A 72089-nucleotide genomic window follows, 5' to 3' on the forward strand; every position below is an offset into this window, starting at 1 on the left:
TATATATATATATATATATATATATACATACACACACACAGAGGAGTTCCACAAAGCATCTTACACGTTTCACGCCCAACCATGGCACTTACTCATAGATGTTTAAGACTTTTTGGAGTGTGGCAACATTTTTGTTTATAAAACTTAAATTCCAACAGGCCATGGACCAGGACAAGCAGCACACTCAGACAAGTCAAGGATCAGAGTATGCCGCATAAGTTCAAAATGTTAAGAGAAGCTTGAGAAAGGGTCAGGTGCCCCGAAATGTTGCCCTTTTTAATAAAGGTATTGTCTTTTACCTGAGTGCCACCTTTTTTGTTTTCTATGTATGCTGACTGGGATCCAGTGAGGGGGGTCTAAAGGTGTTGCACTGGCTTTTTATGCACGTTACTTACATTATTTGTGTGTGTGCTGATACTTGGACTTTGTTCAGAAGAGAAGCTAAAAAATCAGGGGGTGTAGCACAGGATAAGCATTATTAGATGCATTAAGGACATGAAGACAAAAGGCATGAGAACATGGCAAAGCACACAAATAGACACAAACATGGTGAAAGCAATGCAAAAAGGATACAACAATTTGACAATATAAACCAGAGGTCCTAACAGCCAAGGTGTCAACAGGTAGGTCCTGACAATGACCCTTCTATAGACACAGTATTCCAACAGGCCCAGGATAATCATCATGAAGCCTTGGCAAGAGCGGAAAAACATTAATGTTGAAAACTGTCTCCCAAGAATTATATTTAGAAGCATAACCCTTGATAAGATATAGCAAATGGAGACAAGAATCCAGGCTGGATTCCTCCACATCATTCGCAGGAACAGAAAGAGAAGGTTTAAAAAGAGAGACATTAAAAAAAATGTGTAATGTGAGAGAGGTAGGCAGCTTTACTCTAAAATCAGTGGGGCTGAGCAATTAATAATGAAAAAAAGATTAAATAAAATAGTCAGCAAGCTTCTTGTTATGGCAGAACAGATGAATGCAAACAAGAAAAGCCCTTGAACAGACACAATGATTCCAGACAGAAGGGGTGTGAATGTGACACAAAACAATGACAGACATTATGGTCACAAACCAGAGGTCCCAGCACATAGGTACTAATATGTATCATGCTGGTTCTCCATCATCATCATCATCAAATCAATCATTTGTGTGACCTCTAAAACAGATAGATGGAATACATAGCCAATAACTATGCTTATACTTTTGTAAAATAAAAATGCTATATAAACTTATGTTCTTTTTATTTAACTACAATTAAATGTTAAAACAATGCATAATTACTGCTTTAAGAAATATGTTTTTCTGTAAAAAAGTACAATTAACTACAATACATTTGTGTATATATAGGATGCATTTTGGACAGTGTAAGACATATTAAAGGGACAGTCTACAATAGAATTTGTATTGTTTTAAAAGATACATAATCCTATTATTACCCATTCCCCCAGTTTTGCATAACCAACACAGTTATAGTAAAGGGACATTATACACTCATTTTTTTTCTTTGCATATATGTTTTGTAGATGATCTTTTTATAAAGCCCATAAAGTTGTTGTTTTTTTAAATGTATAGTTTTGCTTATTTTTAAATAACATTGCTCTGATTTTCAGACTCCTAACCAATCCCCAAAGTGTTATGAGAATACCGTCAGATACCTACTCCAGCTTGCTCCTGTTTATGTAAAGGGTCTTTTCATATGCAAAAGAAGGGGGAGGGGGGGAGTGTCTTATTTCCCACTTGCAGTGGGCTACCTTTTCAACAGAGCTAAACTGAGAGCTTCTAAGTGAGTTTTTAAACAGTTTTATACTGGATTTTTATATCAGTGTCTGTGCATCCTATGCTTTATAGTAGTGTCTATTACATGCAGTTATATGAAAATGAGTGTATACTGTCCCTTTAATATACTTTTTACCTCTGTGATTACCTTGTATCTAAGAACCTTCATGAAAGCCCCCTGATCACATGACTTTGACTATTTATAATCTATTGACTTGCATTTAGCATTGTGTTGTGCTAAATCTTAAATAACTTTCTGTGTCTGAACACAGTGTTATCTATATGACTCACGCGAACTATCAAGTCTTTTGTTGTGAAAAGCAATTTAAAAGGCATGTGATTAGAGGCAGCCTTCAAGGGCTTAGAAATTAGCATATGAGCCTACCTAGGTTTATTTTCAACTAAGAATACCAAGAGAAAAAAGCTAATTTGATGATAAAAGTAAATTGGAAAGTTGATTAAAATTACATGTCCTATCTGAATAATGAAAATGTTGACTAGACTGTCCTTTTAAGAGGGACTTTCAAGTGTGTCTAAACAATAAGCTGGTATATGTTTAAATATAATGTTGAAATGCATAACATAAAATGACAAGAAAACAAAAGCAATCACCTCCTTGCCTTTCTCATACAAAACAAACAAATGCCAGTCTCATGTACAAGATAGAAAACAACAAACAATCAGCTATTTCGGCCTTTAAAAATGTATCGGTGATTTGGATAGAACATACAATTTTAAACAACTTTAAAATTTTCTGTATTATCAAATTTGCTTTGTTCTCTTGTTATTCTTTTCTGAATGAACAGCATTGCATTGCTGGCAGCTAGCTGAACACATCTTGTTAGCCAATCAAAAGAGACAAATGTGTGCAGGCACCAATCAGCAGCTGGCGCCGACTAGTGTAGGATATGTGCATATTAATTTTCAACAAGGGATACCAAGAGAACGAAGCACATTTGAAAATGGAAGTGAATTAAAAAGTGTCTTAAAATTACATGCTCTATTTGAATAATATAATTTTAACTTTCCTATCCCTTTAACTTCAAGACTGTTTACTGAAATGGTAGAACTGTTTATAGATGTCAAAAGTGAAACTTACTATAAACACTGTTTAGTGAAATGGAATTTATAGCTACAGTAAGACATGTAAGGAGCTAACTCAACACAGCTTTGAAGCCTTACAAATATTTTACTAGAGACCAACAATAAAACTATTTTTCAGTAGTCTATATTGATAAGTTTTTGTGATTGATGCTTAATACTCTCAGCTTCAAATTTCCCATACATTTTTAATATTAAATGCAACAGAATACAGAAGCAACCTTTAACTGTTAAACGCAATATTCAAATGTCGAATTGGATATTTTGAAATCTATGAGAGATATTAGGCTGTGGGTATAAACTATGAGCTATTGAGTATTAAATGTAAGAAAAACGTGTTAAAATAGTACGGAATGTTTTTTCAAAAGTAATGATAAAATTAAGGGCTAGATTACAAGTGGAGCGCTAAATATCGTTTGCACGCAAGCGATATTAGCGCTCTACTGAGTAATACCAGTGCTAGCTAATGAGTGCAATTTCATAGGCTCCAATGGGAGCCTCGTTCTTATTCCATCATATACAGGCAAAAAACCTAACCGCAGCAAAGGGGGTAAGTAGCGCAGCGATGGCAGCAGATCTTATATGTATATGTATGTGTTAATGTGTGTATATTAACAAATAAATATATATGTATATAAGCATATGCATAAATATTTACTGGGAACACACAGTTCCCCCATAGACAACAATGTAAAGGCACTCCCGCCAACTTTACCCCCAAAATAGTGCAGTTATTTTATTGAAAAATAAAAATGGTACAATTTTGAATTTTTTTATAAATACACTACATTGTATTTTGTGGCATATTTATAAAATTAACCACAGATCTGATCTCTGGTTTATTTTATAAGCGCTAATTGCTACTGCGAGCTTGAGCAATAACCAGCCCCTTGTAATCTAGCCCTAAATACTCTCTAAGGGGCATATTTATCAAGCTCTGTATGGAGCTTGATGCCCCTTGTTGGCTCGCTGGAAACAGAAGTTATGAAGAAGTTATAAAGCAGCGGTCTAAAGACCGCTGCTCCATAACTTGTCCGCTTGCTCTGAGACGGCGGACAGAAATCAACCAGCTTAAATACGATCGGGTTGATTGACACCCCCTGCTAGCGGCCGATTGGCCTTGAATCTGCAGGGGGCAGCATTGCTCCAGCAGTTCACAAGAACATTTTCAATACTATTTTTTAATCCCTTCCCCTGGTACCATAAAACCATTCTATAAATGATGAAAAAATGAAATTAAACAGATTTTTAATGTGATTCAGACAGAGCATATTTTTTGTAAAAAAAAAAAAGTTTCTGATTTACTTCTATTATCAAATTTGCTTTGTTCTCATGGCTTTCTTTGTTGAAGAGGTATCTACCTAGTTGTCTGGAGCACTGCACGGTAGGAAATAGTGCTGGCAAATGGATAACATTCTTGCAAAAATGCTGCCATATACTGCTCCAGACATGTACACGCTCCTGAGCTTACGTCCCTTCTTTTCAAAAAGATACCAAGAGAATAACGAAAATTTTGATAACGGAAGTAAATTAGAAAGTTGTTAAAAATTGCATGCTGGGACTTCCCGCGGGTGGGCCGCAGACTTGCAGCAGCTCTGCTGTACCAACTAATATTTTGACTTCCTTTAAAGTTTATTGTGGACCTAACGCGACACAACCTTGACACTAGTGGTGTCTGGACCTTCTACATTGCAGGAAAAACATTGCTCCCCTTGGAGGCATCTTAATTCAGCAGAGTTTTCTTTTTATGTGTCACATATATTTAAAATTGCTGCGCTACTTACCCCCTTCGCTGTGCTGAAGTCCGCAATGCTGTGAACTTGTAATACCAGCGCACATTAGCATGTGCTGGTATTACACAGTGGAGCGTAAATATCGCTTTCATGAAAGCAATATTAGTGTTCCACTTGTAATCTGGGCCTAAATGACTTTTAGAGCAGTTCCCTATTACAAGTTCCATAACGCATCACAGTAAAATTTATCTACAACTATCTACCTCACCTACATTACTCTTTGGAAGATTTTAGTTTTCTCTTCCCTCACCTCATGTATAATCTGCACTTATAAACATACCTAATGGTTAGGCATTCCTTGGCTTATGCTATGTATGTTTAAATTTAAATGCCTTGATTGATTTAAGTGAAAGGTTTTAATACCATTGAGCATATGAGCATATGTGTTTTATACATACTTTTAACCCACTGATTTTATTAGAGGCAGAGGCAAATATTTTGCTTAAACCTTTCTCTTTACTGTGCTGAGAGCATTTAAACGTACATAAACAATATTAATAAAACAACCAAAAAACAATGATAAAATAGACACCAATGAAAATAGAGTTTGAGTGGTCATAGATATGAGTGACCAATCATAGATGTCACACTGACCATAGTGACCAGTAAGCTGCACAACCTCTTCTTTTCCTTTGAAGGTTAAGAGAGAAAAAATGTTGCAATCCTTGAAATAAAACTGAAAAGTCCAACAAAAGACAGAATACAAATACAAGAATAAAGTCACAAAATGAGAAGTTTTGAACAAAATATGGATAGGTTGAAAGGAGATGTGTAAGAACAGGAGCGAACCGTTAAAACTTTTAAATAATCCTGAAGCGGTGAATCCTTGTGTCTTGAAAAAGATTTTCAAAAATTAGAGTCCTTGATTGAAGATTTTAGAGCTTGGAAATCATATAAAAATAATTTGATTAATTGATAATAAACAACAATAAAATATATAAAATAGGTAAGGGAAAAGAAAAAGGGGAAAAAATCGCAAGAAAGAAGTCTATTTCTTGAGCTTCTGGATCCAGTTTCCAAGTTAATAAGGGACAAATCTGTTAATTCAAACGAGAGGCAAAAAGATCCAGAATCAGAGGACATCTGAGCATATGAATCTGAAGCAAAATATTAATGATGGAATCGATTAGATATTCAGAACCCCAGTCCGTGGCTATATTGGAGAGCCCTGGAATATATTGCGCATGGATAGACATGTTCTGTTAGAGGCAATGATGGATGAATTCTTTGGTAATATCTTATAGAATTTTGGGCTTGGTATTCCCTAAGCGATAGATGTTTCGGATTGCAGAACATATAATTTATGCTTAGCTAATAAATTAATTTCTTTCATGGTGGTGAGAGACCATGATCCACTGCTCCTGGGAATTATACTCCTGGCCACTAGGAGGAGGCAAAGATCACAAATATCCAGGGGCCCTTAAAACCCATACCACTACTAGAAACTAGTATGACGTATAGACAAGCTAGAAAAGAAGAAAGTAGGGAAAGAAAATAAGAGCAATAAAAAGGAGCAGGGAAAAGAGAGGTGCATACTTAAACTTCCACCAGAAAAAAATTGGATGGGTGCTCGTGGACTCTTAAGCTCTAGGATAACCCTTAGACTTCTTATAATGAGGGAGAAAAGCTCTTTTCCCTACAGTCACCATAGAAAAACATTTGTCCTGACCAGACCCAAACAATACTTTCCCCTTAAAAGGAAGAGACAGAAGTCCGGATATAGAAACCATGTCAACAGAACCTGATTTTATCCACAAAACCTTCCTAGTCAAGACTACCAGAGCCATATCCTTAGTACTAACCTTAATAATATCAACAACCGCATCACAACTTAAACATTAGCTATTTTCAAGAGTTTTAATTGATTAGAAAACTCTTCAGCAGCAGATTCCTCAGACAGTTGGCCAGATAAACCTTTACAGCAAAAAGTAGAAGCTGCAGCTATTCAATACTAACTGCTGGCCTAAAAAGAAAACCTGCTTGCTGAAAAGCCTTTCTATGAAAAGATTTCAAAATCCATAAAATCTTCAAAAGAGGTACTATCCTCAAGAAAAAAAAGTAGAACATTTAGTTAAAGAAGAAATAGCCCCATCCAATTTAGGATGTTTACGGCTAGATTTAGAGTTTTGTCGGTAACGACCCGAAAAGCTAACGCCGGCTTTTTTCTGGCCGCACCATAAAAATAACTCTGGTATTGAGAGTCCACATAAAGGCTGCGTTAGGCTCCAAAAAAGGAGCGTAGAGCATATTTAACGCAGCTTCAACTCTCGATACCAGAGTTGCTTACGCAAGCGGCCAGCCTCAAAAACGTGCTCGTGCACGATTCCCCCCCATAGGAAACAATGGGGCTGTTTGAGCTGAAAAAAAACCTAACACCTGCAAAAAAGCCGAGTTCAGCTCCTAACGCAGCCCCATTGTTTGCTATGGGGAAACACTTCCTATGTCTGCACCTAACACCCTAACATGTACCCCGAGTCTAAACACCCCTAACCTTACACTTATTAAGCCCCTATTCTGCCGCCCCCCGCTATCGCTGACCCCTGCATATTATTTTTAACCCCTAATCTGCCGCTCCGTAAACCGCCGCTACTTACATTATCCCTATGTACCCCTAATCTGCTGCCCCTAACACCGCCGACCCCTATATTATATTTATTAACCCCTAATCTGCCCCCCACAACGTCGCCTCCACCTGCCTACACTTATTAACCCCTAATCTGCCGAGCGGACCGCACCGCTATCATAATAAAGTTATTAACCCCTAATCCGCCTCACTAACCCTTTAATAAATAGTATTAACCCCTAATCTGCCCTCCCTAACATCGCCGACACCTAACTTCAATTATTAACCCCTAATCTGCCAACTGGAGTTCACCGCTATTCTAATAAATGTATTAACCCCTAAAGCTAAGTCTAACACTAACACCCCCCTAACTTAAATATAATTTAAATCTAACGAAATTAATTAACTCTTAATAAATAAATTATTCCTATTTAAAGCTAAATACTTACCTGTAAAATAAATCCTAATATAGCTACAATATAAATTATAATTATATTATAGCTATTTTAGGATTAATATTTATTTTACAGGTAACTTTGTATTTATTTTAACCAGGTACAATAGCTATTAAATAGTTAAGAACTATTTAATAGCTAAAATAGTTAAAATAATTACAAAATTACCTGTAAAATAAATCCTAACCTAAGTTACAATTAAACCTAACACTATACTATCATTAAATTAATTAAATAAAATACCTACAATTACCAACAATTAAACCTAACACTACACTATCAATACATTAATTAAATACAATACCTACAAATAACTACAATGAAATAAACTAACTAAAAGTACAAAAAATAAAAAAGAACTAAGTTACAAAAAATAAAAATGAAAAAATGAACGGAAAAACCTGAATCCTTGGCAATCAGGCAAATAATTTGCATATTTGCATCACAAATAAAAGAATTAGCCACCCTTAAGGCCTTAATTCTTTCCTGGATCACGTTGAGGGGACCCTCCACCTCGATCAATTCAGATAAGGAGTCGCACCAGTAGGTAGCCGCTCCATCAACCGCAGCAACAGCCGCTGCCGGTTGAAACAAATATCTTGTATGTTGAAACATCTTTCTTAACAGAGTTTAAATCTTCTTATCCATGGGCTCTTTAAACGATGAACTATCCTCAAGTGGGATACTAGTGCGTTTAGCAAGTGCGGGATATAGATGGAACCCCACAAGTACAATTCAGAGTCCGGGACCGGGAACAATTTTTTAAAGAAACAAGGGGATAAAGAAGAACCAATTCTTTCCCATTCATTCTTAATAATGTTCGCCATCTTTATGGGAACCAGGAAAGTTTGTGGTACAACCCTGTCCTCGTAGAGCTTATCTAATATCAGAATCAAAGGTTCCTCGGCCAATTTGGGCTCTGAAACCTCTAACGTAGACAAAACTTCCTTCAGCAGAAAGCTTAAATGCTCAATCCTAAATCTAAAGTCTGGTTCCTCCGCAGCTGGAGGGTTAGAGGCAGCAGATTCCGACCCAGAAAGAGCACCCTCTGAAGTATCAGAGGCACCTTCATCATCAGATAATCTTGTATCAGATAAATCCAATAAGCTAGTAGATGACCAATGGGAAGGATAGCAATATTTGACCTTTCGCTTGCACTTAGCATGGCGAGGTAAAGCACTAAAGGCCGCAGACACTGCCATTTGTAACTGCTCAGTAAAGTCTGGCAGTAAAAGGGCCCCTCCAGATGGAGGATTAGGTGTGCTACAGGAAGCAGCATGTGTATTAGGAGATGTTTGTAGGGTGCACACCACACGGGACGGAGACTCTTCAGAGGTGGATGGCTCAGTGGTATCAAACATATTAACTTTCTTCAACATGATTACTTTATCAAGGCTTGTGGAACATAATTGAGCAGGCGGGTATACCGTGGCCTCCTCACAATATAGACAGGTATTAGAATTAGGTAAAGAGGGAGTAACCACTAACGCATCAGAATCCTCTAACAGCACCTTTATACCCCTAGTGGCTGGGGCACTCACCACCTCCTATGACCCAGGCCAGAAAAAAAACACTTCTTCTCCGGTAAACCGCACTATCAAGAAAGAGGAAATAAGTGTGACCACACCCGGTCACGTGGTGCACAATGCAGGACCGCCCCTGCTACACTAGTAAAAAAAAAGTGCCATGCTTTTCAGGCTGCGCAGCTCCCAAAAACGAAAGTGAAAACCCTGTACGTTCCAATATCTGCCTGAGCCTCACCTCACACATGTTGCAGCATAATTAAATAAACTTATGTGATTAATCCCCACTGTTCAATAATCCCCCTCCGGAGATATTAACCCTTGATTCCATACAGATAAAAGGAGCCACTCTGTGACCCTGTCTTCTTGCGTTATCATATGTACATAAAATGAAACAATCTTACCGGAATCTATGCCGTGGAACAGAAACACAGCCCCTCAAGTTTGACAGTCTTGTAGCATCGTTCCTGATATGAACTTGAGTGATGGAAGCAGGCAGTGAAACTCGTCAACACTGATTGCTTAGGAGCTGTTAATATGAGTCTTGATGCGTTCGCAGAAAGACTCTCCCTGCATCTCCAGACTCTAACATTCGTCAATGCTCTCACTGAGAGGCTGACAAGACTACTTAATACCCTCCATAAGGAACTACTCTGAATCTTCTGGCACGTCTCTGCCAACCTCCTGTGACGAAAGGCAAAGAATGACTGGGATATAAGGGAAGTGGGTGGAGTATTTAAGCCTTTGGCTGGGGTGTCTTTGCCTCCTCCTGGTGGCCAGGTGCAGTATTTCCCAACAGTAAGGAATGATGCTGTAGACTCTCCTCATATTAAGAAGGAAATATCCATTATCTCTAAGACAGCTTAATAGAGATATTTAATGACACAAAAACCTTAAAGGGACATAAAACCCAATTTTTTTCTTTCATGATTCAGATAGAGCATATAATTTTAAACAACTTTCTAATTTACTTCTATTATCAAATTGTCTTTGTATTCTTGTTATCCGTTGTTGAAATGCTGGTAGGTACATTCAGGAGTTTTCACATATCTGCAGCAGTTTTGCAATGTTATACATTTGCTTGAGCATTTGATGGCAGCGCTATTCCTGTCATGTAGTGCCCCACGTGCACACTACCTATCTAGATATCTCTTCAACAAATAATAACAAGAAACGAAATTGTAAGCTTCAGAGCCACTCTACCTGTAGGCCACTTTGTATTTAAGAGAACTACTACTGATTGTGCTCAAGGGCAGGGCATTCCTCTCCTTTTGTACAACTCAATGATTGCACCTACAAGTGTAATGCACCCCTACTGTTTGTGTATTACTGTATCCCTGTAATGTTTTATTCTTTGTATAGCGCTGCGTAATCCGCTGGCGCTTTATAAATAACATAATAATAAACTAAGCAAATTTGATAATAGAAGTAAAATGGAAACTTTAAAAAAAATATATTCTCTATCGGAATCATGAACTAATAAATGTGGGTTTCATGTCCCTTTAAACAAAGCTATAGGAGACCGGCATAGGAAGCATGAGACAGCCTATCCACTCCTGTAATACATTCTGTAACTTAGATAAATTTAAAAGTACAGAAAAGTTTTTAGAGTTAAACTCTATGTAGTCACAAGACCATAGTGCTAAAGGCAGTGCATCTATATTTAACATAAAAGGCATAGCTTGAAAACAATAGTGTAAACATCTATATGAGGCTTATCTAGAGGACTATAGAGTTAGCTCTGTGGTGAAATTAAAATAATTGGAATTCTGTCTTTTGCCCATTCTATTGGAACACCCAAATTTAGGGGAGCACAGGGTTATCAAACTATATTGCTTTTTACTAATAAGTCATGAGCATCAGACTATACTCCCAGCATTGCAGTACATCAGGCTCACTGGCAATCATTGATGACCTAATAAGGTATAAGGAAATAATAGCCAAAACATCATAGAAATACAAAAAACTATAAAGTAAATACAATATATATTGAGAAAACACAAACTGCCACTAAAGTTAGCCCTCACGCAATATGATAGCTTTCAGGTAATCAGCAAATATTTAGGCTTGTGAATAATAGTCTCCCCATGGTTGCCAAATAGAGTAAACACCTTCCAACACCATCTGGAGCATTCATAGATAGTTTATTTCAAGAGGGGCATAATTTAATGCAAGCTCTCTGGTCAATAATTATCAAGGGTAAATATTCTCAAAATACAGTTTTCAGATAATTGTCTGGGAGCAGAAATCATGTTAGTCAATGTCAAGAGAGACTAAACCCACATCACACTGATTATGTCTCAAAAAGTCATCCAGCTCCGGTTTTCAGAGAGAATGCAGGAGTGAAATAAAGGTTTAGACTTAGCCAAGAGAAATAAATCTACTGTATATTGTGCAGCCCCGTGGAAAGATCCTCTGAAACCAAGGGCCACAACCATCAAGTTCCCTGCTGTCGACTTTATGTGTGCTGAATATAGGAGTAATACAAAAGGTGCGGACAGTCCGTTTGTAAAATCTAAATTCTTTATTGTGCTATAGCTTTAAAATACAGGAACAAACAGGAGTAGACAGAGTAGGTGTATTTACCTAAGCTGGCTAAATGCTGAATATAGGACTCTTGTTATTTTGGAGTCCTCCAAACACTGCACTTCACCAACTACTGAACTCACACTCCAAGGAAGGACGGGACAGGCCCCAGCACCTGCTGCAGATTCTCAGCTGAAGAGCCAGAGGAAAGTATAGGGTGTTGTGGGGACAGGTCCTGCTGAACAGTTTTTTCAGAGCCAGATCATCCCTGTTCTGGGAATTCACAGCAGCATCGGCCTCAGCAGTAGGAAAGATCAGAACACGCAGGGCCTCTATTTCCCGCCTGAAGACCTGAAAGTGATCCTCAAGGCTTGCTCGCAGGTCTGTCAAAATCAAATCCATTGTTGTCGCCATTGCAGAAATCATTTAAAACTGTTGAGATTTTAGATTCTTGACTCTAAGACAGAAGGTAAATGAGCAGAACACATCAGGTGCTGTGATACAGCAAAGATCCAAAGGAGCTCTGCTGGGTGGTTGGGTGGGAGCATTAAACCTCTTATATAGCTCTGCAATACTGGGGCTGTCTTCATGAGCAAGAGTGGGTTCAAACTGAGAGGTATCCTGTGCTGAAATTGTATCTACAACACCTAGCATTGGATGTTTAGAAAAAAATAAAGATTTTGTGCAGATGAACCTGAAGAGCTGGAGCAGCACAGAATACTGTGTCCAAAGATGGACTCCACCTGAAAGTTCCCCCTATATTGTTAGATTTTAAGAAGCTTATTAGTATAAAGTTATGGCACACTTGTAGACAAACACAACAGGGAAACTAAAAGTCAAACAAGCAGCAATTGAAACCGTTGCTCAGGGAGAAGATCCAATATAAACTGGTACCAGTAACAGCGGTCGACTTAAACCGCAAAGTAGACTTAAACCCAAAAATGTTGCCACAAAAGACTTAAAAAAAAAATCTGTATTAAGAAATGTTTAAAAAAAAAATATATATATATATATATACATACACACACACAGAGGAGTTCCACAAAGCATCTTACACGTTTCACGCCCAACCATGGCACTTACTCATAGATGTTTAAGACTTTTTGGAGTGTGGCAACATTTTTGTTTATAAAACTTAAATTCCAACAGGCCATGGACCAGGACAAGCAGCACACTCAGACAAGTCAAGGATCAGAGTATGCCGCATAAGTTCAAAATGTTAAGAGAAGCTTGAGAAAGGGTCAGGTGCCCCGAAATGTTGCCCTTTTTAATAAAGGTATTGTCTTTTACCTGAGTGCCACCTTTTTTGTTTTCTATGTATGCTGACTGGGATCCAGTGAGGGGGGTCTAAAGGTGTTGCACTGGCTTTTTATGCACGTTACTTACATTATTTGTGTGTGTGCTGATACTTGGACTTTGTTCAGAAGAGAAGCTAAAAAATCAGGGGGTGTAGCACAGGATAAGCATTATTAGATGCATTAAGGACATGAAGACAAAAGGCATGAGAACATGGCAAAGCACACAAATAGACACAAACATGGTGAAAGCAATGCAAAAAGGATACAACAATTTGACAATATAAACCAGAGGTCCTAACAGCCAAGGTGTCAACAGGTAGGTCCTGACAATGACCCTTCTATAGACACAGTATTCCAACAGGCCCAGGATAATCATCATGAAGCCTTGGCAAGAGCGGAAAAACATTAATGTTGAAAACTGTCTCCCAAGAATTATATTTAGAAGCATAACCCTTCATAAGATATAGCAAATGGAGACAAGAATCCAGGCTGGATTCCTCCACATCATTCGCAGGAACAGAAAGAGAAGGTTTAAAAAGAGAGACATTAAAAAAAATGTGTAATGTGAGAGAGGTAGGCAGCTTTACTCTAAAATCAGTGGGGCTGAGCAATTAATAATGAAAAAAAGATTAAATAAAATAGTCAGCAAGCTTCTTGTTATGGCAGAACAGATGAATGCAAACAAGAAAAGCCCTTGAACAGACACAATGATTCCAGACAGAAGGGGTGTGAATGTGACACAAAACAATGACAGACATTATGGTCACAAACCAGAGGTCCCAGCACATAGGTACTAATATGTATCATGCTGGTTCTCCATCATCATCATCATCAAATCAATCATTTGTGTGACCTCTAAAACAGATAGATGGAATACATAGCCAATAACTATGCTTATACTTTTGTAAAATAAAAATGCTATATAAACTTATGTTCTTTTTATTTAACTACAATTAAATGTTAAAACAATGCATAATTACTGCTTTAAGAAATATGTTTTTCTGTAAAAAAGTACAATTAACTACAATACATTTGTGTATATATAGGATGCATTTTGGACAGTGTAAGACATATTAAAGGGACAGTCTACAATAGAATTTGTATTGTTTTAAAAGATACATAATCCTATTATTACCCATTCCCCAGTTTTGCATAACCAACACAGTTATAGTAAAGGGACATTATACACTCATTTTTTTTCTTTGCATATATGTTTTGTAGATGATCTTTTTATAAAGCCCATAAAGTTGTTGTTTTTTTAAATGTATAGTTTTGCTTATTTTTAAATAACATTGCTCTGATTTTCAGACTCCTAACCAATCCCCAAAGTGTTATGAGAATACCGTCAGATACCTACTCCAGCTTGCTCCTGTTTATGTAAAGGGTCTTTTCATATGCAAAAGAAGGGGGAGGGGGGGAGTGTCTTATTTCCCACTTGCAGTGGGCTACCTTTTCAACAGAGCTAAACTGAGAGCTTCTAAGTGAGTTTTTAAACAGTTTTATACTGGATTTTTATATCAGTGTCTGTGCATCCTATGCTTTATAGTAGTGTCTATTACATGCAGTTATATGAAAATGAGTGTATACTGTCCCTTTAATATACTTTTTACCTCTGTGATTACCTTGTATCTAAGAACCTTCATGAAAGCCCCCTGATCACATGACTTTGACTATTTATAATCTATTGACTTGCATTTAGCATTGTGTTGTGCTAAATCTTAAATAACTTTCTGTGTCTGAACACAGTGTTATCTATATGACTCACGCGAACTATCAAGTCTTTTGTTGTGAAAAGCAATTTAAAAGGCATGTGATTAGAGGCAGCCTTCAAGGGCTTAGAAATTAGCATATGAGCCTACCTAGGTTTATTTTCAACTAAGAATACCAAGAGAAAAAAGCTAATTTGATGATAAAAGTAAATTGGAAAGTTGATTAAAATTACATGTCCTATCTGAATAATGAAAATGTTGACTAGACTGTCCTTTTAAGAGGGACTTTCAAGTGTGTCTAAACAATAAGCTGGTATATGTTTAAATATAATGTTGAAATGCATAACATAAAATGACAAGAAAACAAAAGCAATCACCTCCTTGCCTTTCTCATACAAAACAAACAAATGCCAGTCTCATGTACAAGATAGAAAACAACAAACAATCAGCTATTTCGGCCTTTAAAAATGTATCGGTGATTTGGATAGAACATACAATTTTAAACAACTTTAAAATTTTCTGTATTATCAAATTTGCTTTGTTCTCTTGTTATTCTTTTCTGAATGAACAGCATTGCATTGCTGGCAGCTAGCTGAACACATCTTGTTAGCCAATCAAAAGAGACAAATGTGTGCAGGCACCAATCAGCAGCTGGCGCCGACTAGTGTAGGATATGTGCATATTAATTTTCAACAAGGGATACCAAGAGAACGAAGCACATTTGAAAATGGAAGTGAATTAAAAAGTGTCTTAAAATTACATGCTCTATTTGAATAATATAATTTTAACTTTCCTATCCCTTTAACTTCAAGACTGTTTACTGAAATGGTAGAACTGTTTATAGATGTCAAAAGTGAAACTTACTATAAACACTGTTTAGTGAAATGGAATTTATAGCTACAGTAAGACATGTAAGGAGCTAACTCAACACAGCTTTGAAGCCTTACAAATATTTTACTAGAGACCAACAATAAAACTATTTTTCAGTAGTCTATATTGATAAGTTTTTGTGATTGATGCTTAATACTCTCAGCTTCAAATTTCCCATACATTTTTAATATTAAATGCAACAGAATACAGAAGCAACCTTTAACTGTTAAACGCAATATTCAAATGTCGAATTGGATATTTTGAAATCTATGAGAGATATTAGGCTGTGGGTATAAACTATGAGCTATTGAGTATTAAATGTAAGAAAAACGTGTTAAAATAGTACGGAATGTTTTTTCAAAAGTAATGATAAAATTAAGGGCTAGATTACAAGTGGAGCGCTAAATATCGTTTGCACGCAAGCGATATTAGCGCTCTACTGAGTAATACCAGTGCTAGCTAATGAGTGCAATTTCATAGGCTCCAATGGGAGCCTCGTTCTTATTCCATCATATACAGGCAAAAAACCTAACCGCAGCAAAGGGGGTAAGTAGCGCAGCGATGGCAGCAGATCTTATATGTATATGTATGTGTTAATGTGTGTATATTAACAAATAAATATATATGTATATAAGCATATGCATAAATATTTACTGGGAACACACAGTTCCCCCATAGACAACAATGTAAAGGCACTCCCGCCAACTTTACCCCCAAAATAGTGCAGTTATTTTATTGAAAAATAAAAATGGTACAATTTTGAATTTTTTTATAAATACACTACATTGTATTTTGTGGCATATTTATAAAATTAACCACAGATCTGATCTCTGGTTTATTTTATAAGCGCTAATTGCTACTGCGAGCTTGAGCAATAACCAGCCCCTTGTAATCTAGCCCTAAATACTCTCTAAGGGGCATATTTATCAAGCTCTGTATGGAGCTTGATGCCCCTTGTTGGCTCGCTGGAAACAGAAGTTATGAAGAAGTTATAAAGCAGCGGTCTAAAGACCGCTGCTCCATAACTTGTCCGCTTGCTCTGAGACGGCGGACAGAAATCAACCAGCTTAAATACGATCGGGTTGATTGACACCCCCTGCTAGCGGCCGATTGGCCTTGAATCTGCAGGGGGCAGCATTGCTCCAGCAGTTCACAAGAACATTTTCAATACTATTTTTTAATCCCTTCCCCTGGTACCATAAAACCATTCTATAAATGATGAAAAAAATGAAATTAAACAGATTTTTAATGTGATTCAGACAGAGCATATTTTTTGTAAAAAAAAAAAAGTTTCTGATTTACTTCTATTATCAAATTTGCTTTGTTCTCATGGCTTTCTTTGTTGAAGAGGTATCTACCTAGTTGTCTGGAGCACTGCACGGTAGGAAATAGTGCTGGCAAATGGATAACATTCTTGCAAAAATGCTGCCATATACTGCTCCAGACATGTACACGCTCCTGAGCTTACGTCCCTGCTTTTCAAAAAGATACCAAGAGAATAACGAAAATTTTGATAACGGAAGTAAATTAGAAAGTTGTTAAAAATTGCATGCTGGGACTTCCCGCGGGTGGGCCGCAGACTTGCAGCAGCTCTGCTGTACCAACTAATATTTTGACTTCCTTTAAAGTTTATTGTGGACCTAACGCGACACAACCTTGACACTAGTGGTGTCTGGACCTTCTACATTGCAGGAAAAACATTGCTCCCCTTGGAGGCATCTTAATTCAGCAGAGTTTTCTTTTTATGTGTCACATATATTTAAAATTGCTGCGCTACTTACCCCCTTCGCTGTGCTGAAGTCCGCAATGCTGTGAACTTGTAATACCAGCGCACATTAGCATGTGCTGGTATTACACAGTGGAGCGTAAATATCGCTTTCATGAAAGCAATATTTAGTGTTCCACTTGTAATCTGGGCCTAAATGACTTTTAGAGCAGTTCCCTATTACAAGTTCCATAACGCATCACAGTAAAATTTATCTACAACTATCTACCTCACCTACATTACTCTTTGGAAGATTTTAGTTTTCTCTTCCCTCACCTCATGTATAATCTGCACTTATAAACATACCTAATGGTTAGGCATTCCTTGGCTTATGCTATGTATGTTTAAATTTAAATGCCTTGATTGATTTAAGTGAAAGGTTTTAATACCATTGAGCATATGAGCATATGTGTTTTATACATACTTTTAACCCACTGATTTTATTAGAGGCAGAGGCAAATATTTTGCTTAAACCTTTCTCTTTACTGTGCTGAGAGCATTTAAACGTACATAAACAATATTAATAAAACAACCAAAAAACAATGATAAAATAGACACCAATGAAAATAGAGTTTGAGTGGTCATAGATATGAGTGACCAATCATAGATGTCACACTGACCATAGTGACCAGTAAGCTGCACAACCTCTTCTTTTCCTTTGAAGGTTAAGAGAGAAAAAATGTTGCAATCTGTTACGGTTACCCTTAGTCTCGCTGAGAGATGGACCGCTTAGTAGCCTGGATCCCTATTGCTAAAGAGGGGAGAAGCTGCTTTCCATAGTATTCTATATGAGTCTCGCAAATATAGAATAATCTCCCTTAGCTGCAGTACAGCTAGGATACCCTTCTGCCCACAAAACGAGTCAACGCTGCGATTGAGGGTCAAACAAGAACTCAGGACTGGGATGCCCAGCCTGCTTTTTATTAAGGTTACATGCACACAGGGCACTCCCAGGGGGAGAGGGGGGGAAGCACAAAATCCCCCATCACACATTTAGATAGAGAGCACTGTCCTTTGACAGGCCACAATAGGATTACAGTACTTAAGATAACAAGTTTACAAGTTCATCTTATCAATTAGCAGTCTGGCTCCAGAGGTGATTAGACAATAGTTTCTAAACTGAAAAAAAAGAGTTAACTCTTTATGAAATGATACTTGTTACGGTTTTCTTGGAGCCCTTCTTAGGCGCTGGCTTGCTGGTTCAGGCATTGCTGCTGGGAAATAAGCTCTTCACAACAAAATAACTAATGCTTCTGTAACAGTGCTCCCTTTCTGTGGAACACTCTGGCAGACACGGTCTGACCCCTTTTCGGGGCAGACTAAGGCTGTCCAGACCGCTGGTTATGCGGGGCTGAGGTCGGTTTGTCTGGACAACCCGTCGGCGTTGCCATTCTGTTTTCCAGGTCTGTAAGTAATGGTGAAATTGAAGGTTTGCAACGATAAGCTCCAACGTAATAGCCTGCCGTTATCTCCAGAGACCCGGTTCAGCCACACCAACGGGTTATGGTCGGTGACCAGAGTGAACTCCTGACCATATAAATAGGGAGTCAATTTCTTTAATGCCCACACCAAAGCCAAACACTCCTTTTCGACCGCTGCATAGCTGACTTCGCGGGGCAGGAGCTTCCGGCTGATGTAGGCAACTGGATGCTCCCCTCCATCTTCGCCTACTTGGCTGAGGACGGCTCCCAGCCCGAACATGGAAGCATCTGTATGGACGATAAAACGTTTGTTAAGGGCTGGGGCCGCAAAGACAGGAGCGTTAATTAGAGCATTTTTGAGAGCCTGGAAAGCCGTTTCACAGTGGGGAGACCACAGGACCTGTCGAGGTAAGTTCTTCTTGGTCAAGTCAGTCAGGGGTTTGGCAAGTGTGCTGTAGTCTGGTACGAACCGTCTATAGTACCCTGCCGTGCCCAGGAAGGCTAGGACCTGAGTCTTAGTGATGGGGGTGGGCCAATTGGCGACAGCTTCTATTTTGGCCGGCTCTGGTCGCTGCTTTCCACACCCCACCCGGTGACCCAGGTACTGTACCTCGGCCATCCCAAAGTGGCATTTTTCTGGCTTCAGAGTCAGGCCAGCAGCCCGGATCTGATCCAGAACCATTCCCACATGAGCTAAGTGGTCCTCCCAGGACTCACTGTGGATCGCTATGTCGTCCAGGTAGGCGCAAGCAAAACTCTGGAAGCCATCCAGGAGCCTATCCACCAAGCGCTGGAATGTAGCTGGGGCATTCTTCATCCCAAACGGCATTACCCTAAACTGATATAAGCCGAATGGGGTGACGAATGCCGACTTGGGGATAGCCTCCGGGGCCAGGGGGAATCTGCCAGTAACCTTTGCAGAGGTCAATAGTGGTCAGGTAATTTCCCCTGGCTATACGATCGAGTAGCTCGTCTACCCTGGGCATAGGGTAAGCGTCCGTCACGGTATTTTCATTGAGCCTCCGATAGTCTACGCAGAACCGGGTGGTCCCATCTTTCTTGGGCACCAAGACAACTGGGGAGGCCCAGGGACTATCGGAGGGCTCAATTACCCTGAGCTGGAGCATCTCATCGATCTCCTTCTTCATTCCTGTCCTAACTGCTTCGGGGATTCGGTACGGAGCCTGGCGCAAGGGAGCTTGTCCCGGAGTATCTACCTGGTGGGTGGTTAAAGTAGTGTACCCTGGCTTCGGGGAGAAGGTGAGGTGTTTGGACTGGAGGAGTTGGTTGAGCTGCTCCCTTTCAGTGGGGCTAAGTCGGTCCCCTATCTGAACCTGCGCCACTATACCTGTGGGGAGGCTCTTTTCTAATAGGTCTGGAATGGGTAAACTGTCGGGGTCTTCCTGAGGGGAACAACATACGGCCGTCACATTCTCTGGTCGCTCAAAATATTCCTTGAGCATGTTTACATGGAATGTCTTTCTAAGATTGTTGTCGTGGCAGCTAGCTATCACATAAGTGGTGTCTCCCCTTTTCTCTACGATCTGGTAGGGACCCTGCCAGGACGCCTGCAATTTGTCTGTCTTCACCGGCTTAAGTACTAACACCTTTTGTCCTATGGTGAAGATTCTCTTTCGGGCCCCCCGATCGTACCATACTTTCTGTCTTCTCTGGGCCAACTGGAGATTAGCCCGCACGGATTTGGCTAATTGCTCCATTCGGTCCCTGAGTTCCAGCACGTATGGCACAATTGGGACACCGTCAGCCTCCATCTCTCCCTCCCAGTGCTCCCGGATCAGGTTTAGGGGTCCCCGTACCTTTCTTCCGTAGAGCAACTCGAAGGGAGAGAACCCTGTCGTTTCCTGGGGCACCTCCCGATAAGCAAATAGGAGGTGCGGCAGGAAGCGTTCCCAGTCTCGGTATTCCTGAGTGAACGTCTTGAGCATTTGCTTGAGGGTCCCATTGAACCTCTCACACAGCCCGTTCGTCTGGGGGTGGTATGGGGAGCTCAGGAGGGACTTAATTTTGCAAACCTGCCAGAGTTGTTGGGTCAATTCAGCCGTAAATTGGGTGCCTCGGTCGGATAGGATTTCTTTTGGAAATCCTACCCGGGAGAACACCTGTACTAGTGCATTCGCTACCGTATCCGCTTGTATGTTGGATAGGGCGACAGCCTCTGGGTACCTGGTAGCGTAGTCCACTACGGTAAGAATGTATCGCTTACCGGAGGGACTAGGGGTAGCCAGTGGTCCCACTAGGTCAATAGCAACCCGGCTGAAGGGTTCCTCTACAATGGGCATATTTACTAGCTGGGCTTTAGGGTGATCGCCTCGCCTTCCTACTCGTTGACACACATCGCAGGTGTTACAGTAAGTTCTAACGTCAGCGTGCACCCCTGGCCAAAAGAACGTGTGAGTAATGCGGTGTAGGGTACGGGTAACGGCTAGGTGGCCTGCTAAGGGGATGTCGTGGCCTATTTTGAGGATTTCTTGACGGTATTTGTGGGGCACTACCAGCTGTCGCCTACGCTGTCCCCTTTTCTCTGTCCAGCGGTATAGTTTCCCTTTTTCCCATAAGAATGTTTCGTTATCTGCCCCGCCCCCTCCGGTCTCTGCTCGTTCCCGGTACTTTTGTAAGGTCGGGTCAGTCTTAGACTCTGCCTCGAAAGCATCTGGGGTGTCCCAGGGTATGGGGCCTAACCTGTCAGGCAAGGTCGGGGTAGGTCTTACCTGTGTCTCCCGCACTGGTGAGAGCTCTCGCTCCGTCCGGGCTTGGGCCCGTGTAGTCACTGGGTCCGCCTCGTTGTTGCATACTGGAGCATAGGCAGAAGTCATGGGGCCCAAATCGTTGCCCAGTAGTACTTCGGCAGGTAAATTATCCATTAGGCCCACGTTCACAGCCCCCTTTCCCGCTCCCCAATCAAGATGCACTTTAGCTGTTGGAATTTTGTACACATCCTCCCCCGCCACTCTAACGGCCACAGTCTGTCCGGATCGCTTGTGCTCTGGCACCAAATGACTCTGAACCAGCGTGATAGTAGCCCCTGTGTCTCGCAATCCCTCGGTAGATCGCCCCTCGAGCCATACCCTCTGCCGATGGTGCTGGCGGTTATCTGAGGCAGCATATACAGGGTCTGCCTCGTGAAGCGGCCCCACATATCCCTCCATAGGGGCCTCTTGGTTAACACAGAGGGCCCGGGCCGGACGATAGGACCCAGAGGGGTAATTGTAATTCCTGGGTGTCTGGTGCGTATTAAGGGGGCAGCTAGCCATGAAATGCCCTGGTTGCTTGCATCGGTGGCAAGTCGGTCTGGGATGCTCAGAGCTGTTATTGGGTGGTCCTGAGTGTCGGACGGGCCCTGTGGGCACCGGGGCTCGGAATTCAGCACGAGGGGGTGCACGGTAAACCTCTCTGGGTTCGACCCGTGCTGGAGCTCGGTAGTTCATGGGTTCGTGAAGACGGGAGTCATAATGTTCATCGGCCAATTTGGCTGCTTCTTCTAAGGTAGAAGGCCGCCTGTCTCGCAGCCATTCCTTCCCTTGCTGTTCCATGCCATTATAAAAATGTTCTAAGAGAAACAATTGTAAAATTTCCTCCCCAGTCACCGCTTTACTTCCGCTCAGCCAGTGATTTGCCGCTCTCCGCATTCGGTGCGCCCATTCCATATGGGTATCGTTAGGCTTCTTTTCCGTGCCCCGAAACTGTCGGCGATACGTGTCCGGAGTTACAGCGTACCGTCGCAACAGTGTCTCCTTAACTAGCTCATACTGTGTCACTTCCTCAGCACCCAGAGTACGAAAGGCTTCCAGGGCTCGCCCGGATAGTTTCCCAGACAATATTGTGGGCCACTCTCTGTTGGGAATCTGGTGCAGGGCACATTGCCTTTCGAAGTCCGCCAAATATTCATCAATCCCTGTCTCGCTCTCTAGGAAGGGTCGAAATGCCGCATAGGGTATCTTGGGCCTCCCAGCATTTTCGACAGGGATGATTACCTGCGGGGCTTCAGCATTGCGGTGTGCGTTCGCTAGGTTGAGTTCGTGGGCTCGAGTCTCTCGTATATCCTCGTCCGCCTCCGCCATCAACTGCTGTACCAATTCCATGGAGGGGTTCGGCCCGTATAATGAGAGCCTTTCCCGAACAATCCTGGTTTTTTCGTCACTAATCGTGGTCGGTGTTTCCGCCATTGTGAAGCTCTGATCCAGTTCGGTCAATTCTGCGATCAGCTCTCTTCTCGGCCGGTTGCTGGCGTACCCCCCTCTGCTTTCAAGTAAATCCTTTAGGGTTGTACGCTTCAATTTTTCGTAAGCTCTCTCCATCCGTTCTGTACCTCTCCTAGGAAATCCAGGAAAATCCCGCCGCTGCCGCCAAATGTTACGGTTACCCTTAGTCTCGCTGAGAGATGGACCGCTTAGTAGCCTGGATCCCTATTGCTAAAGAGGGGAGAAGCTGCTTTCCATAGTATTCTATATGAGTCTCGCAAATATAGAATAATCTCCCTTAGCTGCAGTACAGCTAGGATACCCTTCTGCCCACAAAACGAGTCAACGCTGCGATTGAGGGTCAAACAAGAACTCAGGACTGGGATGCCCAGCCTGCTTTTTATTAAGGTTACATGCACACAGGGCACTCCCAGGGGGAGAGGGGGGGAAGCACAAAATCCCCCATCACACATTTAGATAGAGAGCACTGTCCTTTGACAGGCCACAATAGGATTACAGTACTTAAGATAACAAGTTTACAAGTTCATCTTATCAATTAGCAGTCTGGCTCCAGAGGTGATTAGACAATAGTTTCTAAACTGAAAAAAAAGAGTTAACTCTTTATGAAATGATACTTGTTACGGTTTTCTTGGAGCCCTTCTTAGGCGCTGGCTTGCTGGTTCAGGCATTGCTGCTGGGAAATAAGCTCTTCACAACAAAATAACTAATGCTTCTGTAACAGAATCCTTGAAATAAAACTGAAAAGTCCAACAAAAGACAGAATACAAATACAAGAATAAAGTCACAAAATGAGAAGTTTTGAACAAAATATGGATAGGTTGAAAGGAGATGTGTAAGAACAGGAGCGAACCGTTAAAACTTTTAAATAATCCTGAAGAGGTGAATCCTTGTGTCTTGAAAAAGATTTTCAAAAATTAGAGTCCTTGATTGAAGATTTTAGAGCTTGGAAATCATATAAAAATAATTTGATTAATTGATAATAAACAACAATAAAATATATAAAATAGGTAAGGGAAAAGAAAAAGGGGAAAAAATCGCAAGAAAGAAGTCTATTTCTTGAGCTTCTGGATCCAGTTTCCAAGTTAATAAGGGACAAATCTGTTAATTCAAACGAGAGGCAAAAAGATCCAGAATCAGAGGACATCTGAGCATATGAATCTGAAGCAAAATATTAATGATGGAATCGATTAGATATTCAGAACCCCAGTCCGTGGCTATATTGGAGAGCCCCTGAATATATTGCGCATGGATAGACATGTTCTGTTAGAGGCAATGATGGATGAATTCTTTGGTAATATCTTATAGAATTTTGGGCTTGGTATTCCCTAAGCGATAGATGTTTCGGATTGCAGAACATATAATTTATGCTTAGCTAATAAATTAATTTCTTTCATGGTGGTCAGAGACCATGATCCACTGCTCCTGGGAATTATACTCCTGGCCACTAGGAGGAGGCAAAGATCACAAATATCCAGGGGCCCTTAAAACCCATACCACTACTAGAAACTAGTATGACGTATAGACAAGCTAGAAAAGAAGAAAGTAGGGAAAGAAAATAAGAGCAATAAAAAGGAGCAGGGAAAAGAGAGGTGCATACTTAAACTTCCACCAGAAAAAAATTGGATGGGTGCTCGTGGACTCTTAAGCTCTAGGATAACCCTTAGACTTCTTATAATGAGGGAGAAAAGCTCTTTTCCCTACAGTCACCATAGAAAAACATTTGTCCTGACCAGACCCAAACAATACTTTCCCCTTAAAAGGAAGAGACAGAAGTCCGGATATAGAAACCATGTCAACAGAACCTGATTTTATCCACAAAACCTTCCTAGTCAAGACTACCAGAGCCATATCCTTAGTACTAACCTTAATAATATCAACAACCGCATCACAACTTAAACATTAGCTATTTTCAAGAGTTTTAATTGATTAGAAAACTCTTCAGCAGCAGATTCCTCAGACAGTTGGCCAGATAAACCTTTACAGCAAAAAGTAGAAGCTGCAGCTATTCAATACTAACTGCTGGCCTAAAAAGAAAACCTGCTTGCTGAAAAGCCTTTCTATGAAAAGATTTCAAAATCCATAAAATCTTTAAAAGAGGTACTATCCTCAAGAAAAAAAAAGTAGTACATTTAGTTAAAGAAGAAATAGCCCCATCCAATTTAGGATGTTTACGGCTAGATTTAGAGTTTTGTCGGTAACGACCCGAAAAGCTAACGCCGGCTTTTTTCTGGCCGCACCATAAAAATAACTCTGGTATTGAGAGTCCACATAAAGGCTGCGTTAGGCTCCAAAAAAGGAGCGTAGAGCATATTTAACGCAGCTTCAACTCTCGATACCAGAGTTGCTTACGCAAGCGGCCAGCCTCAAAAACGTGCTCGTGCACGATTCCCCCATAGGAAACAATGGGGCTGTTTGAGCTGAAAAAAAACCTAACACCTGCAAAAAAGCCGAGTGCAGCTCCTAACGCAGCCCCATTGTTTGCTATGGGGAAACACTTCCTACGTCTGCACCTAACACCCTAACATGTACCCCGAGTCTAAACACCCCTAACCTTACACTTATTAACCCCTATTCTGCCGCCCCCGCTATCGCTGACCCCTGCATATTATTTTTAACCCCTAATCTGCCGCTCCGTAAACCGCCGCTACTTACATTATCCCTATGTACCCCTAATCTGCTGCCCCTAACACCGCCGACCCCTATATTATATTTATTAACCCGTAAGGGGATCTGAGGTATGGAAAAGTCGCGGCTGAAAAGTGAGCGTTAGACCCTTTTTTGACTGACTCCAAATACCGGCGGTAGCCTAAAACCAGCGTTAGGAGCCTCTAACGCTGGTTTTCACGGCTACCGCCAAACTCTAAATCTAGGTCTTAGTTTCCTAAATGTCTAAATTAGAAGCAGACAGGAAACATTTTAAATCTCTGAGCTGGATTAAAAGGGGGACCGCTCTTTAGAAATTATCTCAGAGATAGCATAAAGGGACATTAATCACTTTGAGATGGTAATATAAAATGATAAATTGTATATAATACAACAACTCTGCAATATACTTTCATTATTTACTTTGTCCTCTTTGCCTGTAATTCCATTCTAAAATTGTGAGCTTTTCAGTTCCTATTAGAAATGGAAGTGCAGAACACTGTTAAATCCAGCACCATTGGCTGCACACTCTAGTAACCTATTTAGAACTGACCTTAATTGGCCACAGCAGAAAAGGTAACACAAGTTACAACATGGCAGCTCCCAGTGTTTTATAGACACCAAAACTTTACACTTATTTTGTCACTTTTTAAACAACTAATGAAACTTTAAAAATACATCTACATGTTAGTCATGGACTAATCTTTTCTTTGAATGCATCATTCTATCTAGCATCTATTTAGTGTTTAATGTCCCTTTAAGAACTGGAAATACCTCTGGAGATTTAACAGAGGGTTTAAAATCAAATCCAGCTGCTTAACAGATTCATGAACTCCTAAAGTACATATTAAAAGAGAAAAAAAAAAAAAGTTAAAACAAAAAAGGAAAATTCAGATCCTGATCAGAGACTAACTCATGATCATCTGAAAAAACTTCACCCTCAGGATAAACCAGAAGAAGCAGAACCTGGTATGTTCAGCTTAACAGAATTAGATTTATTAAATCAGAAAAGCTAGATAAAGGGATGATCAGGGCCTAAGATTGATCCGAGAACCCCTCTCACAGAAGAAAATCTAGAACATCTCAATTCTTCACCTTCCTCCTGCAGAGGCAAATATAAGACTAGTTTACCATTGGAGCTTATACTGCTAGCCTGCATAGAGCGGACACTGCGGCTGTAAGTTGATACCAGCTGAGCAGTTCTAGAGCGTCATCGAATAGACTTGTGCATAAAGTTGTTTGAGCACATATGACCGAAGCTTTATATGGTTCCATTTAGGTGATCTTTGATAGTGCTGCTTGTCTGGAATACCCTCCGTAAGCATACTAACTTTTTTGGTTTCCATACCTTTGAAGGAATGCTTGCTTAATACGCTTGACTTTTCCTGTTTACTAACATAACTGCATTACTTTATGGACACGGCCTTTCCTTTTTACTTCCATTAAGGAGCATGTGGCTGTTTAATTATGAGTGCGTGCATGGAGGATTGAGACCATGCTGAAAACTAACAGCGGCGCATTTTGGAACATTTCTTAATATCAACATCATTTTGGAAATGTGAGTTATGCTCTTTTTAAACTGTATGCGGATGCAATAATGAACAATTCTATCATGTTCATATGCATAATTGGCTTGGCTAGAATACAATACTCATATTTGAGCATAATTTGTGCATAACATTTTGGCTATTACATTTTTGCATGTAATATCATTTGTATGTTTTGTTGTCTCTTTAAAGCCTATTAAGTTTGTGCTTACAGCTCAATGTGGCCCATAGTTGCACTATATATCTGAGTGCTACTTTCTTTATTCTAAGTAAGATTGGGTGACTGCATAGATCCCATTTTAAACTATGACAGCACATACCCACTTGATGTTAGATGGGGCTGACCGCTAGTTAGGTTTTGCAACCAAAATTCAATATTATTCTAGTTACTAAGTGACGTCACTGTAATTGTTGTTATTTTTTATATCACAATTATGTTTTGTATGATTTTAATGTCTCGGTACACTATTGAAATTAATTCTAGAAGGAATGTTTTGGTAATTTTTGTATAACTAATAAATATGTTTTTTGTATGATAAAAAGTACTTGACCCCATGGGGCATATGTATCAAGCTCCATATGGAGCTTGATGCCCCGTGTTTCTGGTGAGCCTGCAGGCTCACCAGAAACAGCAGTTATGAAGCAGCGGTCACAAAGACCGCTGCTCCATAACCTGTCCGCCTGCTCTGAGCAGGCGGACACACATCGCCGGAAATCAACCCAATCGAGTATGATCGGGTTGATTGACACCCCCCTGCTGGCGGCCCATTGGCCGCGAGTCTGCAGGGGGCGGTGTTGCACCAGCAGCTCTTGTGAGCTGCTGGTGCAATGCTGAATACGGAGAGCGTATTGCTCGCCATATACAGCGATGTCTGTCAGACCTGATCCGCTCTGTCGGATCAGGTCCGACAGACATTGATAACTAGAGGCCCATGTCTTTTTGAAGACGTAAGTTAATTCCACTTTCATGTTGTTCTATCTTATTGTGTTTTAATTATATAGCTAATTAAGGGTCTGCACCAATTGAATTAATTTTGAATTTAGTAATGCACTTTCTTCTCCCTTCATTGGATAGTTTAGAGTGTTTTTAAGTGCTCTTGGAGTTTTGGGAATCTTTGCTTCCTCTTAGTGGTCGGGAGAGGAATTCCTATGAGTAATAACTTGTGGACTCTCAACATCTTTATGAAAGAAATTAATTTATACTGTAAGGTAAGCATTGGTCGAGATCTAACCTGGCCTACCAATATTTGTCCATCAGACAGTCTGAGTATGGAGGTTAGGGTGTGTGGAACAGATACACTGAACAACAAAAGTCTTTTAAAAGCTTTACTAAATAATATGTAAAAGAACAACTGGTAGTAAATTGAATATCACAGAAACAGCAAGTTATAACCTAGGCCCAAGGCAGAACACTAAAGTCCTATTCGAATTTCAGAATAATTTAGTAGGTTCAACAAAAGAAAAAACTGGGCTAATGGCACTACTATATAAACTTAGGATTCTCTGTTTATAGTCGTAGTGTGCAATTGCACTTATTAATAATTCTCAGAGTGAGGTGCTGTGTACTATTATTCTAAAAAGAAGGAAACAATTTTTAATCCTAAAATTAAAAAATGGGGTACACTGGGTAGCACTCTTGCCTAAGGGATGCTGGCTTGAGAGTTAGAACAAAGGTTCTTAGGAGGAATAACGGTAATAACTGTAGCAAATTAAAATATAACCTTTATTAAGATAGAAGTTAAAAACTGCTCCACAAACAAACATATATAGTTACATTAAAAACACAAGATGTGGCTGAGATTGAAATAACCTGAGGGTCCACTTGCGTGCAAAAGGATTGCCAAGGGGGCTTATCCTAACCCTAAAATATAGTAATTCGTAACTAAGGGGGTTATTCTCACCCTAGGATGTAGTGATCCATAGCAAAGAGCAAATTCCCTTAAATAAAAAATTAAAGTACTGGTGATAGAAAGTCTCTATCATAGATATCACTCACAACCAACTGTAGCTATTAGTTTATTTTACATGAATTTCTAGCATATTCACATAAATTATGGGTAATTCCTGTGACGGTTGGTTGAGATTATTCTGATGTACTTTTTGATCAACTCATTGAGTTAGTGTGAAGTTACAGTGAAATTGTTTGATCAAAAGAGGGATAAGAATAATATTCTGGGCTTCTTGTTGTACAGAGTAATGTATTTAGATAAACATCTGTTGTGTAGTTCTGTTAATATTACTCGATTTCTGAATATCTTAGATTGGCCTCTCTATATATAACCCTCTATATAGATACTCTGCAGAGTTAAGTTCGTACTTGTGCCATCCTATATAGATGTTTGTAAACACTATGAGTGTGTTAATACCGAGTGATGGCAAACTGACTATAACCAGAATTTATTTTATAATGTTATACTTCTCCACAGTGAATCATTGGCAGATCGTATTATATTTTATAACCTTAGTGCAGAGGCGTAACTATAAACCTCAGGGCCCCGGTGCAAGAATCCATGAAGGCCTCACCCCCCCCGTCTTTTTTTATTTTGGAAACATGTAAAACAGTAAAATAAATTCTGTTATTCATGAAAACTTTCACTTAAAATGAGAAAGGGGAGGGAAGGAGAGAGACACAGGGGGAGGGAGGGAGAGAGACACATGGGAGGGAGGGAGGGAGGGAGAGAGAAAAAGGGGATAGAGGGAGAAAGACATAGGGGAGGGAGTCACAGGGGAGGGGGAGAGAGAGAGATACACAGGGGAGGGAGGGAGGGAGAGAGAGAGACACAGGGGAGGGAGGGAGAGAGACACAGGGCAGGGAGGGAGGAAGGGAGGTAGACACAGGGATGGGGGAGTGGGGAGGTAGACACAGGGGAGGGGGCAGGGAGACACAGGGGAGGGGGGAGGGGGGAGGGAGACACAGGGGAGGGAGGGAGAGAGACACAGGGGAGGAAGGGAGAGAGGGAGGGAGGGAGGGAGGGAGGGAGAGAGGGAGGGAGGCAGAGAGGGAGGGAGAGAGACACAAGGGAGGGAGGGAGAGAGACACAGGGGAGGGAGGGAGAGAGACACAGGGGAGGGAGGGAGACACAGGGGAGGGAGGGAGGGAGAGAGACACGAGGGAGGGAGGGAGGGAGGGAGGGAGGGAGAGAGACACAGGGGAGGGAGGGAGAGAGACACAGGGGAGGGAGGGAGAGAGACACAGGTGAGGGAGGGAGGGAGACACAGGGGTGGGAGACAGAGAGAGACACAGGGGAGGGAGGGAGAAAGACACAGGGGAGGGAGGAAGAGAGACATGAGGGAGGGAGAGAGACACAGGGGAGGGAGAGAGACACAGGGGAGGGAGGGAGAGACACACAGGGGAGGGAGGGAGAGACACACAGGGGAGGGAGGGAGACACACACGGGGAGGGAGGGACACACAGGGGAGGGAGGGAGAGACACACAGGGGAGGGAGTGAGAGACACACAGGGGAGGGAGTGAGAGACACACAGGGGAAGGAGGGAGAGACACAGGGGAGGTAGGGAGAGACACACAGGGAGGGAGGGAGAGACACACAGGGAGGGAGGGAGAGACACACAGGGAGGGAGGGAGAGACACACTGGGGAGGGAGGGAGAGACACACTGGGGAGGGAGGGAGGGAGGGAGAGAGAGAGACAAGAGGGAGGGAGAGAGAGAGACACAGGGGAGGGAGGGATGGAGAGAGACACAGGGGATGGAGGGAGGGAAAGAGACACAGGGGATGGAGGGAGGGAAAGAGACACATGGGAGGGAGGGAGGGAAAGAGACACATGGGAGGGAGGGAATGAGACACAGGGGAGGGAGTACAACCAAACAGAAATAAACAAATTCATGCTTACTACAGGTATATGGATTGTAGAGTGTCTTGCTTGCTGTGCATATAGTTACATATATTATGCACATAGGCAGAAAGCCAGCTCACATACACCTCTTGACATTATGCTATACAGTCAAAGTTATCCTGGCTGCTGTGTATATAGCTACATATAGCATGCATACAAACTGACACCCTGCTTGTTACATAGCCACATATATATGTTCATTATGCATATAGTTACATTTATCTTTCACATAAACAGCTACCCAGGCCGAGCTCATATACTCAGTTATTTTGTGATTATGCTATATATACCTGCTGTGCATATAGTTACATATAGCATACATATAAACAGATATTCCTGCTTGCTATACACACATAGCCTGTCTGTTATGCATCAAGTTACACATAAAATACCATACCATACACATAACATATAAACTGCCTGCTGGGCATATAATTACTTCAACCTGCACATAAACAAATACTCAGCTTATACAGGCATCTTTCTATGCTCTCACCTGTAGCCTGCCTGTTCAGTATGTCCATTAGCCCTTCAGTTAACTTGACAGTCAGTCACAGTGACTCTGACTCAGCTGAGTGAGCTCCCCGTGAGTGACCATGCCCGGCCCCTCCGTAGTACTGTTCACTGTGCCCCCACGCCGTGGCCCCTCCCTCAGTCTGAGCAGCTTATCTGAGGTTATACGGATTTCCACAGTTCCACTCCGTTCTCCTCAGTAGTCTGTCACACTGGCTCTGGCTGTCCCAGACGTTCCCACGCCACACACTCCACTGTCGACAAACTCCTGCTCCTGACTGCTGCACCGCACGTGCAGTCACAAGACAATTGTTGTGATACACGTGCGTGCAGCCGTCAGTACTCAGGAAGGAAGAGAAGTCAGAAATCAGTGCGCGCCAAAATGGAAAGTTCCGGCCAGGCAGCGCAGCAGAGAGCACCCGCCGTACCCAGAGACTGTCTAGACTCACTCACTGTGACATCAGGCGACAGCACCCGCCAGCCAGTGACAGTCACAACAAAGTACAAACTGACAATTGTGGCATCATCAATGATCATTGGCATGTGCCCCCTAAAAAATAAAAAAATTAATAATAATAAAAAAAAACAACCACCTGCCTTGTTGGGCCCCCCCTGTTTGGGAGACCTGCTGGGCCCGGTCGCAATGGCGACCTTTGCATCAACGTTAGTTACGCCCCTGCCTTAGTGTATTATCACCATGTAATGTCACAAGTATATAACTTCAGGTATACCATTACTATATTACAAATTGTTTGACATCAAGTAAAACCTGTACATGGTTTTATAATACTAATTGGTATGAAGTGTGGTTAGCCAATTGTATTTGCTGATAGGAAGCCCTATTTTGCCTTTCACTGGTTAATGGTACATCGGTATTTGGCTATTTATCCTGCAGACAAGTTGTCCCGGCTTTTCAAAATCTAAATGTCTGTAGGTTGCTCCTTTAAAAGGATCTGAGTTACTATGTTGTCCTTTAATCGTTACAGTTACTGTGAATATAAAATTAATGGTAGTTTTGTATTTTACTAGCAGGTTTATGATCCTGCTGGAGCGTATCAATAGTAATATCCGTTTCCAGTGTGTAACCATTAAATGTCTGTTTGGCTGTAAATGAACCAAAACAGCTTTCTCTCTAAAGCAGTCTCTAGGATAATTTTAGGTTATTGCACCGATTCAACTGATTAACACTAAGTTATTTTCACACTTTTAAATATCTTATGATAGGCTTATTGACACACTCGGTCGGTGTGTTCTTATATTTTTTTGGGCAATTCTTTTTTACACTGTTAAATATTCTCCCATGGTATAACTTATAAACAACTTCCACAATATTTACATATTACAGGCTTTCAACCGTTATACTGCGTGAGGATAGAGTGATAGTTATACTATGAAGTTCTATAACAGCTCAAAACATCTTGCTTGTTAAAAGTTAAACTAGGCTAAGCCCTGACATGTTTTGCCACGGATGTGGCTTTTTCAAAGGGTATGGCGCGACGTTCGGCGTGGTCTTTTATTGACTCGCATTCCTCCCTAACTTGTGACGTCACACCGTATCACGATTGGAGTAACTTATGCACCAATCAGATTCTATCTTACATTCGTACCCATTTTATTCTTCATGCCCATTGGAAGAAAATCGGCATAGATACTTCTGACAGTAATTCAGCTGTCATTGTATCCATTCTGTTCTTGTTTCAGATATTAATGCTTGGATCTTAGTTTATGTATCGCACAATTATGTTGTCATGTTGATAACTAATTACTTGCTGTAATATATTGGTCCCAAATATTAAGAACAATATAAATAAATAAATAGGATATCATACTCTATTTCAAATGACATCGTTGGACAAAAAGTGTTGTATGTGGATGTTATATTGTTACTCTATTACAAATGCGATTGTTTGACATATATTGGAAAGGAGTTCTTTAATATTACATTTGTTATTAATATTATATTCATAAAGAATATTATTCACTTAATACTTCATATTACATTTAAATATGAATAACATACTGAATATTCTTTCTTGAAGGCTAAATGATGAATAGGAGGTTAACCCATTCTTGCAGGAGGACTATAATATCTATTACACAATTTCTCCCGGTCAAATTATTTACATACTACTAGGTAATAAATATCAAAATTCTTCCTTGTGGCTGTTAATCATCTATTTTTAAAAAAAGAAAAAAAAAGAGAAAACAGTTGGGTTAGTTTATAGAAGTGACTCTTGTTTGTGTGTACCCAGGTGACTAATAAAGTGTTGATACATAAAAAGAATGAAAAAATTTATATTAAAAAAATTATATGATAAAAAATGAAACAAATTGTGTATGAGGGAATGAAACTAATTCTAAAGGGTGAAAATTTATAACAACATAAGATTATTATACTAAAATGAAGTGAGTGGGAGGGAACTAAATATGTTCATTCAAAAATATGTTTGTAGTTCTATGATATAGGTGACTTATAAGTGTAGTATCCCTGTGATAATGGCGCTATTTAGTAAATGCTTGTATAGGTGTGGGTGGTGATGATAAATGAACGAGTGACAACTATAACTATAAGAAATAAGGTGATAATCTCCATTACCGAGATTGTGACAAGAAGTGTAAATAAACTGTGACTGTAATATAATGCTTAATTTCTGCTATTAAAGTAACTTATATCCGGGGCTGGTGTATAAGTCTAAGCTTTCTTTCCCCCTTAAGCTTAAATTTTTAATACCTCCGCTTAGAATTTAAAATGAGTATTCCCTTGACCTAAATCAAGGATATCATATGTCAAATTTGAACCGAGATACTATAAGTGGTCCCTATAGGCTGTTATTGAGGGCATATCTTAAAGGGCAACCTCAAAATTTCTCTTGTTATGTAGATGGCTCCTTTATATCAAACAAACATTAGATTATAGAACATTTTTCATTAATTTGTATATATCTAAATATATGCTGATAATGTCATGAATTGACATTTACCATAAGTCTATAAATTAAACTTATTTTTATATCAAGAATTTCTTCAATGTGATGATTTTGTTTTTTTATATCATCTTAGTTACAATTTTTGTCCTTTTTATAATTATTATTTATAAGTATGACACATAATTATTGTGCTCATTGAACCCATTGGGTTGTATCGCATTAAGTAGATAAATCCATCTACTTTCGTGTTGTAGTAACACTTTTTCTATATCTCCTCCTCTAATGCTGAGGTTGACTTTTTGTATTCCAGCACATTGTAAGTTGTTGGTTTTCCCCTGATGAAATTTGTAAAAATGTTGTGCCACTGAAGTGATGTTTTTTTTTATTTTTTAAGTCCTTGGCCGCATTTTTTATATTTCGTACATGCTCCTGTAGGCGTGTGCGTAGCTTGCGTGTCGTCATCCCCACATAGATTTTGGGACATTCGCATCTTAGGACATATATCACTCCAGTGGTATTGCAGTTGATGAAAGATTTAATATGATGTATCTTATTAAATCTGTCTTTGACAGTAGTAGTTTTTTTCAAGTATTTGCAGCTGATACATGATCCACAAAAATATGATCCATTAGGTATGTTGCCACTCTTGTTTTTTTTGTTTTTTCGCATATAATGACTCGGACTTAAGAGGTCTTTTAAATTTTTTGTCCTTCTGTAGCTGACTTCGGGCTTGGGTCCTATCAGCTTTTCCAGTATTTTGTCAGACTGTAGAATATGCCAATGTTTCTTAATTATGGTTATTATCTCATGACTTTGTGCATTGTAAGTCAATACTAATCTATTTTTGCCATCATTACTTCGTGATTTAGGTTTCAGTAATTCTTGTCGATTAGTTTGTTTGGCTCTGAATTTTGCCTTTTTGATGGAAGATTTACTGTACCCCCTCTGGCTGAGACGATCAGCTGTTTCAGAAGCTCTTTGTAGATATAAATCATCTTCTGAGCAGTTTCTCCTGGTTCTTAAAAATTCACCTATTGGAAGGGATTTGATTGTACATGGGGCATGTGCACTCGTGCTGAACAAGATTGTATTCGTAGCAGTTTCTTTCCTGAAAAGATCAGTTCCCAGCATACCATTTTCCTTTTTAAATAATCTCAAATCCAAGAATGTAATTTCTGTTTGACTACATTCATATATTAATTTGATATTTAGATTGTTTGTATTCAGGATATCTAAAAATGTGTATAATTTGTCTTTAGGACCTTCCCATATCATCAGGATATCATCAATGTATCTCAGCCAGAGGGGGATATATTGGGTAAATTCATCATTGTTGGCTGTGAAGAATAGGTTGGCGTAAGTTGGTGCACACGCTGTGCCCATGGCTGTACCGCTACACTGCAGATAGAATTGATTATTAAAGATGAAGTAATTCTTTTTAAGTATGAATTCTAATAATTTTAGAATAAAGTTGTTATGGTTTTGATCTTCTTCATTCGTCATATTGAGATAATACTGTACTGCTTTGAGACCCAAGTCGTGTTGTATAATTGTATAAAGAGCCTCTACATCAGCCGTGACGAGCCACATCAACGGCCTGAGTTGAATGTCTTGGAGTTGCTGTAAAGTTTCCATAGTGTCTTTGATATATTAGGGTATCTGTGTTAGAAACTCGTAATCTTATATCAACATACTTGCTCGCTTTTTCTGTAAGATTCTCATTCCCCGACACTATGGAATGTCCAGGTGGCTGTTTTTGATTTTTATGTACCTTCGGGATCAAATAAAAGGTTGCTACTTTTGGATGATTTACTGTCATAAATCTTTTCTCTTTATTGGTAATAATGTTGTGTATTCTGGCATTGGTTATTAGATCATTGTACTGAGTATGGAATTGTTCTGTAGGATTACTCCATAATTTCTTATAGCACGTCCCATTGGTTAACTGTTTGTTAGCCTCTTTAAGATATTGTTCACTAGGCCAAATTACTATGTTTCCGCCTTTGTCGGCTTTGCGTATAATAACATCCTCCCAACTTTGGATTTCAGATAGAGCTTGTTTTTCTTGTTTAGTTAAGTTCATTGCTGGAGGTTTCACTTGTAATTCGGATATCTCCTTACATACAATGTTATTGAATATTTGTATACTTGGGCTTTGTGAGGATGACGGTATATATTTTGATTTCACTGTTAAGTTCTTCCGCCAGTTATGTTGTGGGTCATGCTCATTCTCTCTCAATAGATCCTCCATATCTTGTAGGAGAGATAGATCTTCCACCGTCCAATTATACTCTGTACCTGAGTTTCTTTGATCCTGGATATCAGTATATTGTCTCCTCAGAAGCAGTTTTCTTAAATATAATTGTATGTCTTTAATGTTTTCAAATTTATCAAGTGAAGCACTGGGACAGAATGACAGACCTTTTGATAACAGTGAAATGTGATCCTCAGACAACATTTTCTTAGATAGATTTAGAATTTTCATTGTTTCATTTTTATTCTCGAGAAGGGGCTGGGCACACATCGCCGGAAATCAACCCGATCGAGCATGATCGGGTTGATTGACACCCCCTGCTGGCGGCCCATTGGCCGCAAGTCTTCAGGGGGCGGTGTTGCACCAGCAGCTCTTGTGACCTGCTGGTGCAATGCTGAATACGGTGAGCGTATTGCTCGCCGTATTCAGCGATGTCTGTCGAACCTGATCCGCTCTGTCGGATCAGGTCCGACAGACATTGATAACTAGAGAACCATGTCTTTTTGAAGACGTAAGTTAATTCAACTTTCATGTTGTTCTATCTTATTGTGTTTTAATTATATAGCTAATTAAGGGTCTGCACCAATTGAATTAATTTTTTTTTTTTTAAAAAACATTTTTATTGAGGTTTTGCAAAGAAACAATCAATAACCGAAAACATAGGTCCAAGAGGCATTACAGCAAAAAGAATTAGCATGAATGTACATAACAAAGTATCGGCGTAAAAGGCAACCTTCAATTATCAGTATGGAAACCTTATCTACCCTTTGTTAAATATTATGCGTCAGTATCCTTGAGTAATGGTCACTTCTATGTAACAACCTGATGCTCTCTTAGGTAGAGAGGGTAACTGCTATTATATGCCAAGAAGCTAAATTACAGATTTCCTATGGGTATTTAGGGTAAGGGTACTGTGACTGATATGTACTTCTGGGAACCGTCTAGGACCTAAAACTATGTAACCTCATTTTTATTTTTACACACGTAATATCCCACCAGATGGTAATCAAAGGAGACAAGTCACTAAAATCTGCTTAGACTTGCGGTGCAGTCTCTATAGAAGTGTATATAAGAGCATTTAACAGAGAAGAGCCTCTATACTAGTTTTGAGGTAGAAAAATTAAATGATATAAATAATCCAAGGCTATATGGCGTAGTAGTTTGTCAGGTGCCATCTGATGGTAGTGATAAATGAAATATGTAGCGGGCAGGAGCCGCCTAAAGTAGGGGAAGAAGGGGAAAGTAAGCAGCGGACAAGAGCCGCTCGAGATGGGGAAAAAAGGGGGCTTTTTATATCATATAGCAGGGTTTTAGAGTATGAGGAAGGAGATGCTTGTACCATTAAGTAGGGAGGGGAGTCTGAATGTGCTATCTAAATAGACCCTACACTGGATGCATGTACTACAACATTGGTGTATTCTTCATAGCTATTCAAGTAGGAGGTATATCATAAGGTGTGTTCTGACTCTATAAGAAAAAAGAAAAAACATTAAAACTAGAAATTTTAAGCTAATGTAGCTTAGTTAGCTAAACTAAGTCAGTGGGGATTAGTTGGTATTAAAGGCAGGTAAGTTGTTACATATAAGCCTAGTGTGTCTAAATAAGTATATATTGGGAGTCTATATAGAAATATTTATATCCCCAATAAAGGGTGTGATCTCTTCTAATTAGTCAGGGAGAGATGTAATAGTAAGTATGAGCATAAACATGGGACCTTGTGAGCAGAAAAGAAAGAAAGAACCACCATATAGTTCACAATAAAAACCTGTTGGGACCAAAGAGCCCCAGAACTAACTTAATGAGATAAGAACATATAGGATAATAAACGTTCATTTCATGAGTGTTAATGTAAAAAAGATCTCTAAATACAAGTGATGGGGTAGTCTATACTGGAGACGTTATAAGCAGTAGTCCCGTTATCCAAAACCTCTCCTTGGAGGGTGAGGCAATCCAGTGGGGGGATGAGGTGGTAACCTATCTAAACTGTGATCCAGCCAATAGATCAATATGAGCCAATTGCCATATAGCGCAATCGATCTTAACTCAGTACATGGGCTGCAGAGAATGTGCCTCCTAATGTCCGTGATGTATGTGCGGAACTGATCATCTCTCCAGACTCTCATGGTGCTTGGTGCTATCCCAACGATTCCCACGATCCTCCTGTACAGTCTGCAATCTATCTCACCGACCTGGGATGCAATTACAGAGAGCTCCGGTGAGGGGCAAGCAAACTTGGCTGATGTAAGATGGTCAAGCAAGAGCGCATGAGGCGCCAGTTCTCCACAGCAAAGAATCAGGTCCGACTGCTCCGCTGCATTTCCTGACCGACACTCAGGGTCTGGCTCGGGCAAGTAGGTACCGCTCTCATCTCCACGTGTCATGTCACACAGTGGAAAGATTTCTTTTGTGTCCGGCATTTTAGCAGAGTCCCCTTGCTCCCTATCGCTGGCCATTCTGATGATATCCGTGAGGTCTCGAAAGTAGCTGGTCATTCGATGATCCAGGCCATTCAGTAGTGCCCATATCTGTGGGGTAAGATCTTCCTCCATAGAGATTTGAGTTCTGTTTATGGTATTAAACCCTTTAGCAAGACAAAAGTGTACTCTCCCGGGTAGCCCACACGCCGGAAGAGGGGGGGGGGGGTAGATGTTATTGTGATATAGGCCACAACTCTTTAAAACAAAGTTAGTTCCGACAATTATGATAGATCCAGAATCAGGATAACTTCTTTATGTAGTTTAGGTGCTATTTAGGTAAAGAGCTTGAGATGATAGTACAGATGTTGACTATTCTTGCAGATTAGGTTCGGAGCTACACAATTCTGCGTCTTCTCATGTCTGTGGCTTGGTCACGCCCCCCAATTGAATTAATTTTGAATTTAGTAATGCACTTTCTTCTCCCTTCATTGGATAGTTTAGAGTGTTTTTAAGTGCTCTTGGAGTTTTGGGAATCTTTGCTTCCTCTTAGTGGTCGGGAGAGGAATTCCTATGAGTAATAACTTGTGGACTCTCAACATCTTTATGAAAGAAATTAATTTATACTGTAAGGTAAGCATTGGTCGAGATCTAACCTGGCCTACCAATATTTGTCCATCAGACAGTCTCTGAGTATGTAAGGAGGTTAGGGTGTGTGGAACAGATACACTGAACAACAAAAGTCTTTTAAAAGCTTTACTAAATAATATGTAAAAGAACAACTGGTAGTAAATTGAATATCACAGAAACAGCAAGTTATAACCTAGGCCCAAGGCAGAACACTAAAGTCCTATTCGAATTTCAGAATAATTTAGTAGGTTGTAGTACAAAGTCCAGTGGCACTGATACTTGAATGGTGCAATACTCCTAATTGTATAGATGGCAAGACTGTCACAGGATACCAGCAGGTACAGCTGGTTTGAGGAAGATTTTCACTGGTATAGCAGACACAGGATACTCAGCAAGCACAGGATACCAGGTAGGTACAGTAGGCACAGCTGGTTTGAGGAACACTGTCACTGGTAAAGCAAACACAAGATACTCAGCAGGCACAGGATACCCAGCGCTTACTGTTGGTGAGACTGTCATGGGATACCAGCTTCAGGAACAAGGTGCTTGAGAGCATACACAGGTATCAGGTAAGTATGCTTGACTTTTAGGAACAAGGTGAACATGCGCAGGTATCAGGTAAGTATGCTAGGTCTCTGGAACAAGGTGAGCATACACAGGAATGCTGAATATTCACTGTGGAACTGGAGGCATTCTCCAGACATTGACCTGGTTGTAGGATAGTGGTAGGCTCTAATTCTTCTTTCACATTTTCATCTATAAGGGAAAAGGCATCTGCTTTACCATTCTTTGCTCCAGGACGATATGTGATGAGGAAATGAAAGCGAGTGAAAACATTAATGGGATGATCAGCCCCCACAAGGAAATATCTCTTATCCTCAAAAGCTGTTTTTATGGCAAGTATTTTTCTATCCCCCACATCATAGTTTCTTTCTGCTGGGGAGAGAACTCGAGACAAAAAGGCTACAGGGTGGAGGTAATCCTTGTCACTTGCTCTTTGGGAGAATACTGCTTCAATAGCAGTCCCAGGAGCGTCAACTTCAACGTAGAAAGTCTTCTTGGTTTCAGGTAAAATCAGGATGGCTGAAGAGGTGAAAAGTTGTTTAAGGCTATAAAAGGCTTGTTGAGCTTTATATGACCAGAGAAATTTGATTGTCTTCTTGCTGGTGGCTGTAATAGGTTGGATAATACTGGAAAAATATCTCTTATAAATTTTCTAAATTTGTGAAGCCCACAAAGCATTGAATAGCTTTCTCACGGTCAGGTAAGGGACAGTTTATTTGATCTCAAATTTTCTTGGAATCCATACGAATTTCTCCAGGTGCTAGGATGAAACCTAAGACTTCTACTGAGTCAGTGTTGAAAATACATTTCTCCAGTTTAGCGTATAGACAATTGTCTCGTAAGCAACATAGCACAGTCCTCACGTGATCATAGTGTTGTTGTTCAGAAGAGGAGTAAATGAGTATGACATCAAAGTAGGCCACTACATAAATGTTCAGGATATAATGAAAAATTTTATTTAAACATTTTTGAAAGGTAGCAGGGACATTTCACAGACCAAAGGGCATCACTGTGTACTAGTAGTGCCCATTAGAGGAACAAAAGGCAGTTATCCACTCATCTCTTTTACGTACCCTCACAAGATTGTAAGCTCCTATCTATTAAATCAATTTTACTGAAGATAACTGCTGATATGAGTTGATCCATCAGTTCTGCAATAAGTGGTAGTGGGTATTTATTCTTTACAGTAATGGCATTAAGATCCCTGTAATCTATGCATGGACAAAGTCCTCCATCTTTTTTGTTGACAAAGAATATACCAGCCTCAGCAGGTGACTTGGATGAGTTACTAAACCTTTTTTGTAAAATGTCTTCAATATATTATTTTAATGTAATAAAGTTTACCCTGTGCGAATGGAGGTATCTCTAGCTCTCCTCAATGAGTTCCCTAGTGAACCTCAAAAAAATCTCAACAGTAAAAGAAATGAGGGAAGCGCCAAAAAGGCTGAGGTAGATAAGTAAAATTTACACTTTAATAAATACCTAGCAATAAAATATAGTACCTAGTACATAAATACCTAGTACATATAATAATACCTAATGTGAAGAGCAAATATTAACAAATACATATAATACCTAATACATTAAAATACATGGGTACATGTCTAAAAGCAATGATATAAACAGTATTTAGGAAAAAATGCACACTAAAAATACGAAATGTGCACAATAAAAACAATGATTATACAGAATGGGGTAAACAGTAGATATAACAAATTATACACAATATAAAATAAGAAATATGCGCAATGAAAATCCACAGTCTAGCAATGGGATAGCGTAATAGGTATGAATAGGGGTAAAAATCAGTCCTTGAAAAAATACAATGATCAGTTTATTCAAAGTTCAATGTGTCAGTGTCAATTACAGTTCATCCAAGAGTATAAGTGAGAAAATCCAATGTGTTGATGTTGATGCTAGTGGTTCCAAAATAACACGTGTGAAAATATATATATATGTTTTAAAAAATGAAAAAAAGAAAAAAAAATGAGAAAAAATGAATAAAAAACAAAAAACAAGAATGGTGGAAGGTGAAAAAGGTGAGTAAAAATCTGAGTGTACAAAAAACATAATTTATGTAAGAACTTTGAGACGTTTCAATGACAATAGCCTAATCGCAACACAAGCCTTTAGCTCCATTGTTCTATGATCACTTTGTAGCTGTCTTCACCTCCACCGCCCAAGTGGGATAAACAGACACAGATCCAGAACTCCCAGCTTTCCTTGAAAATTAAAAGGTGGCAAGCATTTATCAAAATACTCAAAGGAACCTATGCATACGAAAATAACAGCGATTATAAGCCTTGCATAGGTTACTCCTTGAACAGCTGTGACGTTCGATGCTGGTTCTCCTTGGCCGCTGATTGGCTGAACGAACCCCGTGACCTGACGTCTCCACGCACTGCTGTGCACGTCTGTCGGGCGACTTGTAGTCCCGTCCCGCTCAACTAGGCATCCTTATATGCCGCTCTCCTTGTGAGTATACCCCATTACGGGCTGTCTCATTTGTATACCTGATTTGGTTGTTTCGATACTGTCCCATGAGGCGCCTCTCTCTTTCTTTTTGATGTAAGAACTTACCTGATAAATTCATTTCTTTCATATTAGCAAGAGTCCATGAGCTAGTGACGTATGGGATATACATTCCTACCAGGAGGGGCAAAGTTTCCCAAACCTCAAAATGCCTATAAATACACCCCTCACCACACCCACAAATCAGTTTAACGAATAGCCAAGAAGTGGGGTGATAAGAAAAAAGTGCGAAAGCATAAAAAATAAGGAATTGGAATAATTGTGCTTTATACAAAAAAATCATAACCACCACAAAAAAGGGTGGGCCTCATGGACTCTTGCTAATATGTGTCAGGGTTACTGCTTGCTAATGATCTGTCCCTTTAAGAGCCTCCTATATCAAGCACTTCCCCCCAGCACTCATTGCTGGTTAATTGAGAAAGGATTCACAGCACAAGCGTGACACTGAGAGTTTTTCCTCACTCTCCAACAGCCTCACAATTTCTTATTTGAAGAGTTACTGTTAACATCTCTTATTTTTCATTCCTACATCTAGCAGCTCTACTACTCAATTCAACACTGGAAGATATTACCTACTGTATGGAAATCAAACGAACTCGACATCAAACCCTGAAGCATTTACAAGGTAACAGGATTCAAGCAGCTTCAGACACAGCACAGCAAGTAGCGGTGACGTCATCAGCTGCAGCCACAACCGCTCTCCCTGTGAGTACCACGCTGCTGTTCATAGCAAACGGACAAGTAACAAACTCCTGCGTTCTCAGGTCAGACCTAATTATTTCATTATTAATCGTTATCCTTACTTAATTTGATGAACTTACCCTGCCTAATCAAGGAATACTATATTCTACGTTACTGCTTAATTTGAACTGTTTGCATGATCAATTGCCCTGAAAGAAATACAGTTTATGAAGTTAATAAACTGTCACTTATTGGGCAAATAGTAATACATTATATGAAGCACTGACAACGAATTCATCAAGCTTCTTTTATGTTACAAATCTACTTTTGAGGCAATTGTTGGTTCTTAGTTACTAAACAAAATTAAAGGCTTGTTCAAATTGCTACTATTACAGACTATTACAGAATTAACCAGCCATAAGGAAGCAAGGATTTAGTGTTTGTGTACACAGAATTATCCTATACCAAACATATACTCTCAACAGCAATTATGGAACAAGATCTTTTAAGTGATAAAGTTCAAGTCCTGTCAGACAGATTAGAAGCTCTATCAGGTTCTTTCCATGAATTACAAGTGGAAAATCAGGCTTTGAAGGCCTGCTTAAGAGAGACTCTGGCACCTAAACCTGCAAGTGCAGATTCTATCCCTGAACCTATGGTCTCCCCCCCAAAATTCTCTGGTGACCGTTCAAGATTCAGAGAGTTTAAAAACTCCTGCATGTTGCTTTTTCAATTATCCCACAGAAAGATCAAGAGTGCTCACTGTGATATCATATTTGAGGGGGGAACCTAGGGCTTGGGCTGACTCTTTTTTTGAAAATGATGATGCAATACTGGGATCTCTAGATGAGTTCTTTGATCAAATGTCAGCATTATATGATGACCCTTTCAAACAGGTCATAGCTGAAAACTTACTTAGATCTTTAAAACAAAGAAAGAACCCAGTGGAGTCTTACATCACACAATTTAAAATTTCTGCCCGCGATTCGGGATGGAATGAGGTCTCCCTTAAAACTCAATATCGTTTAGGGTTGTCTGAGGATATAAAGGATGAACTCTCACGCACAGGTATTCCAGATTCATTGGAAGATTTCTTTTCTCTCACTATTAACATAGATAGACGGCTTAGGGAACGCCGCTCTGAAAAGGCTAGCGGTACAAAAAGCTTTCTCTCCACTCCTGTTTATCAAACTAAGGAATCACCGCAACCTATGGACATAGGCTTTATGAAGGGTCCCCTCTCCTCTCAGGAAAAGACTAGGAGGAAGTTGCATAGTTTGTGCATGTATTGTGCCTGCCCCACACATGAAGTAAAGGACTGCCCAGTTCTGGCTAAGAATAAGAAGGGTAGGTTGCCTAACATCTCTGAATCCCTGTTGATGAAAACCATTAAACCCTCATATTTAACTATCCCTATTATTTTACAGTGGGATCAAATCAGGATAACAACTGAAGCTATCCTGGACACCGGCTCATGTAGAAAGTTTGTTGATTTTTCTTTTGTGAAACAGAATAAAATACCTCTGGTCTCTAAGAAAACTCCAGTCTCTGTGAAGGTCATTGATGGCTCTTTTTTAAAATCAGGTCCTGTCACACACCAAACTACACCATTACAGGTAATATCTTGCACACACATCACAGAAACACTCACTTTTTATGTCATATCTTCACCAATGTTTAATGTAATCCTTGGTATAAATTGGTTTTGTAAACACAAACCAACTATAAACTGGAATGACCTCAGTTTATCTTTCCCTCATCTCACTCAAAATAGTGAGACATCATCAGATGTAATTATGCTACAGGTTGAGGATAATATTTTACCCAAACAATATGCAGACTTCTCAGATGTTTTTAATAAAAAAGAAGCTGAATGTTTGCCCCCTCATAGGGATTACGATTGTCCTATTGATTTACTCCCAGGAGTTTCAATTCCCTATGGACATATCTACCCCCTTTCAAAACCAGAACTAGAACACCTTAAAAATTATATCGATGAGAACCTCCGAAAAGGTTTTATAAGACCTAGTACCTCTCCTGCAGGTGCAGGCATATTTTTTGTTACCAATAAAGATGGCACGTTAAGACCAATTATCGATTACAGGGAATTGAACAGGCGTACCAGAAAAAACAGGTACCCCCTACCTTTGATCCCTGAATTAATTGAAAGATTAAGGGGGGCCTCAATTTTCACGAAATTGGATCTTCGAGGTGCCTATAATCTTATACGAATGAGAGCTGGCGACGAATGGCTCACTGCTTTTCGGACTAGATATGGGCTATTCGAATATACAGTGATGCCATTTGGTCTGTGCAATGCCCCAGCAACATTCCAATGCTTAATCAATGATCTTTTCAGAGATATTTTGGATGTATATGTTGTTGTCTATTTGGACGATATTCTAGTTTACTCACAAAATTTAGATCAACATAGAATGCATGTTAGAGAGGTTCTCACTAGGTTACGAAAAAATAACCTATACGCTAAACTAGAAAAATGTATATTTGAATCAAATAATATCTCTTTTCTGGGTTATAACATCTCCCCTGAAGGAATCAAGATGACAAGGTTCAGGCCATTCATAATTGGCCAACTCCTCAATGTAAGAAAGATGTTCAACGTTTCCTTGGCTTCTCAAATTATTATAGGAAATTCATTCCTGGATTTGCTGCTATTACCAAACCTCTTACTGAACTCACCAAATTGAATCATCCTTTCAGGTGGACAAGCCATACTCAACAGGTATTTGACCTTTTAAAAAATAAATTCACTACAGCACCCATTCTCCAATACCCGGATTTACAAAAGCAATTCATCCTGGAAGTTGACGCTTCTGAGTTCGCAATAGGGGCAATCCTCTCTCAAAGGAAATCATTCAAAGATCCCTTACATCCGGTCGCATTCTTCTCTAGATTGATGCAACCAGCAGAGTTAAATTATTCAGTTGGCGAGAAAGAATTACTTGCAATAAAGTGTTCCTTCGATCACTGGAGGCACTTGCTTGAGGGCGCAACACAACCAACTGTCATATATACTGACCACAAAAATCTGCAATATCTTCAGTCTAATCGAACCCTATCCTCCAGACAATTACGCTGGAGTCTTTACTTTTCTCGTTTCCATTACATCATTACCTACAGGCCTGGTACAAAAAATGGCAAGGCTGACGCCCTCTCTAGACAAGGTCCTAAACCTATAATACCATGCATTCCTACTACTGTTGTCCCTAAGGACTCTATCATTGGTGTTATAACAAGTCTAACTACAGTGATAAAAGATGCTACTGCTATTGATCCATCAGTACCTCATACAGATCTTACCTACAATTCTGATGGCTTACTCTATAAGGACGGGAAGCTATACATACCTCCAAATCTTAGATCTTCAATCTTGAAAACAGTTCATGAGTCCCCCCTTGCTGGACACATGGGAAGGGATAAAACTTTGGATTTACTTAAGAGATCTTTTTGGTGGCCTACTCTTAACCTCGATCTCAAAGAATATATTTCTAAATGCGTTATATGTGCAACCTCCAAACCTTCTAAACAACTCCCTGTGGGTCTTTTACAGCCTTTACCTGTACCACAAGTACCCTGGGAGGCGGTATCCCTGGACTTTATCGTGGACTTACCTGTCTCTAACAAATACACCACTATAATGGTTGTCACCGATCTATTCTCAAAGATGGCACATTTCATACCAGTTACCTCCCTACCCACTTCCAAGATCACCAGTGAATTGTTCATTCAAAACATTGTAAGACTGCATGGAATACCTAAAACCATCCTTAGTGACCGTGGAACCCAATTCACATCTAAGTTCTGGAGAAATTTGTGTGCTGCTCTGCATATAGAACAAAAACTCACCACTGCTTACCATCCTCAAACGAATGGGCAGACGGAGAGGGTGAACCAGTGGCTAGAACAATACCTACGTTGCTTCTGCTCTCACCAACAAGATTCATGGGCCACCTACTTGCCCCTAGCAGAATTTGCCTATAATAATAATAAGAGTTCCACAACTGGCACATCACCATTTTTTGTAAATTATGGTTTACATCCAAATTTCACACTACTTCCGAAGATTGACACCCCATGTCCTCAGGTGAATGATCTGGTTAATGACATTTCTGCCAACTTTTCTTCAATTCGTGAACATATTCTTCAGGCACAGGCATCACAACGCAGGTACTACGATCTTCGCCACAGACCTAGTCCTCAATATTCCGTAGGACAACAAGTATGGCTCTCCACTAAGAACCTCAAGATACCTTATCCTTGTAGGAAACTAGGTAAACTCTTTTTGGGTCCTTACCCTATCGTCAGGGTAAATGGTCCAACAACAGTTACACTCCAACTACCATCAACTTTTAAGATACATCCAACTTTCCATGTGTCTCTTATTAAACCTTGCAACCTACCCATATCAAATATTACATCAGAAGACCCAATACCTTCTGCTACCCTTGATAGCCAGTATGAGGTTCATAGCATTCTGGATTCTAGACTCCGTCGTGGGAATCTTTTCTATTTGGTTCATTGGAAAGGTTTTGGCCATGAAGATGATTCCTGGGAGCCTGCCTCGAACATATCTGCTCCACGTCTGATTTCTCTCTTCCATAGACGTAACCCTGATCGTCCCAGGCCTTGAACCTCGCTGTGGTTCTTTTTTGTGGGGGGCTCTGTCAGGGTTACTGCTTGCTAATGATCTGTCCCTTTAAGAGCCTCCTATATCAAGCACTTCCCCCCAGCACTCATTGCTGGTTAATTGAGAAAGGATTCACAGCACAAGCGTGACACTGAGAGTTTTTCCTCACTCTCCAACAGCCTCACAATTTCTTATTTGAAGAGTTACTGTTAACATCTCTTATTTTTCATTCCTACATCTAGCAGCTCTACTACTCAATTCAACACTGGAAGATATTACCTACTGTATGGAAATCAAACTAACTCGACATCAAACCCTGAAGCATTTACAAGGTAACAGGATTCAAGCAGCTTCAGACACAGCACAGCAAGTAGCGGTGACGTCATCAGCTGCAGCCACAACCGCTCTCCCTGTGAGTACCACGCTGCTGTTCATAGCAAACGGACAAGTAACAAACTCCTGCGTTCTCAGGTCAGACCTAATTATTTCATTATTAATCGTTATCCTTACTTAATTTGATGAACTTACCCTGCCTAATCAAGGAATACTATATTCTACGTTACTGCTTAATTTGAACTGTTTGCATTATCAATTGCCCTGAAAGAAATACAGTTTATGAAGTTAATAAACTGTCACTTATTGGGCAAATAGTAATACATTATATGAAGCACTGACAACGAATTCATCAAGCTTCTTTTATGTTACAAATCTACTTTTGAGGCAATTGTTGGTTCTTAGTTACTAAACAAAATTAAAGGCTTGTTCAAATTGCTACTATTACAGACTATTACAATATGAAAGAAATGAATTTATCAGGTAAGTTCTTACATAAATTATGTTTTCTTTCATGTAATTAGCAAGAGTCCATGAGCTAGTGACGTATGGGATAATGACTACCCAAGATGTGGATCTTTCCACGCAAGAGTCACTAGAGAGGGAGGGATAAAATAAAGACAGCCAATTCCTGCTGAAAATAATCCACACCCAAAATAAAGTTTAAATGAAAACATAAGCAGAAGATTCAAACTGAAACAGCTGCCTGAAGTACTTTTCTACCAAAAACTGCTTCAGAAGAAGAAAACACATAAAAATAGTAGAATTTAGAAAAAGTATGCAAAGAAGACCAAGTTGCTGCTTTGCAAATTTGATCAACCGAAGCTTCATTCCTAAACGCCCAGGAAGTAGAAACTGACCTAGTAGAATGAGCTGTAATCCTCTGAGGCGGAGTTATACCCGACTCAACATAGGCATGATGAATTAAAGATTTCAACCAAGATGCCAAAGAAATGGCAGAAGCTTTCTGGCCTTTTCTAGAACCGGAAAAGATGACAAATAGACTAGAAGTCTTTCGGAAAGTCTTAGTAGCTTCAACATAATATTTCAAAGCTCTAACAACATCCAAAGAATGCAATGATTTCTCCTTAGAATTCTTAGGATTAGGGCATAATGAAGGAACTACAATTTCTCTACTAATGTTGTTGGAATTCACAACCTTAGGTAAAAATTCAAAAGAAGTTCGCAACACTGCCTTATCCTGATGAAAAATCAGAAAAGGAGACTCACAAGAAAGAGCAGACAATTCAGAGACTCTTCTGGCAGAAGAGATGGCCAAAAGGAACAAAACTTTCCAAGAAAGTAATTTAATGTCCAATGAATGCATAGGTTCAAACGGAGGAGCTTGAAGAGCCCCCAGAACCAAATTCAAACTCCAAGGAGTAGAAATTGACTTAATGACAGGTTTTATACGAACCAAAGCTTGTACAAAACAATGAATATCAGGAAGATTAGCAATCTTTCTGTGAAAAAGAACAGAAAGAGCACAGATTTGACCTTTCAAGGAACTTGCGGACAAACCTTTATCTAAACCATCCTGAAGAAACTGTAAAATTCTCGGAATTCTAAAAGAATGCCAAGAAAAATGATGAGAAAGACACCAAGAAATATAAGTCTTCCAGACTCTATAATATATCTCTCTAGATACAGATTTACGAGCCTGTAACATAGTATTAATCACAGAGTCAGAGAAACCTCTTTGACCAAGAATCAAGCGTTCAATCTCCATACCTTTAAATTTAAGGATTTGAGATCCTGATGGAAAAAAGGACCTTGCGACAGAAGGTCTGGTCTTAACGGAAGAGTCCACGGTTGGCAAGAGGCCATCCGGACAAGATCTGCATACCAAAACCTGTGAGGCCATGCTGGAGCTACCAGCAGAACAAACGAGCATTCCTTCAGAATCTTGGAGATTACTCTTGGAAGAAGAACTAGAGGCGGAAAGATATAGGCAGGATGATACTTCCAAGGAAGTGATAATGCATCCACTGCCTCCGCCTGAGGATCCCGGGATCTGGACAGATACCTGGGAAGTTTCTTGTTTAGATGAGAAGCCATCAGATCTATTTCTGGAAGTTCCCACATTTGAACAATCTGAAGAAATACCTCTGGGTGAAGAGACCATTCGCCCGGATGCAACGTTTGGCGACTGAGATAATCCGCTTCCCAATTGTCTATTCCTGGAATATGAACCGCAGAGATTAGACAGGAGCTGGATTCCGCCCAAACCAGAATTCGAGATACTTCTTTCATAGCCAGAGGACTGTGAGTCCCTCCTTGATGATTGATGTATGCCACAGTTGTGACATTGTCTGTCTGAAAACAAATGAACGATTCTCTCTTCAGAAGAGGCCAAGACTGAAGAGCTCTGAAAATTGCACGGAGTTCCAAAATATTGATCGGTAATCTCACCTCCTGAGATTCCCAAACCCCTTGTGCTGTCAGAGACCCCCACACAGCTCCCCAACCTGTAAGACTTGCATCTGTTGAAATTACAGTCCAGGTCGGAAGAACAAAAGAAGCCCCCTGAACTAAACGATGGTGATCTGTCCACCACGTCAGAGAGTGTCGTACAATCGGTTTTAAAGATATTAATTGAGATATCTTTGTGTAATCCCTGCACCACTGGTTCAGCATACAGAGCTGAAGAGGCCGCATGTGAAAACGAGCAAAGGGGATCGCGTCCGATGCCGCAGTCATAAGACCTAGAATTTCCATGCATAAGGCTACCGAAGGGAAAGATTGTGACTGAAGGTTTCGACAAGCTGATATCAACTTTAGATGTCTCATGTCTATCAAAGATAGAGTCATGGATACTGAATCTATCTGAAAACCTAAAAAGGTTACCTAAGTCTGAGGAATCAATGAACTTTTTGGTAAATTGATCCTCCAACCATGATGTTGAAGAAACAACACAAGTCGATTCGAATGAGATTCTGCTAAATATGAAGACTGAGCAAGTACCAAGATATCGTCCAAATAAGGAATACCACAATACCCTGTTCTCTGATTACAGACAGAAGGGCACCGAGAACCTTCGTAAAAAATTCTTGGAGCTGTAGCTAGGCCAAACGGCAGAGCCACAAACTGGTAATGCTTATCTAGGAAAGAGAATCTCAGAAACTGATAGTGATCTGGATGAATCGGAATATGCAGATATGCATCCTGTAAATCTATAGTAGACATATAATGCCCTTGTTGAACAAAAGGCAGGATAGTCCTTACAGTTACCATTTTGAATGTTGGTTTCCTTACATAACGATTCAATATTTTTAGATCCAGAACTGATCTGAAGGAATTTTCCTTCTATGGTACAATGAAGAGATTTGAATAAAACCCCAGTCCCTGTTCCAGAACTGGAACTGGCAAAATTACTCCAGTCAACTCTAGATCTGAAACACATTTCAGAAATGCTTGAGCCTTCGCTGGGTTTACTGGGACACGGGAAAGAAAAAATCTCTTTGCAGGAGGCCTTATCTTGAAGCCAATTCTGTACCCTTCTGAAACAATGTTCTGAATCCAAAGATTGTGAACGGAATTGATCCAAATTTCTTAGAAAAAACGTAATCTGCCCCCTACCAGCTGAGCTGGAATGAGGGCCGCACCTTCATGTGGACTTAGGAGCTGGCTTTGATTTTCTAAAAGGCTTGGATTTATTCCAGACTGGAGATGGTTTCCAAACTGATACCGCTCCTGAGGATGAAGGATCAGGTTTTTGTTCCTTGTTGTGACAAAAGGAATGAAAACGATCATTACCCTGGAAAGAAAGGGAAAGCAGAATAGACTTAGAAGACATAACAGCATTCCAAGTCTTAAGCCATAAAGCTCTTCTAGCTAAAATAGCTAGAGACATATACCTGACATCAACTCTAATGATATCAAAGATGGCATTACAAATAAAATTATTAGCATGTTGAAGAATAAAAATGCTATGAGAATTATGATCTGTTACTTGTTGCGCTAAAGCTTCTAACCAAAAGATGAAGCTGCAGCAACATCCGCTAAAGATATAGCAGGTCTAAGAAGATTACCTGAACACAAGTAAGCTTTTCTTAGAAAGGATTCAATTTTCCTATCTAAAGGATCCTTAAGGAAGTACCATCTGCCGTAGGAATAGTACGCGTAACAAGAGTAGAGACAGCCCCATCAACTTTAGGGATTTTGTCCCAAAACTCTAATCTGTCAGATGGCACAGGATATAATTGCTTAAAACGTTTAGAAGGAGTAAATGAATTACCCAAATTATTCCATTCCCTGGAAATTACTTCAGAAATAGCACTAGGGACAGGAAAAACTTCTGGAATAACTACAGGAGATTTAAAATCTTTATCTAAACGTTTAGATTTAGTATCAAGAGGACCAGAATCCTCAATTTCTAATGCAATTAGGACTTCTTTAAGTAAAGAACGAATAAATTTCATTTTAAATAAATATGGTTACTCCTTGAACAGCTGTGACGTTCGATGCTGGTTCTCCTTGGCCGCTGATTGGCTGAACGAACCCCGTGACCTGACGTCTCCACGCACTGCTGTGCACGTCTGTCGGGCGACTTGTAGTCCCGTCCCGCTCAACTAGGCATCCTTATATGCCGCTCTCCTTGTGAGTATACCCCATTACGGGCTGTCTCATTTGTATACCTGATTTGGTTGTTTCGATACTGTCCCATGAGGCGCCTCTCTCTTTCTTTTTGATGTAAGAACTTACCTGATAAATTCATTTCTTTCATATTAGCAAGAGTCCATGAGCTAGTGACGTATGGGATATACATTCCTACCAGGAGGGGCAAAGTTTCCCAAACCTCAAAATGCCTATAAATACACCCCTCACCACACCCACAAATCAGTTTAACGAATAGCCAAGAAGTGGGGTGATAAGAAAAAAGTGCGAAAGCATAAAAAATAAGGAATTGGAATAATTGTGCTTTATACAAAAAAATCATAACCACCACAAAAAAGGGTGGGCCTCATGGACTCTTGCTAATATGTGTCAGGGTTACTGCTTGCTAATGATCTGTCCCTTTAAGAGCCTCCTATATCAAGCACTTCCCCCCAGCACTCATTGCTGGTTAATTGAGAAAGGATTCACAGCACAAGCGTGACACTGAGAGTTTTTCCTCACTCTCCAACAGCCTCACAATTTCTTATTTGAAGAGTTACTGTTAACATCTCTTATTTTTCATTCCTACATCTAGCAGCTCTACTACTCAATTCAACACTGGAAGATATTACCTACTGTATGGAAATCAAACGAACTCGACATCAAACCCTGAAGCATTTACAAGGTAACAGGATTCAAGCAGCTTCAGACACAGCACAGCAAGTAGCGGTGACGTCATCAGCTGCAGCCACAACCGCTCTCCCTGTGAGTACCACGCTGCTGTTCATAGCAAACGGACAAGTAACAAACTCCTGCGTTCTCAGGTCAGACCTAATTATTTCATTATTAATCGTTATCCTTACTTAATTTGATGAACTTACCCTGCCTAATCAAGGAATACTATATTCTACGTTACTGCTTAATTTGAACTGTTTGCATGATCAATTGCCCTGAAAGAAATACAGTTTATGAAGTTAATAAACTGTCACTTATTGGGCAAATAGTAATACATTATATGAAGCACTGACAACGAATTCATCAAGCTTCTTTTATGTTACAAATCTACTTTTGAGGCAATTGTTGGTTCTTAGTTACTAAACAAAATTAAAGGCTTGTTCAAATTGCTACTATTACAGACTATTACAGAATTAACCAGCCATAAGGAAGCAAGGATTTAGTGTTTGTGTACACAGAATTATCCTATACCAAACATATACTCTCAACAGCAATTATGGAACAAGATCTTTTAAGTGATAAAGTTCAAGTCCTGTCAGACAGATTAGAAGCTCTATCAGGTTCTTTCCATGAATTACAAGTGGAAAATCAGGCTTTGAAGGCCTGCTTAAGAGAGACTCTGGCACCTAAACCTGCAAGTGCAGATTCTATCCCTGAACCTATGGTCTCCCCCCCAAAATTCTCTGGTGACCGTTCAAGATTCAGAGAGTTTAAAAACTCCTGCATGTTGCTTTTTCAATTATCCCACAGAAAGATCAAGAGTGCTCACTGTGATATCATATTTGAGGGGGGAACCTAGGGCTTGGGCTGACTCTTTTTTTGAAAATGATGATGCAATACTGGGATCTCTAGATGAGTTCTTTGATCAAATGTCAGCATTATATGATGACCCTTTCAAACAGGTCATAGCTGAAAACTTACTTAGATCTTTAAAACAAAGAAAGAACCCAGTGGAGTCTTACATCACACAATTTAAAATTTCTGCCCGCGATTCGGGATGGAATGAGGTCTCCCTTAAAACTCAATATCGTTTAGGGTTGTCTGAGGATATAAAGGATGAACTCTCACGCACAGGTATTCCAGATTCATTGGAAGATTTCTTTTCTCTCACTATTAACATAGATAGACGGCTTAGGGAACGCCGCTCTGAAAAGGCTAGCGGTACAAAAAGCTTTCTCTCCACTCCTGTTTATCAAACTAAGGAATCACCGCAACCTATGGACATAGGCTTTATGAAGGGTCCCCTCTCCTCTCAGGAAAAGACTAGGAGGAAGTTGCATAGTTTGTGCATGTATTGTGCCTGCCCCACACATGAAGTAAAGGACTGCCCAGTTCTGGCTAAGAATAAGAAGGGTAGGTTGCCTAACATCTCTGAATCCCTGTTGATGAAAACCATTAAACCCTCATATTTAACTATCCCTATTATTTTACAGTGGGATCAAATCAGGATAACAACTGAAGCTATCCTGGACACCGGCTCATGTAGAAAGTTTGTTGATTTTTCTTTTGTGAAACAGAATAAAATACCTCTGGTCTCTAAGAAAACTCCAGTCTCTGTGAAGGTCATTGATGGCTCTTTTTTAAAATCAGGTCCTGTCACACACCAAACTACACCATTACAGGTAATATCTTGCACACACATCACAGAAACACTCACTTTTTATGTCATATCTTCACCAATGTTTAATGTAATCCTTGGTATAAATTGGTTTTGTAAACACAAACCAACTATAAACTGGAATGACCTCAGTTTATCTTTCCCTCATCTCACTCAAAATAGTGAGACATCATCAGATGTAATTATGCTACAGGTTGAGGATAATATTTTACCCAAACAATATGCAGACTTCTCAGATGTTTTTAATAAAAAAGAAGCTGAATGTTTGCCCCCTCATAGGGATTACGATTGTCCTATTGATTTACTCCCAGGAGTTTCAATTCCCTATGGACATATCTACCCCCTTTCAAAACCAGAACTAGAACACCTTAAAAATTATATCGATGAGAACCTCCGAAAAGGTTTTATAAGACCTAGTACCTCTCCTGCAGGTGCAGGCATATTTTTTGTTACCAATAAAGATGGCACGTTAAGACCAATTATCGATTACAGGGAATTGAACAGGCGTACCAGAAAAAACAGGTACCCCCTACCTTTGATCCCTGAATTAATTGAAAGATTAAGGGGGGCCTCAATTTTCACGAAATTGGATCTTCGAGGTGCCTATAATCTTATACGAATGAGAGCTGGCGACGAATGGCTCACTGCTTTTCGGACTAGATATGGGCTATTCGAATATACAGTGATGCCATTTGGTCTGTGCAATGCCCCAGCAACATTCCAATGCTTAATCAATGATCTTTTCAGAGATATTTTGGATGTATATGTTGTTGTCTATTTGGACGATATTCTAGTTTACTCACAAAATTTAGATCAACATAGAATGCATGTTAGAGAGGTTCTCACTAGGTTACGAAAAAATAACCTATACGCTAAACTAGAAAAATGTATATTTGAATCAAATAATATCTCTTTTCTGGGTTATAACATCTCCCCTGAAGGAATCAAGATGACAAGGTTCAGGCCATTCATAATTGGCCAACTCCTCAATGTAAGAAAGATGTTCAACGTTTCCTTGGCTTCTCAAATTATTATAGGAAATTCATTCCTGGATTTGCTGCTATTACCAAACCTCTTACTGAACTCACCAAATTGAATCATCCTTTCAGGTGGACAAGCCATACTCAACAGGTATTTGACCTTTTAAAAAATAAATTCACTACAGCACCCATTCTCCAATACCCGGATTTACAAAAGCAATTCATCCTGGAAGTTGACGCTTCTGAGTTCGCAATAGGGGCAATCCTCTCTCAAAGGAAATCATTCAAAGATCCCTTACATCCGGTCGCATTCTTCTCTAGATTGATGCAACCAGCAGAGTTAAATTATTCAGTTGGCGAGAAAGAATTACTTGCAATAAAGTGTTCCTTCGATCACTGGAGGCACTTGCTTGAGGGCGCAACACAACCAACTGTCATATATACTGACCACAAAAATCTGCAATATCTTCAGTCTAATCGAACCCTATCCTCCAGACAATTACGCTGGAGTCTTTACTTTTCTCGTTTCCATTACATCATTACCTACAGGCCTGGTACAAAAAATGGCAAGGCTGACGCCCTCTCTAGACAAGGTCCTAAACCTATAATACCATGCATTCCTACTACTGTTGTCCCTAAGGACTCTATCATTGGTGTTATAACAAGTCTAACTACAGTGATAAAAGATGCTACTGCTATTGATCCATCAGTACCTCATACAGATCTTACCTACAATTCTGATGGCTTACTCTATAAGGACGGGAAGCTATACATACCTCCAAATCTTAGATCTTCAATCTTGAAAACAGTTCATGAGTCCCCCCTTGCTGGACACATGGGAAGGGATAAAACTTTGGATTTACTTAAGAGATCTTTTTGGTGGCCTACTCTTAACCTCGATCTCAAAGAATATATTTCTAAATGCGTTATATGTGCAACCTCCAAACCTTCTAAACAACTCCCTGTGGGTCTTTTACAGCCTTTACCTGTACCACAAGTACCCTGGGAGGCGGTATCCCTGGACTTTATCGTGGACTTACCTGTCTCTAACAAATACACCACTATAATGGTTGTCACCGATCTATTCTCAAAGATGGCACATTTCATACCAGTTACCTCCCTACCCACTTCCAAGATCACCAGTGAATTGTTCATTCAAAACATTGTAAGACTGCATGGAATACCTAAAACCATCCTTAGTGACCGTGGAACCCAATTCACATCTAAGTTCTGGAGAAATTTGTGTGCTGCTCTGCATATAGAACAAAAACTCACCACTGCTTACCATCCTCAAACGAATGGGCAGACGGAGAGGGTGAACCAGTGGCTAGAACAATACCTACGTTGCTTCTGCTCTCACCAACAAGATTCATGGGCCACCTACTTGCCCCTAGCAGAATTTGCCTATAATAATAATAAGAGTTCCACAACTGGCACATCACCATTTTTTGTAAATTATGGTTTACATCCAAATTTCACACTACTTCCGAAGATTGACACCCCATGTCCTCAGGTGAATGATCTGGTTAATGACATTTCTGCCAACTTTTCTTCAATTCGTGAACATATTCTTCAGGCACAGGCATCACAACGCAGGTACTACGATCTTCGCCACAGACCTAGTCCTCAATATTCCGTAGGACAACAAGTATGGCTCTCCACTAAGAACCTCAAGATACCTTATCCTTGTAGGAAACTAGGTAAACTCTTTTTGGGTCCTTACCCTATCGTCAGGGTAAATGGTCCAACAACAGTTACACTCCAACTACCATCAACTTTTAAGATACATCCAACTTTCCATGTGTCTCTTATTAAACCTTGCAACCTACCCATATCAAATATTACATCAGAAGACCCAATACCTTCTGCTACCCTTGATAGCCAGTATGAGGTTCATAGCATTCTGGATTCTAGACTCCGTCGTGGGAATCTTTTCTATTTGGTTCATTGGAAAGGTTTTGGCCATGAAGATGATTCCTGGGAGCCTGCCTCGAACATATCTGCTCCACGTCTGATTTCTCTCTTCCATAGACGTAACCCTGATCATCCCAGGCCTTGAACCTCGCTGTGGTTCTTTTTTGTGGGGGGCTCTGTCAGGGTTACTGCTTGCTAATGATCTGTCCCTTTAAGAGCCTCCTATATCAAGCACTTCCCCCCAGCACTCATTGCTGGTTAATTGAGAAAGGATTCACAGCACAAGCGTGACACTGAGAGTTTTTCCTCACTCTCCAACAGCCTCACAATTTCTTATTTGAAGAGTTACTGTTAACATCTCTTATTTTTCATTCCTACATCTAGCAGCTCTACTACTCAATTCAACACTGGAAGATATTACCTACTGTATGGAAATCAAACTAACTCGACATCAAACCCTGAAGCATTTACAAGGTAACAGGATTCAAGCAGCTTCAGACACAGCACAGCAAGTAGCGGTGACGTCATCAGCTGCAGCCACAACCGCTCTCCCTGTGAGTACCACGCTGCTGTTCATAGCAAACGGACAAGTAACAAACTCCTGCGTTCTCAGGTCAGACCTAATTATTTCATTATTAATCGTTATCCTTACTTAATTTGATGAACTTACCCTGCCTAATCAAGGAATACTATATTCTACGTTACTGCTTAATTTGAACTGTTTGCATTATCAATTGCCCTGAAAGAAATACAGTTTATGAAGTTAATAAACTGTCACTTATTGGGCAAATAGTAATACATTATATGAAGCACTGACAACGAATTCATCAAGCTTCTTTTATGTTACAAATCTACTTTTGAGGCAATTGTTGGTTCTTAGTTACTAAACAAAATTAAAGGCTTGTTCAAATTGCTACTATTACAGACTATTACAATATGAAAGAAATGAATTTATCAGGTAAGTTCTTACATAAATTATGTTTTCTTTCATGTAATTAGCAAGAGTCCATGAGCTAGTGACGTATGGGATAATGACTACCCAAGATGTGGATCTTTCCACGCAAGAGTCACTAGAGAGGGAGGGATAAAATAAAGACAGCCAATTCCTGCTGAAAATAATCCACACCCAAAATAAAGTTTAAATGAAAACATAAGCAGAAGATTCAAACTGAAACAGCTGCCTGAAGTACTTTTCTACCAAAAACTGCTTCAGAAGAAGAAAACACATAAAAATAGTAGAATTTAGAAAAAGTATGCAAAGAAGACCAAGTTGCTGCTTTGCAAATTTGATCAACCGAAGCTTCATTCCTAAACGCCCAGGAAGTAGAAACTGACCTAGTAGAATGAGCTGTAATCCTCTGAGGCGGAGTTATACCCGACTCAACATAGGCATGATGAATTAAAGATTTCAACCAAGATGCCAAAGAAATGGCAGAAGCTTTCTGGCCTTTTCTAGAACCGGAAAAGATGACAAATAGACTAGAAGTCTTTCGGAAAGTCTTAGTAGCTTCAACATAATATTTCAAAGCTCTAACAACATCCAAAGAATGCAATGATTTCTCCTTAGAATTCTTAGGATTAGGGCATAATGAAGGAACTACAATTTCTCTACTAATGTTGTTGGAATTCACAACCTTAGGTAAAAATTCAAAAGAAGTTCGCAACACTGCCTTATCCTGATGAAAAATCAGAAAAGGAGACTCACAAGAAAGAGCAGACAATTCAGAGACTCTTCTGGCAGAAGAGATGGCCAAAAGGAACAAAACTTTCCAAGAAAGTAATTTAATGTCCAATGAATGCATAGGTTCAAACGGAGGAGCTTGAAGAGCCCCCAGAACCAAATTCAAACTCCAAGGAGTAGAAATTGACTTAATGACAGGTTTTATACGAACCAAAGCTTGTACAAAACAATGAATATCAGGAAGATTAGCAATCTTTCTGTGAAAAATAACAGAAAGAGCACAGATTTGACCTTTCAAGGAACTTGCGGACAAACCTTTATCTAAACCATCCTGAAGAAACTGTAAAATTCTCGGAATTCTAAAAGAATGCCAAGAAAAATGATGAGAAAGACACCAAGAAATATAAGTCTTCCAGACTCTATAATATATCTCTCTAGATACAGATTTACGAGCCTGTAACATAGTATTAATCACAGAGTCAGAGAAACCTCTTTGACCAAGAATCAAGCGTTCAATCTCCATACCTTTAAATTTAAGGATTTGAGATCCTGATGGAAAAAAGGACCTTGCGACAGAAGGTCTGGTCTTAACGGAAGAGTCCACGGTTGGCAAGAGGCCATCCGGACAAGATCTGCATACCAAAACCTGTGAGGCCATGCTGGAGCTACCAGCAGAACAAACGAGCATTCCTTCAGAATCTTGGAGATTACTCTTGGAAGAAGAACTAGAGGCGGAAAGATATAGGCAGGATGATACTTCCAAGGAAGTGATAATGCATCCACTGCCTCCGCCTGAGGATCCCGGGATCTGGACAGATACCTGGGAAGTTTCTTGTTTAGATGAGAAGCCATCAGATCTATTTCTGGAAGTTCCCACATTTGAACAATCTGAAGAAATACCTCTGGGTGAAGAGACCATTCGCCCGGATGCAACGTTTGGCGACTGAGATAATCCGCTTCCCAATTGTCTATTCCTGGAATATGAACCGCAGAGATTAGACAGGAGCTGGATTCCGCCCAAACCAGAATTCGAGATACTTCTTTCATAGCCAGAGGACTGTGAGTCCCTCCTTGATGATTGATGTATGCCACAGTTGTGACATTGTCTGTCTGAAAACAAATGAACGATTCTCTCTTCAGAAGAGGCCAAGACTGAAGAGCTCTGAAAATTGCACGGAGTTCCAAAATATTGATCGGTAATCTCACCTCCTGAGATTCCCAAACCCCTTGTGCTGTCAGAGACCCCCACACAGCTCCCCAACCTGTAAGACTTGCATCTGTTGAAATTACAGTCCAGGTCGGAAGAACAAAAGAAGCCCCCTGAACTAAACGATGGTGATCTGTCCACCACGTCAGAGAGTGTCGTACAATCGGTTTTAAAGATATTAATTGAGATATCTTTGTGTAATCCCTGCACCACTGGTTCAGCATACAGAGCTGAAGAGGCCGCATGTGAAAACGAGCAAAGGGGATCGCGTCCGATGCCGCAGTCATAAGACCTAGAATTTCCATGCATAAGGCTACCGAAGGGAAAGATTGTGACTGAAGGTTTCGACAAGCTGATATCAACTTTAGATGTCTCATGTCTATCAAAGATAGAGTCATGGATACTGAATCTATCTGAAAACCTAAAAAGGTTACCTAAGTCTGAGGAATCAATGAACTTTTTGGTAAATTGATCCTCCAACCATGATGTTGAAGAAACAACACAAGTCGATTCGAATGAGATTCTGCTAAATATGAAGACTGAGCAAGTACCAAGATATCGTCCAAATAAGGAATACCACAATACCCTGTTCTCTGATTACAGACAGAAGGGCACCGAGAACCTTCGTAAAAAATTCTTGGAGCTGTAGCTAGGCCAAACGGCAGAGCCACAAACTGGTAATGCTTATCTAGGAAAGAGAATCTCAGAAACTGATAGTGATCTGGATGAATCGGAATATGCAGATATGCATCCTGTAAATCTATAGTAGACATATAATGCCCTTGTTGAACAAAAGGCAGGATAGTCCTTACAGTTACCATTTTGAATGTTGGTTTCCTTACATAACGATTCAATATTTTTAGATCCAGAACTGATCTGAAGGAATTTTCCTTCTATGGTACAATGAAGAGATTTGAATAAAACCCCAGTCCCTGTTCCAGAACTGGAACTGGCAAAATTACTCCAGTCAACTCTAGATCTGAAACACATTTCAGAAATGCTTGAGCCTTCGCTGGGTTTACTGGGACACGGGAAAGAAAAAATCTCTTTGCAGGAGGCCTTATCTTGAAGCCAATTCTGTACCCTTCTGAAACAATGTTCTGAATCCAAAGATTGTGAACGGAATTGATCCAAATTTCTTAGAAAAAACGTAATCTGCCCCCTACCAGCTGAGCTGGAATGAGGGCCGCACCTTCATGTGGACTTAGGAGCTGGCTTTGATTTTCTAAAAGGCTTGGATTTATTCCAGACTGGAGATGGTTTCCAAACTGATACCGCTCCTGAGGATGAAGGATCAGGTTTTTGTTCCTTGTTGTGACAAAAGGAATGAAAACGATCATTACCCTGGAAAGAAAGGGAAAGCAGAATAGACTTAGAAGACATAACAGCATTCCAAGTCTTAAGCCATAAAGCTCTTCTAGCTAAAATAGCTAGAGACATATACCTGACATCAACTCTAATGATATCAAAGATGGCATTACAAATAAAATTATTAGCATGTTGAAGAATAAAAATGCTATGAGAATTATGATCTGTTACTTGTTGCGCTAAAGCTTCTAACCAAAAGATGAAGCTGCAGCAACATCCGCTAAAGATATAGCAGGTCTAAGAAGATTACCTGAACACAAGTAAGCTTTTCTTAGAAAGGATTCAATTTTCCTATCTAAAGGATCCTTAAGGAAGTACCATCTGCCGTAGGAATAGTACGCGTAACAAGAGTAGAGACAGCCCCATCAACTTTAGGGATTTTGTCCCAAAACTCTAATCTGTCAGATGGCACAGGATATAATTGCTTAAAACGTTTAGAAGGAGTAAATGAATTACCCAAATTATTCCATTCCCTGGAAATTACTTCAGAAATAGCACTAGGGACAGGAAAAACTTCTGGAATAACTACAGGAGATTTAAAATCTTTATCTAAACGTTTAGATTTAGTATCAAGAGGACCAGAATCCTCAATTTCTAATGCAATTAGGACTTCTTTAAGTAAAGAACGAATAAATTTCATTTTAAATAAATATGAAGATTTATCAGCATCAACCTCTGAGACAGAATCCTCTGAACCAGAAGAACCATTATCAGAATCAGAATGATGATGTTCATTTAAAAATTCATCTGAAAAATTAGAAGTTTTAAAAGACTTTTTACATTTACTAGAAGGAGGAATAACAGACATAGCCTTCTTAATGGATTTAAAAACAAAATCTCTTATGTTATCAGGAACACTCTGAGTATTAGATGTTGACAGAACAGCAACAGGTAATGTAACAGTACTTAAAGGAAATATTATCTGCATAAACAGTTTGTCATGACAAAACAGTACAAACAACAGCTGGAGGAACAGATACCATAAGTTTACAGTAGATACACTTAGCTTTGGTAGCTCCAGCCCCAGGCAGGGATATTCCAGAAGTATCTTCTGACTCAGCTTCAACGTGGGACATCTTGCAATATGTAATAGAAAAAACAACATATAAAGCAAAATTGATCAAATTCCTTAAATGACAGTTTCAGGAATGGGAAAAAAATGCCAGTGAATAAGCTTCTAGCAACCAGAAGCAAAAAATCAATGAGACTTAAATAATGTGGAGACAAAAGTGACGCCCATATTTTTTCGCGCCAAAAAAGACGCCCACATTATTTGGCGCCTAAATGCTTTTGGCGCCAAAAATGACGCCACATCCGGAACGCCGACACTTTTGGCACAAAAGAACGTCAAAAATGACGCAACTTCCGGCGACACGTATGACGCCGGAAACAGAAAATAATGTTTGCGCCAAAAAAGTCCGCGCCAAGAATGACGCAATAAAATGAAGCATTTTCAGCCCCCGCGAGCCTAACAGCCCACAGGGAAAGTCAAATTTTTAAGGTTAGAAAAAAATGAATTATTCATATGCATTATCCCAAATATGAAACTGACTGTCTGAAATAAGGAATGTTGAACATCCTGAGTCAAGGCAAATAAATGTTTGAATACATATATTTAGAACTTTATATAAAAAGTGCCCAACCATAGCTTAGAGTGACACAGAAAATAAGACTTACTTACCCCAGGACACTCATCTACATGTAGTAGAAAGCCAAACCAGTACTGAAACGAGAATCAGTAGAGGAAATGGTATATATAAGAGTATATCGTCGATCTGAAAAGGGAGGTAAGAGATGAATCTCTACGACCGATAACAGAGAACCTATGAAATAGACCCCGTAGAAGGAGATCACTGCATTCAAATAGGCAATACTCTCCTCACATCCCTCTGACATTCACTGTACGCTGAGAGGAAAACCGGGCTCCAACCTGCTGCGGAGCGCATATCAACGTAGAATCTAGCACAAACTTACTTCACCACCTCCATAGGAGGCAAAGTTTGTAAAAACTGATTTGTGGGTGTGGTGAGGGGTGTATTTATAGGCATTTTGAGGTTTGGGAAACTTTGCCCCTCCTGGTAGGAATGTATATCCCATACGTCACTAGCTCATGGACTCTTGCTAATTACATGAAAGAAATACAGGTGCACAGAAATTCTCTGTGTTCAACAATATATTCAGTGCTCAAAGTAATAGGAAATCTCTGTTAATCATCATCTAAAAATCATATAGGAATGAGGTGAGTTCCAGGTCCCTTTAGTTGACCTTGTGGTACCAGTGAATGGATGAGAAAGCAATAGTATAAAATAAATTGACATAAAAAACCTGTGGAAAAAAGAAAAAAACAAAATTGCAGAGTATATCAGCTAATAAGTAGAAATAAGGTAATGTGTTTACTTTTATTCTGTCAACGCGTTTCGGCCTAGAACTAGGCCTTTATCAAGACTAGGTCTCAGTTATCATCTTAATATGACATACATACCTTGAGATCGGCAATTAGATGTAATTTCACATAATTATATTTATATTGGACTACTATCCCATATCAATGTTAATATTGCATATCTGTATATCTCTTGCTGAGTGTATAAAAACATATGATATTATTTATAGCACCAATTATATATTTCCTTATTAGATGCCTGAAAAAAAATAAAAAGAATCCGTTATTAATTTTGAAATAAATTGGACATTTTAAATTGACTGTATAGCCATTTATTAAATTCAGCAAATATACATTTTTATACAATACTGAGGTATATATTAATTTATCTAAGAACTATGTAGATAATTTGTTATCAAAAGTACATAGGTTAAGATATTTTGAAATCTTGATTCTTAGGCCTTCAACTTCCCATATGTTAGCTGTAACATGAGACCAGACGCCTATGTGTATCTGAGGTTCAGGGGCAATTTACACCTCAGTGTAAACGGTCATTTCCTTCTGTAAAAATAGGTTCTTCTCCGCATACACTTAAGCCTCAAAGGACCCATCTCAGACATCATGTCTGTTTATCCACAGGGGTTCCTGTGATCTAAGTAATGAATTTATTAGGCTAAATTAATTTAGAGATTTCAATCTGGGAAGGCTATACAACAATAATTCATTAGAGATTACCTCACTTCTGAGACTGTGATCAAAGGCTCTTGAGATGTTACATTATCTCTGATAGTTTGGGACCAATGTTTGTTCTTTTTAGAAGTCCTGTCTATTTCTTTTGTTCTACAAGTCTTTAGTTGAGAATAAAAGGGAGGGGTTGATATCACCCATTCCAGTGTTTGTTCACAATGCAGCTAAATCAATTCATAGTAGATATTAGCTAGATGAGATATTGAATTATGTGATATCCAATGCCACTCAGCCATACCCTGACAGAGGAGCAGAGTACCCTGTCTCAATGGTCTGCTCCTGACCTAGACACACGCACCGTCATGTTTGGTTTGTGGGGGCGTGCCCACATCACGTGATGCAACCCTGCCATTTAGAGTAGTGGCCAAGTGACTGACTGGTCTCGGGCTGACAAGAAGAAGAACTGGACATCATTATTACTGACTAAGTAATTTATTGAAAATTTGCACGCAGCATCTGATGCACTGCATTGTTATGGTAATTACACATTTGATTAGTTGTATGAAAAGCATCACAATAACACCCATTGAAAACACATTCTACACATTTTTGGACACAGTAATGGAAGATTACAACATGCTGCTATAAAAGTTGACACACCTATCCAGTTTCTCAAATATCAAATATATATATATATATATATATATATATATATATATATATATATATATATATATATATATATATAGGATCATCTCTCATTTGAAAATAAACTGCTTAATGAATCGTAGGAACTGTAGGCATTATAATATAAATAATGTACAATATATAGATGACAAATACATTTGTAAAATATATAGGTTCATTATACGTGTTAAATAAAAATAAAGTGTAATATATTAAATATTTTGTAAGTATGCAGTTTATTTCTTCTTTGTAAACCATTTACCCATTTTATACACTGGTCACCTTAAGAACTAATTGTCTATGACACCCCCGCCTGTTGCTGTGACACACTGTTGCATCCAATCATTTGAGTTGGCAATCACTGTTTTAATGAAATCAAGTTATTTAAAGACCAGCAGTATCTATTTTCCTGTAGCTCGTGGTCGCTTAAAAAAAACCCAAAAAAAACTTACAATGCACCGAAATCAAGAGGTTGTTATGTTTCTGAAAACGTGGATTTTTAAAGATATATATATCTATCATGCTTAAAGGGAATTTAAACTTAATCATTTGTTACATGTACATAAAAAACAGAGCAGTAATTATACCTATTTGCATAACAAATGGTTAAATTGATCTTGAACTAGCAGGATATGCAAATGTGTGCACAACCAATACACGAGTACCATTTGCTTCTGGCTATCAGTGACAGGCAGCACTACAAGGCAGAAAATTAGTTTAAGACAAAAAAATCTTGTTAGCCATAAAATAATAAATAATAGCAAAGTACATGCAACTTTTGTTTTTATTTTTAGCTGGAGTCATAAGTGTTAATAGAATACTATTCATAATATGTATAATAAATAAAAATACATAACTAACCTAAACATTGTATTTTATTCATTTGAATTATGTACATTTATAAGAAAATTTGAGGATCACTGACTTCCATAGACAGCTGTAACACAGTCTACAATGCATTGCAGTCAAAGGGTAAAACCATTTGTATGTGAAAGCCCATAACTTATGTTTATGTACCAGGTTAAATCCAAGGTTGCTCGGGATGTTGTGCTGATTATACACTTTACAGATAAGTAAATGAGACTTGCGGCAACCACAGGGTTAAGTTTGCTCTCCTTATCAAATATTTCTTGTCCCATAAAAAATTTCCTCAGGCACCTGAGAAATAAATCCGGCCCTGTATATCAACAAAACGAACCGGAAAAAAAGAAAATAAAAGACTACAAAAGAAATAATAAAAGGAAGACAAAAAATAATAATTCTAAACATAAATAAAAGAATAAAAAATATATAAAAATAATTAATGGAAAACTGCAAAGAAAAAAAAATGAAAATAAAATAAATTATGATAAATAAAGCAAAATAAACCGAAGAAACAAGTTTAATAATCAATGTAACTCATCTCTGGTAGCAGCAAAGAGAAACTAGGAGGTTTTGCAGCTTACTGGTCACTATATTGTCAGTGGGACATCTCTGATTGGTCACTCATCTCTCTGACCACTTAAAGGGACAGTCTAGGCCAAAATAAACTTTCATGATTCAGCATGTAATTGTGAACAATTTTCCAATTTACTTTGATCACCAATTTTTCTTTGTTCTCTTGGTATTCTTAGTTGAAAACTTAACCTAGGAGGTTCATATGCTAATTTCTTAGACCTTGAAGGCCACCTCTTTTCAGAATGCATTTTAACAGTTTTTCACCACTAGAGGGTGTTAGTTCATGTATTTCATATAGATAACACTGTGCTTGTGCACGTGAAGTTATCTGGGAGCAGGCACTGATTGGCTAAACTGCAAGTCTGTCAAAAGAACTGAAATAAAGGGGCAGTTTGCAGAGGCTTAGATACAAGATAATCACAGCGGTTAAAAGTATATTAATATAACTGTTGGTTATGCAAAACTGGGGAATGGGTAATAAAGGGATTATCTATCTTTTAAAACAATAAAAATTCTGGTGTAGACTGTCCCTTTAAGCTCTATTTTGATTGGTGTCTGTTCTTATCACTTTTTTTTCTTGGTTGTTTTATTAATATTGTGTATCTATGTAAATGCTGTCAACTCAGTCAAGAGAAAGGTTTAAGCAAAGTATGAGTATCTGTCCTTGTAATAAAACCATTAACCTCCTTGTTTCCACAGTAACTGACCGGTAGGGTTATTATGTTAATAATGTACTGAAGCATCCTAAGTGAAACATAGAATCATAGAATCATAAAAAAGCTGACAATAAGTGAAGAAATAATTGTATAGACTTTTGTTTTCTACATTACCATCTTTTTAATATTTACATAAATTATTCAATGTATACAACTGCTATTAAGCACTAACATTATTATTATTTTAACTCTTAAAATTTGTTTAAAAAAAGTGAAAAGTGACATAAAACCCAATTTTCATGAATCAGTTAGAGCATGCAATTATAAACAACTTTCCAATTCACTTGTATTATCAAACTTGCTTCATTCTCTTAATATCCTTTGCTATGCAGTGCTGGGAACTAGCTGAACATAGTGGGTAAGTCAATGACAAGAGACGTGTATGTGCTGACACCAATCAGCAGCAAGCTCCCAGAAGTTCATTGCTGCTCCTGAGCCTACCTATGTATGCTTTTCAACAAAGGATACCAAAAGAACATAGCACATTGGATCATAGAAATACATTGGAAAGCTGTTTAAAATGATAAGCTCTACCTGAATCATGAAAAAATTGTTTGGGTTTCATGTTCCTTTAACTTTTCAGGTGTTAAAAGACCACTGGCATCAACCAAAATCATAACTTAACTTTTTATTATTGCAAAAGGTTTTTTGTAATACTATCCAAGATGACTCTTTAATCATTTCCTTATTGTGCTGTTCAATGCTCATAATTAAAAAATAAAATAAAGTTGTTCATTCATTTTTAGTAGTCTACAGGGAAATACATTAATACTTGAGACTGGTTTACACAGGCTCAGGCTGGGAAACATCTGAGATGCATTTATTTATTTTCAAATAAATAAATAAAGTAGTATGACTAAGACTTCTGTAGAAAGTAATACGAGGCTTTTAGATAGTGGATCTGGAATATAAAGATAAAAACTATGTAGAGATATCAAAATAGCATACTTATTGAATGATTGGATCACTTCACTATTGAAACATATATTTGTAGTGTTCCAGTGTCATTTTATTGTGTCTGCATATAGCTGAAGTATATATGAAATAGTTAATCTTTATACAGAGTTAATAGAAGCGGGATTCCACCAGGGACCTTTATCTGCAAGAACAATAATTTACTGGGTTTTTTTGTAATGTCATTTTGAGTTGGAGACAAAAAAATCTCCCAGCCAATTATATGACAATTAAAAATTCCAGAGGCATAGTAACAGTTGTTATGAGGGGGATAGAAATAACAAAATATTTCCATTATGTAATAAAATACTATATTTTCATAAGCTGATCTGACTGGATAATATATTACAATAAAGCTCCCACAGTATTACAGATATTGTACAGATAAAGTGAAATAATAAAAAAACACATTCATTTCTACACTATTTGTATGCTTTACCACTGATATGACCTTCTCTGTTACTATCAATATTCTTAACCAGATGCCACATGTGGGGCAGCCGCATCTCAACAGGCAGCCTTGTGGTGCCACTATGACAGACACCAAATGTGATTCAGCATCAAAGCACAAAAACCTGCTATCACTGTTCTTAAAAGTATAAAAGGCTAAATACAATACTTAAGAAGACCATGTCTACCACTCCACAGTTCTCGCCTATCAGCTTTATATATTAATTAAACTTAAAGGATCACTAAATACAGTAGATTTGAATGATAAAAAAAATAAATGATAAAATAGCAATAGCACAAGGGGGTCAATTTATTAAGCAGCTGACCTTTTAGGTGGCAAACTAAAATCATCCCGATCTGATATGATCGGGATGATTGATGGCCCCTGCTAGCAGCTGATTGGCCGTGAGTGAGATTGACCCCATGATCATGATGGTGAATTACAACTTTACAGCTTTTCCTAAAGCTTCAAGTCTAAATGAAGATGAATGCATTTTACTGTATTGATGAATGAAAATACTTTAAAATCTTGGCATATAAGCTCTTAAGTCAAGCTGCTAATACAGACCCCTTTCACCAATAGAAACGAGACAATGAGTTTTTAAGGGAGAGCTTATAAAATTCTAGGGTGCCACTCTAGACTGCAACAGCCAATGATACCAAGATATCTTGAATGACCAGTCCATCAGGTATGTGGAATATATAAATCACTTTGACTGGCATGTCAGATTTTTTCTGAAAGGTTACCCATCAGTTGTTCTTAATGATTTATAGTCCTCAACCACAATTTTCCCTCACTGTGAAAAACTCCTAGTTGCCAGAATGATTTAACGAATTTGCTGACATTTAGTCTTGTCTAAGTCCTCCTATGTAACACATATGGTGAAGGACACAAACCAATAAGGTTGCCTATCCACCAACACCACCAAGATAGAACCTTGTGTCATGAACCCTATCCACTGCATCTCTATCTAACTCTATGGTATGCTAACCAATCTGTGAGCTACCTGGTTTAAAGTAATGTACTTTATATCTATGGTTAAATGGACATACTGGCTCATGGGATAAGGATGATGCATTGACTTCATGGAAAGTAAACAAAAAATCATATGGTTAGCTTCCCACCCTGAGTAAAGAAAGCAGTTAATAATTCAAAGATATCAATATAAACCATGAAAGATCCTTACAATAAACACATCAACAAAGCTAGGTAAGGGTTTATAAATCAAAAGTAGAAGCATACAATATGTGAGTTTCTTTCCTAAGATATGGAGAGTCCACAACATCATTCCAATTACTAGTGGGAATATCACTCCTGGCCAGCAGGAGGAGGCAAGGAGCACCACAGCAATGCTGTTAAGTGTCACTCCCCTGCCCATAATCCCCAGTCATTCTCTTAGCCTCTGTCAATGGAGGAGGTGAAGTTTGGTGTCTGAAGAAATTAATTCCTTTTTCGGGTACTTTTCCCTGCAAGCAAGGATTTGGGTTTAGCTGAGTCCACGTCAATCTCTTCAGTAGAGTAGTGGTGGCTTTTAAGCAGTTAGGAAGTTGTGAGGAAGTCCTTGCTTTGTTTCCTAACACATTGCAGCCCATGGTACAGAAAGCCAGAGTTGGTTACTCTGTTCTTTCTTTTTCTACAGGTCTCTTTAAGAAGTATGTGTCCTTTCACGCCTTGTGAGCCGTCTTCCTGCCGAACAGCTAGACTGCAGGTAAGTGCTTTTGTCTTCTAGGTCCTGGAGACTTGCACTTCAGAAGAATATGTCATATCCAGTAGATGGGGACATTTTTAAAATCCTTTATACAGGATTTTCTTTGGCAGTGGGCAGGCACATTATGTATGTTGAGACTAGGGGTTAATCTTACCTTTATTGTGACGTTTTTTCCTCTTTGGGCTAATTTTGTTGAAATACTTTATTAGTATGTGTGTGGCTTATGTTTTTTACAGGGATTTATGTATAAACTTAAAATTTGGCAGTTGGTTTTCTTTGCTTGCTTAGCTAGAACAGGCTAACTGACAGACTGATTGAAAGTTTGTGTAAATTAAGCTCCGGTGTTGTAGGCAGAGGGAAACACGTGTCTTTTACTTGCTGGGTAGTTTCCGCTCTCTGCCA

Source organism: Bombina bombina, chromosome 4, assembly GCF_027579735.1.
Source record: "Bombina bombina isolate aBomBom1 chromosome 4, aBomBom1.pri, whole genome shotgun sequence".
Classification (NCBI taxonomy): domain Eukaryota; kingdom Metazoa; phylum Chordata; class Amphibia; order Anura; family Bombinatoridae; genus Bombina; species Bombina bombina.